The 72,089-nt window shown below is 37.4% G+C and overlaps 4 protein-coding genes and 1 long non-coding RNA gene across 14 annotated transcripts in view; 3 read left to right on the top strand and 2 right to left on the bottom strand.

Moving 5' to 3' along the window:
- Positions 1-14,475: 14,475 nt before the first annotated feature.
- Positions 14,476-21,167, bottom strand: LOC133789297 (pentatricopeptide repeat-containing protein At4g02750). 4 transcript variants are annotated; one of them, XM_062227103.1, is made up of 6 exons: positions 21,046-21,167; positions 20,517-20,637; positions 16,931-18,610; positions 15,710-16,625; positions 15,248-15,388; positions 14,476-15,107 (listed from the first exon to the last, which is right to left on the bottom strand). In XM_062227103.1, the coding sequence occupies exons 3-4, from the start codon at positions 18,452-18,454 to the stop codon at positions 15,819-15,821; spliced, it is 2,331 nt and encodes a 776-aa protein (XP_062083087.1). In that variant the 5' UTR covers positions 18,455-18,610; positions 20,517-20,637; positions 21,046-21,167; the 3' UTR covers positions 14,476-15,107; positions 15,248-15,388; positions 15,710-15,818. The 4 variants fall into 4 exon arrangements, with proteins under 4 accessions (XP_062083087.1, XP_062083086.1, XP_062083085.1 ...); XM_062227102.1 differs by having other exon boundaries at positions 16,931-18,584; XM_062227101.1 differs by lacking the exon at positions 20,517-20,637 and having other exon boundaries at positions 16,931-18,584; positions 21,046-21,154.
- Positions 21,168-22,943: 1,776 nt separating this feature from the next.
- On the bottom strand, positions 22,944-28,664 carry LOC133789296 (OVARIAN TUMOR DOMAIN-containing deubiquitinating enzyme 6). 4 transcript variants are annotated; one of them, XM_062227100.1, is made up of 10 exons: positions 28,418-28,664; positions 28,009-28,091; positions 27,009-27,929; positions 26,584-26,745; positions 25,411-25,488; positions 24,352-24,430; positions 24,106-24,251; positions 23,821-23,886; positions 23,562-23,736; positions 22,944-23,475 (listed from the first exon to the last, which is right to left on the bottom strand). In XM_062227100.1, exons 3-10 carry the CDS (start codon positions 27,708-27,710, stop codon positions 23,255-23,257), a joined length of 1,629 nt encoding a protein of 542 aa, XP_062083084.1. In that variant the 5' UTR covers positions 27,711-27,929; positions 28,009-28,091; positions 28,418-28,664; the 3' UTR covers positions 22,944-23,254. The 4 variants fall into 4 exon arrangements, with proteins under 4 accessions (XP_062083084.1, XP_062083082.1, XP_062083081.1 ...); XM_062227098.1 differs by having other exon boundaries at positions 28,009-28,055; XM_062227097.1 differs by having other exon boundaries at positions 27,009-28,055.
- A 4,610-nt stretch (positions 28,665-33,274) lies between these two features.
- Positions 33,275-35,963, top strand: LOC133790166 (uncharacterized). Its single transcript, XR_009873939.1, has 3 exons — positions 33,275-33,746; positions 34,585-34,648; positions 35,809-35,963. It is a non-coding gene; the product is annotated as an uncharacterized LOC133790166 (long non-coding RNA).
- Positions 35,964-48,746: 12,783 nt separating this feature from the next.
- Positions 48,747-69,408, top strand: LOC133789295 (fumarate hydratase 1, mitochondrial). The gene is made up of 18 exons (XM_062227096.1): positions 48,747-48,903; positions 52,852-53,128; positions 53,232-53,349; positions 66,057-66,206; positions 66,315-66,425; positions 66,577-66,660; positions 66,750-66,848; positions 67,001-67,051; positions 67,129-67,178; positions 67,370-67,451; positions 67,575-67,669; positions 67,786-67,852; positions 67,973-68,023; positions 68,202-68,297; positions 68,589-68,687; positions 68,802-68,831; positions 68,925-68,990; positions 69,074-69,408. Exons 2-18 carry the CDS (start codon positions 52,980-52,982, stop codon positions 69,158-69,160), a joined length of 1,485 nt encoding a protein of 494 aa, XP_062083080.1. The 5' UTR covers positions 48,747-48,903; positions 52,852-52,979; the 3' UTR covers positions 69,161-69,408.
- A 1,982-nt stretch (positions 69,409-71,390) lies between these two features.
- The window catches only part of LOC133789294 (TATA box-binding protein-associated factor RNA polymerase I subunit B), a 6,005-nt gene continuing 5,306 nt past the window's right edge, over positions 71,391-72,089 (top strand). For 2 of the 4 annotated variants that reach the window (XM_062227094.1, XM_062227095.1), the window contains exon 1: positions 71,391-71,653. Coding sequence is in view for 2 of the 4 variants with exons in the window: in XM_062227093.1 (XP_062083077.1) it covers positions 71,714-71,837 (124 nt within the window). In the remaining 2 variants the exon portion in view is untranslated. Of the gene's footprint in view, positions 71,654-71,692; positions 71,838-72,089 lie in introns of those variants that run through there. The other 2 variants (XM_062227093.1, XM_062227091.1) reach the window with 2 other exon arrangements.

Here is a 72,089-nt window from a genome sequence, read left to right as displayed (position 1 = left end):
GAGTTGATGTTTATCGTTGTAGTTTCGGGCTGGGAAGTCGCATTGAGCGTCGACCTCGCTTCCTCTACATTGACAAACCTCTGCGCTCGTCTGTTAAACTCGGTTATGGACCTTACCAGTTTCCTTTGCATGTCGTCCCAAAGGGCACTTCCCGGAATTACGCCAGCTCGAACAGCCATTAGGTGCCCACTGTCATCCACGTCCCGAGCTCAAGAGACTTCCAGATTAAATCTCGTTAAGTAACTTTTTAGTGTTTCGCCCGGCTGTTGTCGGACGTTAGTTAAGGTGGATGCCTCTGATCTGACCCTCATCATTGCTCTGAACTGCTTCTTAAAGTCCTTAGACAACTGCTCCCAAGAAGTTATTGAGTGTCTCTTATATTTTTCGAACCAACTTTTGGCAGGTCCTGTCAATGATGCTGGAAACAACATGCACCTGAGCTCGTAACCCACGTCACTGGCTCTCATGATAGTGTTGAACGTGCTCAGGTGACTACACGGGTCGATCTTTCCTTCAAACGTTGGGACGTGAGGGATTCGGAACCCTTGAGGAAATGGAGTATTGGAAATATGAGGAGCAAATGGTTCGAGCTCCTCGTCAGAGTCTTCATACCGATCATTCCTTTGCTCGTTTTTCAAAAGCTTAAAAGCCTTTTCAAGCTGGTCAATTCTTTCTTGGACTGGGTCCATAAGAGGCACTGTCTGGAATCGGCTGTCATCGATCACAATCCCAGGCTCGCGTCTCCGCAAGGGATCTCTACGCCTATTCAAGCGATTTCTCAAATCCGGATTCATTTGGTCACCATTACCCCGACTCTGATTCAAGTGATCTCGCAGGTCGTGACGATTTTTGCGGCTTCCGGTATTCTTACGACATCGGTCATGCTTACTGACCGACCTGGCATCTCCGGACTCATCACTGGTAAAACTCATTGCTTGGTTATTTCGTGATGGATTCTTCCCACGTCGCCTCGTCTCCGCCGTGCGAGACCGAGACGTTTGACTTTTCTCAGATGGGGCACCTCTCCGCTCCTGGAAAGCCTCCCCGTTTCCTTGTCTTCCCCCCGCACGCCCTTCCCCCTGATCTCGAACGGGTTGAGCGTTCCTGCGGGGGGGCGAAGGATATCTTATGGCTATCCTTGTCAACTCCTCATTCCGCTTGTTGGCCTCTGCTAACAGCTGCTTCAATTGCCGGTTTTCAAGTTCTACAATAGGAACATACCGCTCAGGATTGTAATACATATCCTCTTCCCTTGGTGGAGGAGGTGGTCCTCGGGAATCAGAAGACCCACTTCTCTCTTCAACATCCGGGTTCTCCATTGGCTGTTTTCCAGGACGTCTTGGGTAATTTTCTTCAGGTGTGTTCTGATTGTTAGTGGCCATGACTTTTCAGGGATGAATGCTTAAGGCTCTCAATGAAAGCACCAAACTGTTGACGCCGTTTTTCGTCAACAGTGAAAGAAGAGCACGTAAACAATTACTAGTAATGGCCAATTAAAATAAGACAATATAAAGCACGATTTTTTACGTGGTTCAGCAGTTAAATCTGCCTAGTCCACGAGTCTCTGTTATTAAACTCAAGATTATCTCTGAAAATTCTTAAGCATGAATTCTACAGAGTTTTCTCTCCAGGTTCCGAATTTCGGTCATTTACAATGGTGCACGACTTTTCTATTTATAGAGAAGGATGCAAAATACTATCCTACATATTTTGGGTAGTTACTCTTTTTGGTGTAAATAAAATAAATGGCTTTAAATGCCTGCGATCCGATATAAAAGGAAACGTCCCCTGAAGACCAGGGGGCGTATAACTAATCGAATAATATCCCATGATTTTATGGGATTTACAATAATAAGTGCAAAGCACGCCCCTTATAAACAACTCTTATAGATATTCAAAGTCATTATCATATATCTCCAAGGCCTTAATCTCCCAGGTTTCTCCTCAACTTTCGAGCTAATGACATCTCCCGAGGTCACATGGCTTCGAGGTCGCACGCGTGTCAGGCTCGGCACCCTTGGTTCGAAGTCTTCTCTGAGGATAGATGCGTCTCGGGAGCTATCCTTCGAGATCGTGAATATTTCGAGGCCACCGCATTCGAGATCGTCTCAGTCTTGCAGGCTCGATATTTAGTCCTGGAGCATACTTCAAACTTTACGAGTCCATTCGTTGCGAATCCAACTTTCGAGGTCACATTTAACATAGCTTGAAATCTGGGTATAACAGTGTCCTTATAAATAGTGCTAACCTCGCTAATCGAGTCATTTGGCCAAAATTGTGTAACTAAGTATGATTAGCGGTTTAAGGATTAAAAATTTTGGTTAAGATATAACGCTTCATTAGAACGTTTATTATATACATTGGGATCCCAAAAATATAATTTAAAGGTCTATTACAAGAAAATATTTACAACCAGCCGATCTAAGCGGCAAAACAGGGTTTAACCCTAGTTCCTCTTTCAACCATCGGCCGTGGCTGTCGAGCAGCCGCATATGTACACATCATCACCTAAGCTCTCCAACTCAAGGATGGTCCAGCTTTCTTTTGCCTTTACCTGCACCACATAGCACCCGTGAGCCGAAGCCCAGCAAGAAAACTCAATATGCTCATGAACAGTAATAACATGTCATCAAATCATAAGGCACATGCCTAGCAAATATATCCCTATTCAAGCAGGCAAATAAGTTCAAAATGAACGAGTGACTGATCAACAAGTCACTAACAGGGGGTCTGTACCTTTTAACAAGTGACTAATTACCAAGTCACTAACAGGGGGTCTGTACCTTTTAACAAGTGACTAATTACCAAGTCACTAACAGGGGGTCTGTACATTTTAACAAGTGACTAATTACCAAGTCACTAACAGGGGGTCAGTACCTTTAAACGAGTGACTAATTACCAAGTCACTAACATGGGATTCCGCTCCCTCAGCCATGTGACAAAACAGTCACCTAGACCTTTGGCCCTGGCTCTGAGTAACTAGTCTTAGACTAGACAAGCGCTTATAATTTTCTTCGACCTTCAGGTCGGTCCAACATTAATACCCCATATGAGTCATTCAATACTAATACAGATTAGATCTAATCTTTTATCGGCTCTGTGTCCTCGACGCTTATGCCGTTTCTGACTCTCAGGTCAGTAATACGCGACCAGTGTTATAATGCCCTGAAATCCTTAATGCGGTTTAATGGCTAGATTAGTAGGCCGGGAGGGCCATAATTGGTTAATTATGCCATTAACTGATAATATGCATGTTTATGTGAATTATATTATAATATGATGTTATATGCATGCATGTGGGTCCACATTTGATTATTATGGTGCATATTGTGATTTGTGAATGAGATCTCATTATTATGGAGATATATTCGAGTTATTCAGCATGAGACGGTCTTATATTATTGATTAGTGGTTTTGTCATAACGAGGGTCTTTTGTTGGATATTGAGTTATGAGGATGTTATTTGATTATAAAATTGGGAGTTATTGAGATCAGGAGGAAATTCTGGGAGTTTTGACTATAATGTCCCCGGGGGTGTTTTTGGGACCCCAAGCACTAGGTTTTATTTGAGGTTACTTAAGCTTGAAGTAGCTTGTCAGATAGAACCGTACGTTAGAAAACCTCTATTCTCTTCCCGATAGTTCATTTTACCATTTGAAGCATTTTCGAAGAAATCTCGAGTTCTAGGAATCGGATTCAAGCGATGATCGAGGCATAGCGATCCTAGGAAAGATTGGAAGATTATTAGCCGAAGGATTTAGTTGGAAACAACTCAATTAAGGTAATTCAAGTTTTAAGTTCTAAGTTTTTAAAGTTTTTCAGCTTAGAATTGGACTTTGTGAATCGTTGGGTTTTTGGTTCGTTTGAGCCTCGGGATTTGAAGGTTTTGGATCATTGGGAAGCTTGGGAAGTTTGATTTGATGATTTGGAAGTGTTTAGGTATGTTTTTGGAGGGTTTGGGATGATGGAAAACGGGTTTATGGCTGGTTTTGGGTTGGGGGTCGCGGCCCTGTTCTTGGGCGCCGCGGCCCTAACTCGAAGAAGCTGCTGGGGAGGTTTTGACCTTGCTGGGCGCCGCGGCCCTTGCTCCTGGAGTGGCTGGGGGCCACGGCCCAAGGTGTAAGGGCTGCATCCCTTGGTCAGGTTTGAGAATGTTTGAGTGTTTTGGCCCCGGGAACTTGGTTTTAGGCCTCGGGATTATTCCTACTACCCGGATTAGTGGGGATTGATGTCCCGGAGGCTAGATCTTGGTTTGGGAACCTTTAGTGTTCATTTTTATTGATGGTGTCCCATATTTGGTTATGGCTAGGTAACCGCTAAAGGCTTAAAGGTTGATCGTTCTCAAGGGTCGTTCTTATATTAATTCTCGCTTGAATCAGAGGTAAGAAAATTGCACCCTATGTATATGTGACATGCATGGTTATTCCTGATACATGTTGGATGATTAAATGTGATATGCATGGTTATGATTGAGGCATGTCAATTTATTAAATGTGATGCATGTGCGGCATGAGAAACATGTGATTAGGGCATGATATGAGTATTGAATATGAGATTGTTCAGAGTTTGAGCCTCTGTGTTTATGCATGGTCCTAATTATGCTGGTAGTTGTTAAGTAAGCATGATAAACGCCCTATACTCGGATATTTGACACATGATATATGTTTGGTAGCATTGCTTGCTTGTGTGTGGCACCAACTGTTCAGGATCGGCACTGGCCGCATATCACTGACCTGAGAGTCAGAAACGGCATAAGCGTCGAGGACGCAGGGCCGAATGAAGATTAGATCTAATCGATATCAGCATTGAATGACTCATATGGGGTATTAATGCTGGACCGACCCGAAGGTCGATGAAAATTATAAGCGCTTGGCTAGTCTAGGACTAGTTACTCAGAGTCAGGGCCTAAGGCCTAGGTGACTGCTTGTCACATGGCTAGGGAACAGTGTTCCATAGTTATGACTCTAGGATCATGAGGAAGGTTATATTGGTGACTAATCATCATGCACCTATCTTGTTTAAGCTAGTGAAAGGATCACTTATTTATAAAGAGAACGGAACCCACCTTAGTGACTTGTACCACTGTCACTCTTTTATTCAGGGCTATCAGCCCAGTATGGTTATCGGAACCACCAGTGACAATTCACTTATCTAATTGTGATTGACTTAACAATCATCCCATCAGGAGGGCAGGATTCCTTATCCTGGATACCCATCATTACGTGGATTTGTTTGCCTTCTTGACTAGGGCTATATCCGCTAGGCGTGTGCCTTATGATTTGATAACATGTTATTACTGTTCATGAACATATTGAGTTTTCTTACTGGGCTTCGGCTCACAGGTGCTATGTGGTGCAGGTAAAGGCAAAAGAAAGCTGGACCATTCTTGAGTTAGAGAGCTTAGGTGGCGATGTGTACATATACAGCTGCTCGACCGCCACGGCCGAGGTTTGAAGGAAAGGAGCTAGGGTTAAATCCTGTTTTGCCGCTTAGACCGGCTGGTTGTAAATATTTTCTTGTAATAGACCCTTAAATTATATTTTTGGGATCCCAGTGTATATAATAAACGTTCTAATGAAACGTTATATCTTAACCAAAAATTTTAATCCCTAAACCACTAATCATACTTAGTACACGATTTTGGCCAAATGACTCTAGCGAGTTTAGCACTGTTTACAAGGCACATCGTAACGATCCCTGGAGTTTAGGGCGCTACAAGTGCCGATCCTGAACAGTTGGTGCTACACACAAGCAAGCAATGCTACCAAGCATATATCATATGCCAAATATCCAAATATAAGGCATTCAGCATGCTTACTTAACAACTGCTAGCATAATTAGGACCATACATAAATACAGAGGCCCAAGCTCTAAACAATCTCATATTCAATATTCATAACATGCCCTAACCACATGTTTCTCATGCAACACATGCATCCCATTTAATCACTTGACATGCCTCAACAATAACCATGCATGTCACATTTAAGCATCCAACATGCATCAAGAATAACCATGCAGGTCACATATACACAGGGTGCAGTTTTCTTACCTCTGATTCGAGCACAAATAAATAAAAGAGCGACCCTTGAGAACGGTCAACCTTTAAGTTCCTTAATGGTCACCTAGGCATAACCAAAAATGGGACACCATCAATAAAATGAATAACAAAGGTTCCCGAACCAAGATCTAGCCTCCGGGACATCAATTCCCACTAATCCGGGTAGTAGGAACAATCCTGAGGCCAAAAACCAAGTTCCCGAGGTCAAAACACCCAAACGGCCTCAAAACCCTGCCTGAGCCGCGGCCTTAGCACCTTGAGCCGCAGCCCCCAGCCACACCAGGAGCAAGGGCTGCGGCCCCCCACCCAGAACCAGCCATGAACCCGATTTTCTTCATCCCAAACCTTTCAAAAACATACCTAAACACTTCCAAATCCAAAAATCAAAGTTCCCAAACCTCCCAATGATCCAAAATCATCAAATCCCGAGGCTCAAACGAACCAAAAACTCAACGATTCACAAAACCCAATTCTAAGCTTAGAAAGTTTAAAAAACTCAAAACTTAAAAACTTAGATAACCTTTGATTGGGTTGTTTCTCGCTAAATCCTTCGGTCAAGAAGCTTCTAATCTTTCCTAGGATCGCTCTGCCTCGATCCTCGCTTGATTCTGACTCCTAGAACTCGAGATTCCTTCGAAATTTCCTCAAACGGTAAAAGGAACTGACGGGAAGAGAGAAAGTATTTTCTAACGTACGGTTCAGTCTGACAAGCTACTTCAAGCTTAAGTAACCTCAAATAAAACCTAGTGCTCGGGGTCCCGAAAACACCCCCGGGGATATTATAGTCAAAACTTCCAGAATTTCCTCCTGATCCCACTAACTCCCAATTTATCATCAAATAAATATTCCCATTTCTCAATATCCCAATAAATGACCCCGTTATGACAAAACCGCTAATTTATAATATAAGGTTGTCTCATGCCGAATAGCTCGAATATATCTCCATAATAATGGGATCTCATCCATAACTCACAATATGCACCAACATATACAAATATGCCCTCAACGGGCCAAATTACCAAAACACTCCAATAATCAAATGTGGAGTCGCATGCATGCATTTAACATCATATTATAATATAATTCACGAAAACATGCATATAATCATTTAATGGCATAATTAAATAATTATGGCCCTCCCAGCCTACTAATCCAGCCATTAAACCGCATTAAGGATTTTGGGGCATTATAGAGGCAAACAGATCCAGGGTTGGTTTAGTGTCAGAGAAGACAAGAAGCTCCAATGGTCCACTGATTGGGTATATGTGTAATGCCCTGGATGCCAAGATTGTTACATTGTGTATTTTAAATAGTGCTAGACTCGCTAAACGAGTAACCGTGTAACTAAACGTGATTAATGGTTTAGGGTTAAAAAATTTGGTCAAAAAGGAATAACCATTTCTTTGAAAATATTTACGTTCATACATGAGATCCCAACATAACGTTTAAAATGTCTATTACAGTTCAAAAATTACAACCAACCGACCTAAGCGACAAAATAGAGTTTAACCCTCGTTCCTTAGAGAAACCTCGGCCGTGGTGGTCGAGCAGCCGCATATGTACACATTGCCACCAAAGCTCTCCAACTCATGGCTAGTCCAGCTTCCTTTTTCCCTTACCTGCATCACATAGCACCCGTAAGCCAAGGCTCAGCAAGAAAACTCAAACATGCTTATAAGCAGTTAATAATATATTATAGAATCATAATATGGATGTCTAACAGTAATAATCTTACTCATGCATGCATTCTATGCAAATAAGTGACCATAGCGTCACACCGGGGCCCGTTGCCCTAAATACATGATTAATGAATCATGCCGAGGCCCAGCCCTAGGATATAGGACTAATAAGTCACCCCGGGGCCCATTTCCCTATCCTCTGCATAACTAGCCTTGGAGTTGGCCCAGCGTACCTGGCGCTTAACACGACCATTGGGACAAACAAGTGTATGATGCGCTCCTGATTAGGCCTAACCATATCGACCAGCGCTTAGCGCGCTATTGTTGCCATTGACTTATAATTCAATGCTTTCGACCAGCGCTCAGCGTACTATTGTCGTTCTTAACTTATAAGTCAAGTCATTTCAATCAGATAATGCAGATAAGCATATATCATTTAATTAATTATCTAGAAACAGAGCATTCAGCATGCTTAATTAGATAATTACAGGCATAATCATAATCATGCACATTTATAGGGACCCAAGCCTTAATCAAGTCTATATTCGACAAACGGGTCAAGCCCTAATCATGTACATCACGTATTAGGTGCAGTTTCCTTACCTCAGGTTTGAGTGTAATGTAAAATAAGAACGACCCTCGAGCATGATCATGATTTCCGAGCCCCTATAGCGGTAACCTAGTCACAACCAAATATAGAATCCCATCAATAACAAGCGAATAAAGGCTTCCGGACCAAGTCCTAGCCTCCAAGACATCGAATTCTACTAAACTAGGTAGTAGGATTGATCCCGAGCCCTTAGGTTTGAGTTTCAGCACTCAAAACCTTCCCGGGGCTCAAAATCCCTTTAAGCGTCGTAGCCCAAAACATAAGAGTCGCGGCCCACCCAAGTCAAAGAGCCCAAGGGCTCTCCTCTAGACCACACGCGTCGTGGCGCGCCACTACAGGCATCGCGACTCTCAGCACATGTTTTTCCCTGGGTTCATGAGAGTCGCAGCGCTCCAAGAATAGGGTCGCGACTCGACATGAAAACTCAGAATTTTCCCTGTTTTCTCCAAGCCAAAACCCACCAAAAACCTATCCAAACATAGCTAAATCCCAAAAACAAAGTTCCCAAACAACTCAGCACTCCAATACCATCAAAACCCAAGCTAAAACTTGGTCAAAACCTCACAAATTCTCCAAATTCATATTGAGTTTCTAAAACTCTAAAACTCAGCTAAAACCAGGGAAATCACAGAGATTTAGGGCTAAAAAGTGTGACCTTTATTGCCCCAATCGATGCGAAGCTTTTCCCTGAGCAATTGATGCTTAGTTTGTGTTAGGGACAGATTTGATTATGGAAGTTGTTGGTTGTTTGTTGAATTTGATTGGATTTTGACTGTGGTTTCTAGGATTTTAATTTTGAAATCATATAGTTAATCTGATTTTTTGTTTGGTTCGGAATCATTAAATTTGGAACTTCGAAATTTGGGTTGAATTAGATGTGAACTTGAACTTGATGAACACATTTGAAAAATTTAAGTTTGAAAAATTCAAGAACACGGTTAAATATTAATTGAGGGATTTTGATTTATTTTGATCTTTGATCAGTTTTCTTAATCAGATTAAGGTTTAATATTTATTTTTTTAAAATATATTTCTTTTAATAATTTATTATAATTTTAATGTTTAAATTAATATTTTAAATCATTTTTAAATATATTTTTTGATATTTAATGAATTTATTTAAGTAATTAAAAGTAGACCAATAACGTGTTGGCGTGTAGGCACTTATTTGGCATTAAACATAAAATTTAACGTCATCTACTTAGGTTGTCAATAAATGTTGACGTAATGTATTTATACCGTCAAAAAAGACTTAGGTATTAAACTGCTAATTTTGAAAAACTTAGATATTTTCGCCACCAATTACTCTTATGTGTACATTACGATCAATTATTAAAAATATAACCTACAAAGCAAGCTTTAAAATTGCCTATATATAAATATATATATATATATGCTATCCACCTTTTCAACCAAACATGCACGATTTTTTTATATTGAGGAGATTAGATCATATATATATATATATATATATATATATATATATGGAAGACTTCTCAATGGTTACTACCCATAGATGGGTACTAATAATTATGATGATATGGCAACATAGTGACTTGGTATAGCAAGTCACCAATAGGTAAATATTTTTTTCTACATTAACTTCAAATTTAGATATATTTTTTTGCCGTAATTAATTTTGTTTCCAACCAATGAAAGACACTAGCTATATTTAGAAATTGACATGCATTTGAAAAATAAAAAATTTACAATATTATATTTTCATAATAAATACATGTTTTTCATCATGTAACCCTTCCAAAAATTTGAAAAAATCAAAATTTATTTTTAAAAATATTAATTAACAACTATAAATATGGACCATTGATCTTAATCTAATGGTTAATATAAAAGTAACCATCCATGGGTAGTAACCATTAAGAGTGCACCCATATATATATATATATACAAATAACGTGCAATATACATATTTGCTTAGTTTTATTTATAGAATTTATTAATTATTTTTATTAAATTTAAATTAATGTCATATAAATTTTGAAATAAATATTTTATTTTAATTAAATAATTTATTTATTTTTGTTTAAGTTTATGTTTGTTCTACTTTTTGAATTTGAGAGTGACAACAACAGATTATATATTATATGTTCAATGCAATATTAAATATTATACTTGGATTTTAAATTTAAGTTTCTTGCTAGTTTTTATTTTAAAAAAACAATTTATTACTAATTCACAGTAGATTATATTATATGTTTAATATAATATTATTCTAATAAGTGAGTTTAAGTTTAATTAAATTTTATTTAAGTTATAAAATGTATGATTTTATTATTGTAAAATATCATATTTTAATTTATTTAATTATTTATTATTTTAAAATAATTATCATTGTAAAATATCTAAAAATATCCTATTTTAATTTGTTTAATTATTCATTATTTTTAAATAATTATCATTGTAAAATATCTCAAAAATATCATTTTTTAATTATTTATTTTATTTTATTTAAGTTTAAGTGTTTACAAACTACTGTTAAATATAAGAATATTCCGTTAAAGTTAACATTAAAAAAATAAAAAACCGTTAAAACCAAAAATTTTCGTTATCTACACACTTATCATAAAGAAAAGATAATATGTGCATGCATGCATGGAGTGTAGTGTACGTATTGATCACTATAAACTAAGGAATATTCATATTAATAAGTAATACTATATATAATGAATATATATAGCTAATGGAGTAGAGAGATCGTACGCCTGTTTTACTCTATGCAAAATTTGGCTGTGACGAGACTTTCAATTATAGATAAAAGCCAATATATATATACATATATCGTGAGATGAGTTTGATGCAATAATATAACTTTATTAAAAAGTTTACTATATATTCAATTTTTAAATATAGTATTTAATTATGTTATAATGCTACAATCATAGAATTCACATACACACACTACTGCTCTCTCTAATTGTCTCTTTGTTGAGTACATGGACCGGTTTTGGATTTGGATTGGATACATACTCGTTAGAGCTTTCTTTGGCTCTGATACATTTTGAATTTGGATTGGATACATACTCGTTAAAGTTTTCTTTGGCTCTGATACCACGTTAAAATATGAAAAGTTGTGCATGATAAGAAGCATGAGGTTCCATCTCAAAACTAATTGGTAATGAGTAGAGTAACTCATACTCTTATAAATTGTTGAATATACTCACACACTTTTCATGTGTGATATTTTTTCTAACAATATATATATATATAATATATGCATGCATGGAGTGTAGTGTACGTATTGATCAGTATAAACTAAAGAATATTCATATTAATTAACCTTTTTATATATATATATATATATAACCTGATGATGAGATGAGCTTGATGCAATAATATAACTTTATTAAAAAGTTGACTGTATATTCAATTTTTAAATATAGTATTCAATTATGTTATAATCTTACAACCATAGAATTCACATACACACACTACTCTCGCTAATTGTCTCTTTGTTGAGTACATGGATAAAAAATAGGAAACTAGGCCTAGCTAAGATGACTCACATGGATTTATTTATAGGAGATTTGAGGACACGTTTCTGTTCTGATTAGATAGATGGACCACGAGTGATTTAGTTAAGTATACAAATATATCTTAATTAATGAGACTAATTAGAAAGAAATTACAACTATTTATTTGATATATATTTATAATAATGTAGCAAACTAATAATAGTATAGGCTATATAACACTAATTAATTAAGGTGGATTTTCAATATATTGCTAGAGTGAGTATATTTTACTATATATACAAATTGGTTATAACAATACTTTCAATTATAAAGAAGGAAAACTTACAACTATACACTTAATACGGCAAAAAAATTCAAAAATACGATGATTTAAAATATTCACATTAGAAAGTTATATAGATACATACGGGAGCTGTTAATTTGAATATTCTAAAAATAATTCTACATTAATTGATTATATATACTCCAAGCCTCTACACAAAATATAAAAAAACAAAGAAAATGAGTTTTGTTTTTCAATAAAATATGTAATGATATGAATTTATTTGTTTTAATTAAATAAAAAATTGATGAAATTAGTTATTTTCTCAATAAAAATAATAATAATTTAATGATGATTATGAGGATTATCTTTTTGAATACTTATTATTTCTTTAACAAAATTAACTTAAATTTAAAAGTTGTGAATAAAATTAATAAAAATTAACTAACTTGCAAAGTTTTCCACCTAGAAAAAATAATTCATGATACATATAATTACTATGAATTTAATGTCATTAAAAACATCTTTAATTTTTAATATTTTTCAAATATAAATTCATGCTTATTATTATAATTTTATATAACATTTCTTGTTCATGCATTATTAGATTATGATCAAACAAGTATCAAGTACAAAAATAAATATTTTCTAATAAATACTTTGTAAGATAATAATTATAAAAAAAAGCCATTAAAATGGAAATAAGTTGTAACAAAAAATAAATATAACAAAATGAATGGAAAGTCAAATTATAAATAAGTAGTTACAAAAATATGAACAAGCAATAACATAATTGTTTATAATAAATCCTATAAAATTTTGAAAGTATTACTAACCTATAGTTACAAAATTGTTGGTAATTAATCTTATAATTGAACAATATATCCAAATAGGGTTTCCGAAAAAGAAACCCTAAAAATGAAAGAAAATCAAACCCTAATTGCAAACCCCAATTTGTGATGAACCTTAATTTCGAATTTCGAATCCCTAACCCAAAATATGCTCTGATACCATGTAGAATATGGTGAATGAAATTATGTATATTATTCATGTAAATAACATATATTTATACAACACTAGAGAAACTAAATTAGGAAACTAGGAGAGAAAATAGGAAATAAAATAATTACAATTATCCTAATTTCTAGCTAATATTCTAACAGTAACATATGTTAGAAAAAAAAACACATTTAAATAGAAAAATCTAAAACTACATTTGGCTTTCTTGTAGTATTACTACATTTTATGTAATGTATGCTTTATGTTATCATCTTTTTCTAATCTTGGTCCTTTTATATTTATATCATCTTTTACTTTCTAACAATAAAAATCATACTTTCTATCTACTCAGTTCTTTTTTAAGTTAAAGGAATCATTTTAGAATAATATATATATAGGGTAATTCTCTTAGGGGTTTCACTTTAAGTCCTACCGGTATGGCTCTCAATGTGTGAACAGTTTTCGGCGCGATTCTTTTTATGACCGTGTATATTGTAGCTATTTAGAGCATCTGCAAATTTTCAGAAAATTTCAAATAGTTTACAGTACCGAAAACTAAGTTCAAACATGTTGCACGCGTGACTAAATTTTTTTATGCGCGTGGAAAACAACATGTTTGAACCTAGTTTTCGGTACTGTAAACTATTTTGAATTTTCTGAAAATTTGCAGGATGCTCTAAATAACTACAATATACACGGTCATAAAAAAAAAATCGCGCCGAAAACTGTTCACGGGTCGAAAAACAGTAAGAGCCCTACCGGTAGAGCTTAAAATGAAGCCTATAGAAAAATTGTCATATATATAACAAAACCATCAATAATATAATTAGCTTTTGCAAAAGTAGAAAAATAATTTCTTGGCATTGCATTTGCCTCTCTTTCTCTTCTTTTTCAATAAACTATTTAATTTATTAGTATATGATATTTGAGAGAGACTTACTTAATTTGTGTATGTCATTATATTTGACATATGTATTATTTAACCTACAAAAAGGATAAAATTATTTAATTAACCAAATTCAAAATTCAAAATGGCTTTTATATAAAAGTTATAGATTTAAAAGAAAAACATATATCTAGAATGCATTATATCTACTACAAGACAAATAATATGATCAAATTTACTAACTTAACTCACTCTTTAAATCTAAGCAAAAAACAAAAACCTCATTTTTTTTAAATATAAATAAAAAAAAACAAAAATATATTATGTATCTACTTCAATACATACAAAATACTTGATCAAATTCTTAACTCAACTCACTCTTGCAGTGCCTAAATCTTGCTAAAAATATATACAAGTCTAAACGAAAGAATTTTTTTATTTATATGAAAAAACTGCCATTTTATTGACTCATGAGATTAAATACAAAACACAAAACGACAGTATTATTAGGAAACAAGAAACAGCATCGATTATTTTGAAAACAAGATTAATTCAAGAAACAGAAATAATATGGGAAATAATATAGAAATAGATAACTATTGGAAATCAAAGCTATTTCGAGAGTGTGCTTAACCAAACTAAACTATGTAACTGAAGAGCCTTCAATGAAAAAGTGATTCAAAGATTTGGGTTTCTCTTAAGCAATTTGCATAATTTGAAGGAGAAAAAAAGAGAATCAAAAATATATTTTGCTCAATAAAATCTTAAAAGGAAGCTGAGGTAATAGCACTGAACCTTGATCATTGGATTGTCATCCACACATACAACGTAGCCACCAACCACCACCGCCACATACATTCCAATTCTTCAAGGTCGAACACGAGAGTCTGCAGAGGGAGAGAGTTGGACAAGGCCGGTGCCATCATCGAGGAGTAAATGATCGCCATTGTTAGAGACAGAAACGAGAACGCCCTGTAACAAGGCACGTTGGAAGAGAATGCCACCTAGACTCATGGTTTCCTGCGTCTGCGATGATATCTCACGCGCCTTCTTTAGTTGCTCACAAAAAAACCTTTAGTGCTGCTAAGGTGTAATTCATTTCTCTCTATCAAAACACTTGAACAACAAAACACAAATGAAGAGTTCTTACACCATTTGGTATTACACACACACACGTGAAGCTTTCTGCACATTTAGTGTGCCAAGTAAAATAATTGCTAATTAAGATGTCGAAATGCACACAGTCTAACACGCACCTGAGGAAGCGTCTTTGACTGCACCAAGACTTCTTGGCTTTGCGACACAATCTTGTATTATAGTGCTGTGACTGTTTCCAAAAATAACATCAACTGTCCTCTTTTTGGCTTCTTTTTTGTTAAGACAAGATCCAGCCACTCCTGGAAAATACAAGTCATTGATAATTTCGAAACTATGATTTAGACAATTAGACTTGAGCTCAGCAACACCTTTGCTAGGGTGCTACTTTATATGCTTTCTAGTCTGAAAATTTGACAAACTTTGGTTGAATCATCTAACACTTTCAATCACGGACTTAACAAATCATCTTAGACTAGCTCTTTTGGTTTTGAATTCCAGTGCACTACAGACTTAACAAACCACATAGAAACTATAACTATTCTAATCTAATTGAATCATTTGTAGTTTCAACCACGGTAGGACACATCCAATTGAATCAAATATATCAAAATTCTTCTTACCCTTTCTCAAATGAGCAGGACTTTCATTCTTGTGTCATATGTGAAAGGAACTTTCATCCAGTACAAACTCCAGCTGAGTCTTAGTTTCTCCGCAATATATCTCATTAGTCTACCAGTAATCTCCGCAAGAACATGAACCTCCACTAAAGTGGTGGAAGCGATAGGAATCTCTTAAGATTATTAATCTTCCAACAATTTTGGATATGAGTTTGAAGGCACTGTGACAATCTTCACACACTCTCAAATTCTTCATCACACGGATTGTTCTCCCAGATGGTGTTGACAAAATTGCGAATGCCACAGCTAATTTTTCACTATGATATTTGAGCATATGCTCTTTCTCCTCTTCTTCAACATCATGTAAAACTAACTTTGTGGAAGAAATGTACCCTTCCTGTTTCATTTTAAAATCCAACTCTTCTAAGAAGGCATAGATCTTATCCTTATCCGGGTGTACAGAGTCCCCAACTGAAAATGTATGAACCTTATTCTGCGCTTCCACCCAACTATATCCTGGTACTTTCTTCACTCCTTTATCCCTCATTTTCAACCTCATATTGCGAACATCACTCCATCTACCTGAAGCTGCATATAAATTTGAAATAAGAACATACATGCCCGCATTTTCGGGCTCCAGCTCAAAAATCTTCTTAGCAGCTTTTTCACCTAATTCAGTATTGCCATGAATCCTGCTAGCACCAAGGAGAGCCCCCCATGTTGCACCATCTGGTTCAAAAGGCATAGTTTTCATTAGATTCTGGGCCTCATCTAAGCGCCCAGCTCGACCTAAGAGATCAATCATGCAAGTATAGTGTTTTGAATTTGCTGTTATTCCATATTGCTGATTCATTCTGTAAAAATATTCAGTGCCTCTATCTACTAAGCCAGTATGACTACAAGCTGACAGTACCCCAACCTGAAATACAATTAGGAACTAGCATTATTAGAAACAATGGGCAACCAAAAAGTACATCTAAAGAGTTGAAATAGTATAAAACTTGCAAGAAATTCCTCGTATCTTAACATCATAATACCATTTTTTTTAACACATCTAAATTGATTAAAGTAGTGGATGCAACAATTTCGTGAGGCATACCTATATTGGTAGCCAATGTTGTAGCTTTAAGTAATATTATATTAGATACAGGAATAGATTTCAAAAAGATAACATTAATAATCATCATTGTCCTAATTAAAAAAAACAACAACAACAACATATACCATTGTAACATCGTCTGGAATGATTCCTGCTGCCTTCATTGACTCAAAAATCACAAGAGCCTCTTTGCCAAATCCATGTCTTGCATACCCTGCAATTATTGTGTTCCATGAGACAATATCTTTTTGTTGTAACTCTTTAAACACATCATATGCTTCTTCTATGCTTCCACATTTAGAATACATTACAAGGAGTGCATTCCCTACATAGCAACCAGTTTCAAATCCTGATTTTACCAGTCCTCCATGCATTTGCTTCCCCAACTCTAGAGCAGCAATCTCAGCACATGTGCTCAAAGCGCAGGTATAAGAAGACCTAGATAACCTTTCGCCTTCTCTTTTCATCCCCACAAATAGCTGTAAAGCCTCCTCTCCATGGCCATTTTGAGCATAGCCAGCAATCATAGCTGCCCAAGAGATGGTATCACGTTGAGGCATTCTATCAAAGATAGACCTTGCTTGGGCTACATCACCACTCTGTGCATATCCAGTGAGCATTGTATTCCAAGAACTGACATTTCTACATGGCATTGCCTCAAACAATTCACTTGCCACATCCATTCTCTTACATTGAACATACCCCGCAATAATTGCATTCCACGACACTGGATTCTTTACCGGCATTTTATCAAATATTGATCTTGCTTCATCCAATGTTCCATGCTGCACATAACCTGACACAATTGCTGTCCACGCAAATACATCTCTAACAGGGGACTCCTCGAATAGACGACTAGCTTCAGACAAGTCCCCATTTTGAGCATAACCCGTAATCATTATATTCCAAGAAACAGCATCCCTAGTAGGCATTTGATCAAAAAGCTGTCTAGCATCAGCTAACCTCTTTTTCCTCACATATCCACCCATCAAACAGTTCCAAGAAACCACTTCCCAATCTGTTTTGGAATTAAACAACTGACAAGCCTCCTCTATTCTCCCATTTTGCACATATGCTGAAAGCAAACCATTCCACGAAATCCCATTCCTTTCCGGCATCTTCTCAAAAATCTTCCTTGCTTCGTCAACATAACCATACTGGGCATAACCAGATAACATAGCATTCCAGGAAACAACATCCCTCTCTGGCATTCTATCAAACAGCTCACGTGCAGCACCAAGATTCTTATTCCTGACATACCCACTAAGCATAACGTTCCATGACACCAAGTCTCTCTGGGGCATTTTCTCAAACAGGTCCCGTGCAAGATCAAACATCTCATTTGTAAGGTACCCAGAAATCATGGCATTGAAGGAGACGACAGTGCGTCGAGGCATAGCATTGAAGATGCGAAGAGCAGCCTCCAATTGGCCGCTGCGCATGTGAGAACTGATTGCCACATTCCATTGTATGACGTCAGAGTCTGAGATGTTGGAAGATGGCTTCTTATTCTTGGGATTGTGCTTCTGAGTCAATGCTTTTTTTGAGGGAATTGGATTTGGAGTTGTGGTGACAGTACTGAATTGGTTCTGAAAGGAACAATGCAAGCAGCTGCCGTGGAACTGTCTGAATCGCCGGCTCACGAACATGTTTACCCTTTCACCTCCTAACGTAGCAATGGTTCAAACTCGAGTCTTTATTCAGTCTTTGGCTTTGGTTGAATTAGTGAAGATCACCCATGAAGCAAACAAGCAACCTTTCAAAGTCGAATACAGGAATCTGCAGAGGGAGAGAGATGGACAAGGCTGATAAAACAAGCAAACTAAGTGCATTGCATAACAAAATGATGTTCAGATGTCACATGTGATTGATTATGTTATGGAAAGAGTAATGATAAGTTTGAAACTACAATTTAGACTATTAGACTTAAGCACAGCAACACAATTGCTAGGGTTTGTTCTTTTCTTTATATATTTTCTAGTCTGAAAATACTTTTTGCAATAAAATTTCTTGAAAAGTTGGACATACTAGTTGACAAACTTTGGTTGAATTGAATCAATTAACACTTTCAATCACGGACTTAACAAATCATCTCAAACTATCTCTTTTGGTTTTGAATTCCAATGCACTACAGACTTAACAAACCACATAGAAACTATAACTATTCAAATCTAATTGAATCATCTGTAGTTTCAACCACGGAAGGACACATCCAATTGAATCAAATTATTGGTTTTGATGTCACAAACCTTTATATCAAGACCTAAGAATGTTAAACAATAATTTATGTCTATAGGTTAGAAGAATGGGGTTTACAAAAACAAAATTTTATATATATTTCGACCTAAAATTAACAAAAAAAAAAAAACAAACTATGTTATAGCCAACGTTATTAAGAAAAATAATCACTGAGAAATCTTATTTCAACTCGGACCTTCTATCAAACAGATGGTCTGCCAATGGACTAAAAATATGCACAAATTCAATAAACATTTTTATATAACAGCAAGCATATTTTTCATGAATCAAGGCACATAAGCAGCTGTGAAGGAAGACTTTCATATATATGTGTGTGTGATAATTCTTGAGAGCAATCAAGTACGACAGAAAACAATGAATGAAAAGCATTTTGTTGTCAATCTCAACATAAGAATCAGATTTGTCAATCGAAGGTGGCAAGCCCAAACGAACTTAGTTGTCTTTATAGTGTTTGATTCTTTCATCTTACATATAGATTTTCCTCCAAGCCATAGATAAGAAAACAGTGTTAGGGTACTCGGCATATCTCACACAAAACCTGCACTTCTTTACTGTGACAATAGTGCAGCAATACACATTTCCGAGAACCCAGTGTTCCATGAGCGCACCAAATATGCTGAGATAGATTGCCACCTCGTTCGGGACAAAGTCACCAATGAAACACTCAAGCTTATCCATGTCAACTCAAAGAACAACATTGTTGATGCCCTCACCAAGGCACTATTTCTGACTTACTTCCATGACCTTGTATCCAAGATGGGTGTCAAAAGTCTACACACTCCATCTTGAGGGGACATATTAGGACTTATCTTCTAAAGTTAGTTCTTTTTTTTTAGGTTGATGTTGAGGTGTTTTGTAATTGTTTTTTCGACACCGTATTACAATAGGTTGATTTCTAGTTAATTTTCAATTATTTTTTAATTTATTTTGGGTATAAGTTTAGTTGTTCTGATATATATTTTTAGAATATTTAAAAAATGCAGTGATAAATTTTCGATGTTAATTTTTTGTTATTTTTTAATTTATATCATAGATTAATGTCTAGTTAATTTGCAGTTGCTTTTGTGATACTGTATTGCAATGAAGTCGATGTCTACTTAATTTTTAAAAGAAACTAGAGGAAAAGAATTGTATTTATAGACTTGGAAATATTACATAGAACAAAAAACAAAGAAAACATAATTTGTTTATTTGACAACTCACTAAACTAATTAGGAAACTGAATTAGCTAACAAAGCCTATAAAGTACAGCTGTCTAAACACTATCTATTTTATCATTTATAGTGTTTGATTCCTTCATCATATAGATTTTCCTCCAAGCCATAAATAAGAAAACAGAGCTAAGCTTTTTTTTTTTTTTTTGCTTGAGTGTTTGGTGATAAAAATAGTGAGGAAAGCATTAAAGCAAATATATCATAAAGAAATGAAAGCAATGGATGAAGAACTGCGTACCTGGAGAGATGGTAGTAGCTTCTCCCAAGAACTTCTGATGAAGACAACCCACATCTTTTAATTTGTGGAAAGGATTTGTTTTATTTTTCTTGCATTACCAGAGGCATTTCAAAAATAAAAGCTGAAAAAAAAAACCATTAATACCTTCAAACTGGGCAGAAAAGTAACAAGTAGCCTATATTACGCAGAAAATCTCGTGCTGTACCAGAAGAAGAAAGAAAACGAAGACTAAGCTCAGTAACCATAAGGCCCTAATCCAATAAACTCAAAGAATGGGAGCGCAGACCAGAAAAGTGAAAATATGAAAACATACAAAATCAGAAATTATATACCACTCAATTCAAAGCACAGAACTAATGATAATAGTGATTCAAAAATCCAGAATATAAGTGATATCGCAAAAATCACCATACATTGAATGAAGCATTTCATCAAACAGTTAGTATACATAATAATTTCCTTCGAGTATAAAATAATCTTAATCGAAATGAAAACAATCTTATGATTTCAAGAGAAAGAAAGAACATACAGAGATAGTGTTATAGGAAAAAATCCAGTATAGACGGCGGCGGTGTCAACATGGAAGTGGTGGTTCCGGCTGAGAGTTACGATCACTCACTCACATGGCGCCAAGTCTCAGTTGGAACAATTTTATATTTGTGTTTAAATTATAATTGTGTTTTAATACATATTTATTATTATTTAATATTTATTAGAAATATATATAAAAATACACAATTTTAACTTAAAAATAAATAAATAAAAAAGTCATGTTTATTAATAAATGAGATACAAAAAATAATAATTAATTATAAAACATTAAATTAAAAATGAATATATATTGTTGGAGTTTTTTCATAAATATATTTTTATTTTTTTGTTGTTTCTTATTCTTAAAAATATGATTTGTAAGTTTCATAATTACTACAATACAGTATCAAAAACACAACTAAAAATTAACTAGACATCGACCCCAATGCAATAAATTATGATACGGTATCCCAAAAGCAACTGCAAATTAGCTAGGCATTAATCTATGATATAAACTAAAAAATAACAAAAAATCAATATCGAAAATTTATCACTGCATTTTTAAAATGTCCCAAAAATAAACTAAAAATATATATCAAAATAAATAAACTTATACCCAAAATAAACTAAAAAATAACTGAAAACTAAATAAAAATCAACCTATTGTAATACGGTGTCGAAAAAACAATTACAAATCACCTCAACATCAACCTAAAAATAAGAATTAACTTTAGAAGATAGGTCTATAATTTCTTTTAATATAATAATTTGGATTTTACATAACAATATAGTTAATTCATTTGGATTCACAGCAAAGTCGGTTGAAGCTGTGAATTCTTTTATTTATTTTTTAAAAGAAATTTATGTGTGAATTTTTTATAGGAAACAATCACATTTTCAAATAGTATTCACTCTTTTAGGGTAGATTACTCATATAAATATTCCTTTAAAAAAACAAAGATTACAAATATAATTACAGATATATACTAGCTTTTATTTTAAGGTGCAAGGAACTAATTCTTGAGGAATAAGTTGTAAATAATATGGCTCTAATAAGATATAGGGGTCGTTTGTTTTGGGGTGTAGGTTAGCATTGGAATATGGTTTAGGAGTGGAGATTGCAGTAAAGTGAAACTCAAGTGTAGAAAAGAATTCAGATTACTCACAAATATGTCTATGGGTCCCACAAAATGTTAAAGTTTTCCTTTTTAATTACTGAACCAAACATTGGAAAGTGTCAACTTTTTCATTCCCCTAAGCAAACCCCGCAAACCAAACATTGGAAAGTGTCAACTTTCTCATTCCCCTAAGCAAACCCCAAAACAAACGCCCCCTTAGTAGTTTTTTTTATCGTAACACTGGGGTGTTTGTTTTGAGTAGTTGAGTTGTCTTAGAATATTAAACTCTTGTGTACAAAATGGCTCACTTTACCCTTAAAATACATGTGGGACTCACACAAATTATTAACTTTACCCCTTAAAATTTGAACAAAACATACAAATATAAAGTGTAGTAGCTTGCAAATGTTCCACCTCTAAAAAATAAAAATGACAAACTTTTTTCTAGTCTGGTTTGGCAAGCACTTTTTTTTTCCCTTAATAGAAAAACAAAAGTATTTTTTTTCATATTTTATTTTTAAAATTATTATCATATGATTTGATATGAAATTAAATAAGATATTGAAGAAATTTAATACAACCACCAAAATAATCCCAATTAAATTAAAATAAAAGGCTTGAAGTAATTTTAACCTATCAAATTTCCACCTTCACTCCCTTTCAAACCCCAATTGTAACTATTTTTTTACATTCAACTTATGCATTATTCTATATTTTTGTAATCTAATCTTTCTAATCCAAACAAATCCAATCCAATCTTACTTTACAAAACCTAACCTCAGAGTCATATCAGTTCATCCATACCAGAAATTTCAATCAGCAATGTTAATGGCAGAAAATTTCTTCAATTTCATCATAGAGACACCAATACTCATTAAACTAACAAAACGATTAGCAATTTGGGTTAAATAAGAAAAGAAATTAAAAGTAAACTACTAGCTTTTATTTATAGAACTTTATATGAAGCTCAATAGGCTTTCAAATAACTGTCATATTTTCCCTTCTTTGTTTCTTCTCTCCACTCCCACCAATACACTACTACTTCTACCACTACTAGAACAACTCAACATTCACCGCCGCCCAACTCGCTCATTCCGTTGCCTTCCCTTTGCGCCTGCTACTGCTGCTCGTTTCCAACAAGTAGCAAACCATAGAATCAACATCGTCCCCGAAAATACTGTAAGCCTCGATCGCCTGCAGGTAGCTGAATCCCATTGCTAACAACATTTGCATGCTGCTGCTAAGGACGGAGTCTTGAAGAGCACTGTCTCTTCCCGTCTCCACTTTCTTCGTCTCGCTGCCCGATGATCCTGTTTCATGGAACTATTGTCAATGAGACAATCCAAAAACAAACACGAGTTTCTTAAGGATTCGCAAGCTCCAGAAGAATACTCACTAGCTCCGGAAGATGATGGCTCGGCGTTGGAAGTAGAAGACTCCCTATGGCCAATTTGTTGCTTAAAAGTATCGCCTGCAAGATACTCGGCTCTTGATGCTTCCATCACCATGCGTTCAATCTCCTTCTCGGTAAGCTCAAGATCTGAATAAAATCGCCCCTCTGCTAGAAGTGCCTGAAAGTAATATAAATGTCTTTAATATGATCAAATATTCATGTAAATAATAGTACGACACAGTCAAAGGCTTAAAGCACTTGCATTATCAATCTGTTGGTCTTGTTGAGCTTTAATGGCAGCTTTAACTTGATCTTTGTCGGCGTTTGTCTGCATGGTAAAGGCAAACCCCAATTAGATGTCATTTAGAACTCAACCAACTAATACAACAATCATTATTAAATACAGAAGACTTGCCGCCGAACACACCCCAAAGGAAATTGCCAAAAACAATGCACCATTACAAACGGAACTATTTCATATAAACATATTTAAATTTTTTGACGGAAATGTCTCATCTCTCTTCCACTTATTTATTAGAACACATACCCCATGAAGACAGCCGAAACCAAGCCCTGCACCAATCGCTAATCGACGTGGATCAACAAGAGAGTTGTAATGATTTCCATGATGATAACTTAGCCGTATGGGTGGTATATCAGTATTATAGCTTCCATGGAAGATGTTGATGGGTTCTAAATGACAGATTGAAGTTAGCTAAAGTGGTAGAATGTTATAAACAGCAATTGTTTAAAGTAAGATCGAATCAATATACACCAAAAATAAAAGCAGAACCTGTGCTATAAGAATAGATATGGATGGGCCTATTATACATTTCGGATAAGGCTTGGATCTCCACATTATTTCCATAAACCTGCCACAGAAGACAAATGATCAGCACATGCATACTGAATAAGAAATGAACATTATTTTGAAACACTCAAGACTATTTACTTTAAAGAAAACCAAATTTAAAACTTTAAATTCAAAAAAAAAAAATCAGGAAATCCTATCATCTTTTGGTATTGAAATAGTTGCAAGGAAACTTTGCATATAAACTGTAGCTTATAAGGTAATAACCAACTGACTTTTAAAGTGTGTTACTACATCAATCATGTTAAGAAAATCAAAACGAACTGGTTTTGGTGCAGGAAATTTAATACTCAAATTCAGCTTTGTCAGGTAAATGGTTCGCCATTTACCAACAATCTCTACAGAGACCATTCATCATTACAAATATGAATTGATCTTAGTGAAATAGCATTCCCTTTTCTTTCCTTTTTAAACCAAGGGTTACAAGTGCAACTGTTCAAGGATAGCACCTGTGACCTTTGGCCCCTAAATATAGAGTTTTATTCATACTCAAATGTACATATTCATTATTGTCCTGATCATGTTTCCTTTTTTCTTCTTCTTTTTTTGAGAGTACCATGAATCCTAATTCTAATTATCTTTTGCTAAAGTATTAATAAAATATGTGCTATTCTTTAAAGTGTGACTTTCCTCTATTGCCATGACAAAATAATAAACTATCAAAATAAGATTGTTCACAGACACTTTGCCAACAAAGTAACATTTTCTCAAGGTATGAGGAAAAAAAAAAAGAATAGTGATATCAGGCATCTTTCCAACAGCACAGCACCTGTATCATTTTCCTCTCTTAATGGTTCAACTCACTTAAATGTTACTTTCAGGAAGGAAAAAAAATTCATAAACGAAACATACAAGAATAATGAAGACTAATTTCCCATGCAAGAAATATAGACATTAGTATTACGCATAACATTCCAACTATCCATATACAGTAACACTGGCATTTGAGAAAACAGCATTCCAAATAACAAGCATACATACCTTATCTCTTCTTTTCCTCTTACAATACGATGTAAAGCCCTCTGTTATAAACTGAGAAAAATGATCTCTCTCTCGCTCCTGAATGAATATATAGAATCACAAGCAAAATTAGCAGTAAAAGGCTCAAAAATTCATAGATGCCCAAAATTAGTCAAGGACCCAAAGAGAGATGAATACAGCAAGTCTTCTTCAGGTTTTAGAATAGTATAGCAGCTACAAGCCTAGACAATTAGTCTTGAAAATCACATTACAAACAGGAACTTCAAATATCCCAGAACTGTAAATTGCATTAAATGTTTGACTAAAAGTTCAAAAAGAAGAAGAAGAAGAATAGAATCGTTTCCAATTAATAACAACCAATACTGACCAAGATACAAATCCAAACTCAACCAAACCTAGATATCTCCCCCAAATGAAGGACAAAATAAATAAAGTAACAAAAAAAATATATTAAATGTTCAAAGCATGGAACTTAATGAAGAATCTATACAAATTTCTGTCAAGTGATTCATTAAACAAAAAAACAAAGAACAAGATCAACATAACGGAAGAAGACATAGGTCTTTGAAAGATAGTAATCAATTCTGGATAGCTTTATGGGTTGTTAATGCTAGAGATTTTTGAAATATACTATTTTCCAATTTGGTGAGGGAATGGAGTTCTAACTAGTAACTTATATTGCTCCTAGTGGTATTCTAAACTCTTCACTTGTTTAAACACACTTCTTATTCCACAAAACAAGCCAACACTAATATAAAAGTAATTTATATACCAATTAACCAAAAGATCCAACATTCACTCAGACAGCCAATCAAAAGTTCATAATCATTCGAAACTACATATACAAAATGGAAATCTTCTACCAAATAAAGCATGATTGAAGCCCTCAGAAGTTTCATGACATGTTGCACAACAATCTCATGATTGAAAAGAAAAACCATTCCGAAACAGGACTAAAAGCAACAACCGTTCTTCTATTTATCTAAAGAAAATAACTCAATTTTTTTCTTAAATGCAATGAATGTCATGACTCATATCCTAAAATAAAAAGCTTTCGACCCACATTCATATGATGGCTTGGTAGTAAATAATATACTGAATAATTTTATGTAGCACATAGGATGAACATTAAACAGTTAGATGGGCATTTACATATGACAAAGCATAACTGACCATGTAATCAATGCACATTTGTCTTGTCAACTCATATGCTTCAGAATCTCCATAAACTTGATCTGCAATAGCACGAAATAGACAATTTCCATCCTCAAGCATTCTTTTGACTTCTAAACCTTTTGCACGTCTGATATCAATTTCAAACTGTCGTTCTCGTTCCTGAAATGATGAACAGATGGCAATTTTACATTACTGGTCAAAGCAATCATAAGCTATGCTATAACAGCAGCCATGTAGAGCGTGTGATTTAAAATTTAAACTTACGAAGAGAAAATAATTATGAACCATAATGGCAAGGGGAAAGACATTTTCACAGTGATGTTAATCCATTTCAAAAGCAAAAGGAGAATCATGCTATACAAAACCAATAAAAGAAAAGGAAACACCCATATACCTACTTGATTAGAAAAGCAGAAACTTACAATATCACCATAAGAAGATAGAGAGCAAGGGTTCTGTTCATCCGCGCTATTGTACCCCTCGCCTTCAACATGAGACCTAGGAGAAGAAGGCCGTGATCCAGTTGGTGAAGTTCTAGTTGAAACAACAGGCCAGGCAGTTCCTCTTCTAGAGGGTCCAATCCTCGTTGCATTAGAACTGCCAGAGATAGATCTCCTTACATTTGAGTTTGATGCAGAAGGTTTTGGGGGTGGGACAGGAGGTGGCGGTGGTTGTGAACTCCCAATGACATTCTGCAGAGAATCCACACTTACATCTTCAATCTCAGTTGGCCCTCTCTCCAAAGTTTTCGATCCACTCAAATTTGTCGTTGATTCCCCTTGATCCACAATATCATCACTTCTGACTTTCTCACTATCAGCAACTTCATCAGTTAAATTCTCATTCTGCTCAATGTTAGAGCTGAGATCGTCGCTCTTCACTGCCTTACTATTGCTAATCTCAACAAGCTCATCTACGACCACTTGTTCCTGCAGTTCCTCTCCAATTTCTTCATCTTTCACAGCAGAAACAGCCTCACAATGATTAACTAGAGGCTCAGCACGAGCCAGAGCTGAAGAAGAAGAAGAAGAAGCAGGCAAGGAAGAAGTAGTACGACTTGGGTTCGAAGAAGAAGAAGAAGAAGCAGCACTAGAGGAGCCTCGCTGAACCAAAATCCGAGTCATTGCGTTCGATGGTTATGGTCTCCAACAAATAAATAATCTATGACCAATCTCTCTCTCTCTCTCTCTCCCCTCTCTGCCTACCGAAACCCTCAAATCTTAGAGACCCAAAACCTTACTCATAGGTTTGTCCCGTGCTCTGGCCTTGGGCACTGTCACGCCAATCCCTTGGCTCAAAGATTTCTTCCTTCCTGGTGCCTTCTTCTTCTCGCAAAACGATCTCTGCATTCCCCTAACAATTCTCATGAGACCCAGACCTCCAAATTTAAACAATAAAAGCCTCTAAGGTACTGGAATTTACCCGATAATCGCAAAAAAGTAAAATTTATAATCCTGTGGATTCCCAATCTGCAAGAAACATCTTACATTTCTAAGAAAATCAACCTAAAAACCAAAAAAGAAAATTCAAAACAGCTTCTAGAAAAAGAAAGACAACTGCAGTATGATCAAATCGATTTTAGCTGGCAAAGAATGTCATTTCCAAGAAAAACAAAACAATAAAAAAATTCACACAACACCTCCATCAAATATTTAAGTCATATATCCATAAAAACCTCAAGAAAAACAAAAGTCGCATTGAATGAAACGAAGAAAAAAAACATATCATCGATTGCCAAGTTTCAAAAAGTAAAGAACAAAACTGACTATGAAAGCTACTCCGATTGCAATCAATCTCGTAATCAAGAAAGTAATTCAGAAACAAAACTTACGGAATCAAGAAAATCTGTCAAATAAGTGGGTGTAGTTGGTGCGAAGATGTTGCGTTGTTGAAGAAGAGACAAACATTCGAGTGGATAATCAGTCTCTGGCAAGAAATTGAAAGAGGTGAGGGTTTTGATTCTCGAGATTTCTAGGGTTTTCGTTGGTTTACAGGTAAAGGAATGGAAGATTGGGGATTGGGGAAGAGACGAAGAGAACCAAACGATGCTTTGCTTCGCTTCTCTCTCTCTCTCTTTTGTCTTTTATTTATTTAATTTTTTATTTTTATATGAATTTTCTTCCACCATTTCTTTTCCAGCACCATCTATCAACTCGTCACGTGAGATACACGTGTCTTTTTTTTTTTCAATATAAAGTAAATGACCAAATTATATTATAAATATTACAAGGTAATAAAGTGTCCTAGATTTAATATGTTGAAACAGTAAAGTAAAGTAAATTTTTAATTTTATAATAGGCAAGTCATCCCATTAACAGAAAAGAGAGATACATATTATATAGAAATATGTATAATATGTATTGATTCCGCTCTCATTTTCATCTTCATCTTTTTTTTTTTAGCAAATGATCTATAGAAATATAATTTAGGTTTTATATTGAAACAATTTTAGTAACATGATTAGTGTAACGCCCCAACTCCTGGGACCGTTACGGTGTGCCTTGTAAACAGTGCTAAACTCGCTAATCGAGTCATTTGGGCAAAATCGTGATCTAAGTGTGATTAGCGGTTTAGGGATTAAACATTTAGGTTAAGATGTAACGTTTCACTAGAACGTTTAGTATATACATTGGGATCCCAAAAATATAATTTCAGAGTTTATTACATAAAATATTTACAACAGGCCGTTCTAAGCGGCAAAACAGGGTTCAACCCTAGTTCCACTTTAAACCTCGGCCGTGGCGGTCGAGCAGCTGCATATGTACACGTCATCACCTAAGCTCTCCAACTCAAGGATGGTCCAGCTTCCTCTTGCCTTTACCTGCACCACATAGCACCCGTGAGCCGAAGCCCAGCAAGAAAACACAATATAACATGATATGATATCAACTATAACCGTGGTAACCATTTGGAACCAACGGTCCATCCAGATAGGTGACAATAGCCAAAAGTCACAATAATGAGCATCGCTCCTTCTAGCCATGTGACGATAGGGTCACCAGGGCTTAACCGACAAGTGATCCTTTCATAAGTTTGATTAGGACAGGTGCATGGTGAATGGTCACCAACATAACCTTCCTCCCGACCCTAGAGTCGTGCAATGGACAGCGTCCCTTGGCCATGTGACAAACAGTCACCGGGGTCATATACCTTGGCCATAAACATCTGGTCATAGACCAGGCAAGCGCTTATAGTTCTCATTGACCTTCCGGTCGGTCCAGCATTAATACCCCATATGAGTCATTCAATGCCGACCTCGATTGGATCCAATCTTTATTTGGCTCGGCGTTCACAACGCACTGCCACTTCTGACCCTTGGGTCAGTGAAACACGACCAGTGGTCAGCCCGTGGTGAACTTAACTAATAAGTCACAGCTTCACAGACGGATCTGACACCATTGTCGATTCTGACTAATAAGTCAGCGCCATACACAGGTAAGCCATGCCGCCAAACATATATCACATGTCTATTATCCATAAACAAGGTATTCAGCATGCTTACTTAACAGGTATTAGTACCATTAGGACTATGCATAAACACAGAGGTTCAAGCTCTGAACAATATCATACACAGTATACAAAGCATGTCCTAATCACATGTTTCTCATGCATCATATGCAATATATCCTGCAATCAACGTGCAACGTGCATCAATACCAGCCATGCATGCCACGCTTAATAACCAACCAACATACATCAAGAACAGCCATGCATGTCATACTTAATAATCAACCAACATGCATCATAATAGCCATGCATGTCATATTCAATAATCAACCAACACGCACCAATAACAGCCATGCATGTCACATATACACAGGGTGCAGTTTTCTTACCTCAAAGTCGAGCTAGAACTATTAAAAGAACGACCCTTGAGAACGATCAACTTCTAGTCCATTAGCGGTCACCTAGTCATAACCAAATATAAAACCTCATCAAAATGAGTAATTAAATACTTCCAAACCTAACCCAAGCCTCCGGAATATCAAATCCCACTCAACTAGGTAGTAGGTTCGATCCTAGGCCCTTAGAGTTAAGTTCCCATCACAAAACCACCATTTAGTATTTTTTTTTCCCTTAAGGGCCGCGGCCCTACATGGACCATGCCGCGGCGCGCCCCCCAAACAGAGCCTCCACCACCTTCTTCAAGCTAGGGCCGCGGCCCAACTTCGCACCAGCCATTTTTCTTCGTTTTTCCACCTCTAAAACCTTCCAAGAACTCATCTAAACATCTCCAAATCATCAAATAAATATTACCAAACTTCTCAATGGTCCAAAATCACCAAAACCTGAAGCTCAAACCAACCAAAAACTCAACAATTCACAAAGTCCAATCTTAAGCTTAAAAACTTAAGAAACTCAAAACTTAACTAACAAAAACAGAGCACACCTTAAATTCATAACTAGAACTCACCTCAAACACGGTTTTGAATCCCCTTTGATGGCTGAAACAAGTCCCCTAGCTGCCACCTTTGATTTCCTAGCTTGAAGCCTCTCCTAGAACCCAAGAACACCAAAGGAGAAAGAAGGGAGGAAAGTGTACGGGAAGGGAAGAGGAGGAGAACTCTGTTTTGTTCTGTTCTTTCTACAGCCCTCCTAAGTCATATATATCCTTAGGGTCAAAAGACCATAATGCCCCTAGACCAATTTAAAAGCTTCTAAACACTCCCAAGGGTAAATTCGTCATTTCCAACCTATACCGTTAATTATAATTAACGCCCACCAATTCCCGCTAATCTCAACATTCCCAAATACGAATAAATCATATCCCATTACCCTTTAATTCCCGGTAATGCTCTAATCATTAACATCACCCCGAGACTCACCCCGAGCCCCGAACTTAAGCCCGTTATGACTAGACCGAACACTTTCATCTCATGATCGTCTCATGTCGATAAGCTCGAACCAAACCACATACAATGTGGTAAAATTATAATTAATCTCAACCATGCACCCAAAATATACAATTACGCCCACAGTGGCCAAATTACCAAAATGCCCTTGCATTTAAAATATGAGCCCACATGCATGCATTCACCATCATATAATAATATAATTCACATAAACATGCATATAATCATTAAATATCATAATAAATTAATTATGGCCCTCCCGGCCTCCTAATCAAGGTTCCTAAACCTTATTAGGAAATTTGGGGCATTACGATTAGGATCTTGGATTATGCATTGAAATATTGATATTTATGCATGTTGCTTGAGTATTTCATAATTAATTCTAACAAGTGGTATCAAAGCTACATTTGTTGAATTTATTGAAGATTCGATGATTTTGTTCATAAAAATTTGTGGATTTTCTACCGTTAGGTTATGGATCAACATTATGTGTTAATATTTTTCTTTATTGTCATATACCTTTATGTTGTTAGAAAAAGCTTATACATGATCTTTATTTATTTTCATATATGTCTAATATTAAACAAATTAATACGAGATAGCCTAAAACATGTTTCTAAAATTGAATTCAAAGAGAAACAAAAATAGAATACTTACAGTATACGCAGCGGAATTAAGAGTCATTCCTTTAGTTTCTCTAACTCTTGTATCCTCTCTGTCGCAGAGTATTATCAAGAAACTGAACCGATTTTCTATTTTCTTTACGATCTTCCAATGTATCCTTAGAACCACCTAGACTAGTGTGGGCAATTCTCAACACATAAGATAGATATAGAGAAAAGAAGAGAAAATAACAAAGTGCCTTAGAAAATGACTTGTGTTTAGAGATAATATAAAACTATCAGAAAATCTGACTTATGACTTATCTGTCGTCTCTAAAATCTTCTCTCTAAGCACTCCTTTTATAGACTCAATTAGGCCATTTAATTTAATTAAAAAATCAATAAAATAATAGCCATTTTGAAGCCCTAGGTCGAAATTATCATGGGCTATAGGCCCGTAAAATTTCCCATTTGATTATAAGCCCATTGGACTTAAAATCAAGGCCTGTATTATTTTCTATTGATTTAATTAATTAAATAATTATTTAAATCATTTATCAAATTAATTATTTATAATTTGAACCTTGATTTAAATTTATTTATTAATTTAGAAACCAATTTATCTTAATTAATAAATCTGCCATAATTTCTCTTTTCTTCTCAAAATTATACAACTGTGTGAAACTATCCAAAATTGACCTGGTCAACTTTGATAATTCTAATTGATGATTAAATCAATTAATTGAGACTATCTAGATGATTTTATCCAAGGTACAATGGGGACCATGGGCCTATGAAATCAAGCTCCAATAAGTTATCATAAATCTAACAAATAAATTTACTAACTTATTAATTCCTCGTGACTCCACTATAGTGTAATATCCAACATTTTCATAATACATTTATTTATAATAAATCAGAGTTTTAATACATAAAATGTACAACTTTACAAATTTAAGAAATAGTAATGGAAAAATAGTGTTTAAAATATGATTTTATGTTTTTAATGAGATTAAAGAAAGAGAAACTTGAGTAGTCAAGTATTGGACCCAAATGTCATATAATTTTAATTGGGGATTTTTATAAAAATTAAGAAAGTTTGGCTAAAGGGCTTATTTGAAAAGAATTTTAGTATTTTGGGTCCAAGTGTAATTTTTAAAAATAAATAAATAAATAAATAAATAAATAAAATAAAATAAAAGGCTTCAGCCTTTCATTTTACCCGAGCCCCTCTCTCTCTCTCTCCTCAGAAAACCTCTCTCTCTCTCTCTCTCTCTCTCTCCTCTACGTGTTACTGTTGCCGACGACGCAGGAGTACTTTCCGGCCACCATTTTTAGCCACGCGCCGGACCGTTGGATTCAGAGGCCTCCGAACTATCGACTCACGCGAGAATCTAGAGCTCACTCGCCGATTAAACGCCTCAACCACTCGATTTAAGTTCGGCCACCCCGCGACTTCAAAGTTGCGATTCGGCCACCTCGGGCATCCGTTTGCCGATCCGTCACCACCATCGTGCTCCTCGTGTTGTGGGCTTCAAAACCCAATAACTTGTTCCTACATCTACCATAGTTGGGTGGTGGGCCCACCACGAGCCACCGCGATCCACCGTAGATCGACGGTCGAAACTTAGTGTTCGAGGTTCCGAAGTACGTTTTGAGTCTCAGAAAATCATCGTTTGACTTATTGTGGAACCCGATCATTTTGGTATAATTTCTTTAACCTATATATTGTGATTTAATTGTGATTGATTAGAGTAATTGTTATTATGTGTATTTATAGTATATAATTATATATTATTGATATATGGAATATTTTCTGTAATTTACTGGCTGTCTGGGATTATATATATTTTTGATACAGGTTTTGATTTTGGAATTGTCCACTTTATAGCCGTTGTGCTGTCTAATTTTCTAGAAAATATTAGATATTAAATAAAGTATAAAAATACATATTTAATTGATTTTATATTAATATGGAAATTATTATGATTAAGTAATTTTAATTATTATTGTTATTATTTTGTTAAGTAAATCAAGAATACAGATTCATATATATATATATATATGAAAAGTATGATTTATAGTAAACCTATTATCTAACCATTATTATTGTATATTAATATTTGAATATTAAAATAATATAAAATATTAGTTTCTTACAGTTATTGATATTTGTAAGACCAGTGAAGTTTGGAGAAAGTATATTTATTATATCACTGGAATTGATATTATGACTAATTAATAATAATATAAATATTTATATTTATATTATTATCATTATATTGATTATTACAACTTTATGTTAAAAATATGATTTCTTTTATAAAATGACTATTTGAATATATACATCCATATACGTATTGCTATTGAAGTATTTTGTTATTAATATCGAAATAAGTTTAATTATAGACGATAATTATTATTGTTGTTAGGATTATAATTATTATTATCATTTATATAGTTTCTGGTATGATTAATATACACTATCAATAGTGTATATTTACGGATTAGATAGAATTTAATAAATTATGTGCCTTGAATAGGATTTGTATGGATTTGATTGATTGACTCTTGGTGAGCCGTTTTAAAATAAGCTAAGGACCTAAGGTAAGTAAATCTCACCTTTTGTGCTTAAGTGTAAGATGCATGACTACATTGATTGTGTACATCTGATGAGTTAAGTATGGTATGATGATGATGCATATGATAAGTATGTGAAGAATGGTTATATGAACACCATAAGGGTGTTGTGTGATATGTAATTGATGAATTCTGTGATATGTGAAAGATGTCTTATTTGGTTAAGAATGATATGAATTATGTGCAAGTATGTGTTCTTATGTTGATGGATATGTGGATTACTCTATGTTCATGATTTGTTATATGTTATGATATATGAAGCGTTTAAGTTTTTAGGCTGGAAACCTTAGACCTGAGCCATAGCTCTACGTTAAGGTATAACAACGCCACCAACCCAAAGCTTCATGTATTATGACTAAAGATGTTTTGAGTTATATGAGATGTGATACAATGCCTTGATTGAATACCATCAACATGAGTCATGAACACGAACATTGGCATTTCAGCATCAGCATGTATGCATGGCATGTACAGTTATGTGATACATTATTATGTGATATAAGACCATGCATATGAATATGAGAAAAGTTATGAAATGTCTTGAAAAGTTTTATGTAAAGTTAAACATTTTAATGACACAAGACTTAAGCAAAGTGATAATAAGATGTTAAAAAGGGTGCCACTGTTTCGATGAAGCAATCAAGTAAGTTCAGTAAAGAAGACGGAGGTCTATTAAGGCTTATAGTGGCCGTCCACTAGTGTGGGCTAGGTCAGAGTTGACCGTTCAGATATGTTTGCCATGTTCCCGTCTTTCTCCTCCATATGTGTAATAAGTATGGCAGCTATGGCAACGATGAAATGAGTGTTATGATGAGCCTAGCTGAGATGATGGCTAGCCGGAGGAGAACCCATGGGACTCTATATGATATGTGTAACAAGCCCTGCAGGCATTGGCTGAATCAAACAGTGTGCACAAGTGATATTGGGCCCATAAAAATGTGAAACTAAAAGAAAGAGCATAAAAGTAAAGTTTGAAAGTGCATGAGCAATAAATGAAATGCATAAGTATATAAGTCAGCATATTAGTATATGTGCACTACAAACTCACGACATTCATGTGTATGTGTATGCATGAGATTTGCTTACTGAGCGTTAGCTCATTATGTTATTTTCCAACATTTTTCCAGGTGTGGCTTTAGCTGTTGAGCAACTTGTGGAGCACGGACTCAGTAGCAATGCAATAATAGTTTAGAGTTTTCATATGGCTGCCTTAAATTTAAAGTATTCATACGTGTAATAATTTCTTCTAATAAGTTTATATAAAAGTTTAAATTTTTCTGTATTTCTTCGTATCATTTTATTTAATTCTTTTGGTCAAGTGCCTTACATACTCGTAAACCCTAGAATTACGAGTATGTGGCAGACGTACCCTACCTTAGGGACGTTACAATAGACTTGGAATTGCACTCTTGAATTCATAGAACGCTCTATAACAAATATAGATACGCTATTAATTATCAATTGTTATAACCATAATTGTCACTCAATCCTCTATAGACGGTCTACAATGAGATAGGACTAAAATACCGTTTTACCCCTCATTGTATTTTATCCTTAAAACACTTAGTTCCTTGTAAATGATATTTCAGTAAACTAATTTAATTACTGAAATGAGATCTCTATCATTTAACACCTTGAACCAAACTAAAAGGAAACCATCGTTTCACTTCTTCATCAGAAGCTATAGATGTTCATATCTATGATTAACACTCCCACTCAATTATACTACCGAGTTCCCAAGATGTAAGTATGGGCTAGTCCGTAGGGTAAGCTGGTAACGAACAAGTCAAAGAACTCAAATAATACAATCAGTTTGAATACTAACCACTCAGAATTGAGATTGAATTGACCTATGGTCAACTATATGATATGACTAGAATAGATAATAACGGTATGTTTACTTATCTTATCAACTGTCAATATCGGTCCTGTCCGATGTAACAAATACATCCGATCTTATCTACTTTGCTAATGTTCTGGAAAGAACATAACACTGTAATGTGTAAGTAGATCATATCATAGATTGGCAAGTCAGTGTAAATCCGGTGCACTGACTAATCTTAGGACTAACTTATTTTTGAACATATAATCTGTAATGCCCCAAATTTCCTAATAAGGTTTAGGACCTTGATTAAGAGGCCGGGAGGGCCATAATTGATTTATTATTGTATTTAATGATTATATGCATGTTTACGTGAATTATATTATTATATGATGGTAAATGCATGCATATGAGTGTATTTATAATGATAAGGGCATTTTGGTAATTTGGCCTGTTGAGGGCATATTTGTAAATTGGGTGCATATTGTAATTTGTGAATGAGATTTCATTATTATGGAGATATATTCGAGCTATTCGACATGAGACGGTCATATATAATGGATTAGCGGTTTTGTCATAACGGGGTCAATTTTGGGGTAATAGAAATGTTTATTTGGTGATAGATTGGGAATATTTGAGATTAGGGTGAAATTCTGAAAGTTTTGACTATAGTGTCCCCGGGGGTGTTTTCGGGACCCCGGGCACTAGGTTTTATTTAAGGTTACTTAAGCTTGAAGTAGCTTGACAGATAAGAACATACGTTAGAAACTTCTCGTTCTCTCTCAAAACAGTCCGTTTTACCGTTTGAGCCTTTTTGAGGAAATCTTGAGTTCTAGGAGTCGGAATCAAGCGAGGGTCGAGGCATAGCGATCCTAGGAAATATTAGAAGCTTCTTAACCGAAGGATTTGACGGAAAGCAACCCAATCAAAGGTAATCTAAGTTTGAAGTTTTAAGTTTTTAAAGTTTTAAAGCTTAGAATTGGACTTTGTTGATTGTTGAGTTTTTGGTCAGTTTGAGCTTTGGGTTTTGAGGGTTTTGGAGTATTGGGAAGCTTGGGAACTTTCTTTTGATGATTGGGGAATGTTTAGGTGTGTTTTTGGGGACTTTGAAGTGTTGAAAACACGTTGGAGAATGGTTCTGGGTTGGGCGTCGCGGCCCTAGCTCGAGTTAGCAGGTGGCCGTTCTGTTTCGCTGGGCGCCGCGGCCCTTGTGTGGGGCGCCGCGGCGCTTGCCTTTGGAAATTCTAGGGGCCGCGGCCCAAGGTGCTAGGGCCGCAGCCCCTGCCCTATTTTCACCCCGTTTGCTCGTTTTGACCCCGGGAACTTAGCTACGGGCCTCGGGAGTGTCCCTACTACTTGGATTAGTTTTGATTGATCTATTGGAGGCTAGATATTGGTTTGGAAACCTTTGGGTTATCATGTTATTGATGGTGTTCTATGTTTGGTTATGATTAGGTGACCGCTAAGGGCTTAAAGGTTGACCGTTCTCAAGGGTCGTTCTTATATTGGTTCTAGCTCGGATTTGAGGTAAGAAAACTGCACCCTGTGTAAATGTGACATGCATGGCTATTATGATGCATGTTGGTTGATTACTGGGTATGACATGCGTGGTTATTATTGATGCATGTCTGTTGATTATTATGTATGACATGCATGGCTATTCTTGATGCATGTTGGTTGGTTATTAAACGTGACATGCATGGCTGATATTGATGCATGTTAGATTGTTGGATTTATTACATATGATGCATGAGAAACATGTGTTTGGGACATGCTTTATATACTGAGTATGATACTGTTCAGAGCTTGAGCCTCTGTGTTTATGCATGGCCCTAATAGCACTACTATCTGTTTGGTAAGCATGCTAAATGCCTCGTTTATGGATGTGGAACATGTGATATGTGATTGGCGGCATGTCTTACTAGTGAAAGACACTGACTAGTCAGGGACCGACTCTAGAGTCGATAATCATGCATTGAATGACTCATATGGGGTATTAATGCTAGACCGACCCAAAGGGTCGAAGAACTTATAAGCGCTTGCCTGGTCTACGACCAAATGACTATAGCCAAGGTATTGACCCCGGTGACCGTTTGTCACATGGCTAAGGGACGTTGTCCATAGCTTCGACTCTAGGGTCGTGAGGAAGGTTATGTTGGTGACTAATCACCTTGCACCTGTCCTAATCAAGCTTAAGTCGAGAATCATGCATTGAATGACTCATATGGGGTATTAATGCTAGACCGACCCAAAGGGTCGAAGAACTTATAAGCGCTTACCTGGTCTACGACCAGATGACTATAGCCAAGGTATTGACCCCGGTGACCGTTTGTCACATGGCTAAGGGACGTTGTCCATAGCTTCGACTCTAGAGTCGTGAGGAAGGTTATGTTGGTGACTAATCACCTTGCACCTGTCCTAATCAAACTTATGAAAGGATCATGTATCAGTTAAGCCCTGGTGACCCTATCGTCACATGGCTTGAAGGAGCGATGCTCATTATTGTGACTTTTGGCTATTGTCACCTATTTGCTTGGACTGATAGTCTTGAATGGTTATTATGATCGTTGTTGATATTATATCATGCTTTATTGTGTTTTCTTGCTGGGCTTCGGCTCACGGGTGCTACGTGGTGCAGGTAAAGGCAAAAGGAAGCTGGACCATCCTTGATTTGGAGAGCTTAGGTGATGATGTGTACATATGCAGCTGCTCGTCCGCCACGGCCGAGGTTTAAAGTGGAACTAGGGTTGAACCCTGTTTTGCCGCTTAGAACGGCCTGTTGTAAACATTTTCTGTAATAGACTCTGAAATTATATTTTCGGGATCCCAACGTATATATTAAACGTTCTAGTGAAACGTTACATCTTAACCAAAAATGTTTAGACCCTAAACCGCTAATCATACTTAGTTACACGTTTTGACCAAATGCCTCGATTAGCGAGTTTAGCACTGTTTACAAGGCACACCGTAACGGTCCCTGGAGTTTGGGGCGTTACATAATCATATTTATATTCCACTGTGATTACGTCACTATAAATAAGATTAGCTATATGCTCGGGATTTAATAGAAGTTTATATTAAATAAATAATCATGAAAATAAAACATGTGAGCAAAGTGATTGACCAAGTCAAAAAATGATTTCTATTCTTTTATTGATAATAAAATGAGATTACAAAGAATTTGGGTTTTAATTAGGGCATAAAACCCCAACATATGTCGTGTTCCTTGATGATTTATAAATCATTTGCTTTTAACATCTCACTTGTATTGTATTGGCTTCATTACATATTTTATATATGATATATGACTATTTCTTTTAGATGCTCTTCAAATTTCTGTTGGCCTTTTATGAGATTATATATAAATGGTTTTGTTAAAGTTTTTATTATAGATATATAATCATGGCTTCAACTCTTATGTACGCGATAATGATATATCTATATATATATATCTAGATTTATTTAGATACTTTTGTACATATTTTCAATTTGGTTTATATTTAATTAAAAGATTAAAGGTTAAGGATTGATATTTTTAATAGTTAGTCAGTGCCACACACAAGTAAGCAATGCTACCAGACATATATCATATGTCAAATATTCGAATACAGGGCATTCAGCATGCTTACTTAACAATTGCTAGCATAATTAGGATCATGCACAAATACAGAGACTCAAGCTCTGATCAATCTCATATTTAACATTCATGGCATACCCTAACCACATGTTTCTAGTGCATCACACTTAAACACTCAACATGCCTCAATAATAACCACGTATGTCATATACAGGGTGCAGTTTTCTTACCTTTGGTCCAAGCACAGGTTACCAATAAACGAGCCACAAGCACGATCCTAATTCCAAGCCTATAATGATAACCTAGTCACAACCATAAACGGTGATACAATGAGTTCAAGTTCTAAAACCAATCCCGGAACCAAGACCTAGCCTCCGGGACATCAAATCCCACTAAATCGGGTAATAGGAACGATCCTGAGGCCTAAGATTTGAGTTCCTGCAATCAAAACATCACTTCGACCACAAAAACCCTCAAGCGTTGCAGCCCCACCTCACTGAGTCGCGACCCCCAGCCAAAACAGAGGTGCCAGCACTAGGCACCTGCACCAAGGGTCGCGGTCCCACTATTCAAGCGTCGCGGCCCTCAGACCCCTTCAGCAACCTTCACCTACTTCATCGAGCCTGGGCCGCGGCGCCCAAGAACAGGGTCGTGGCCCAACCTCGAACCAACCATTTTTCCCCGATTTCTCCATTTTAAAACCTTCCAAAAACCTATCCAAAAATCTCCAAACTCAAAAATCAAAGTCCCCAAACATCCCCATGATCCAAAACCAACAAAATCCAAGTCTCAAATCAATAAAAAAACTCATCAAAACACAAAGTCCAATTCAGGCTTAAAAACTTTAAAAACTTAAAACTTGAATTACCTCTGATTGAGTTGTTTCCAACTAAATCCTCCGGCTAATAAGCTTATAATATTCCCTAGGATCACTATGCCTCGATCCTCGCTTGAATCCGAGTCCTAGAACTCAAGTTTCCTTTGAAAATACGATCGGGAGACAAAAATGGAACTTTGAAGGAGAGAGAACTTACTGAACGTTCTTTTATTTCTTAAAAGGTTACTTCAAGCTTAAGTAGCTTCAAACAAATCCTAACGCTCGGGGTCCCAAAAACGTCCTCGGGGACAAAATAGCCAAAACCTCCAGAATTTCCCCTTGATCTTACTAACTCTCAATTTATCATCAAATATTTATTCCTATTACCCAATAACCCGGTAATGCGCTAAATACCCCTTAACTCACTCCGAGTCAAGAATAAATCCCGTTGTGACTTTCCCACTAGCTTACCTCCTAGGATCGGCTCGTGCTGAGTAACCCTAGCGTAACCAAATAAAAATAAAACACCACACACATATATGTCAAATATGCCCGAAATTGCCAAAATATGAAAATCCTCCAATTAATCAGAAATGAGTTCACATGCATATTTAATACACCTAAACATGCATATAATCATTGAATAACATAATAAATCAATTATGGCCCTCCCGGCCTCCTAATCGAGGTCTTAAACCTTATTAGGAAATTTGAGGCATTACACAAGAGGGGTCAAGTCGCGGCCCGCCCTAGTGCCCAAGCAAGGGGATCTCTGACTTGGGGCAAGTCGCGACTCACTAGGCCAAGTCACAATCGGCTTGGGCATTTTTGCCTAGATTTGGTTTTTAATCATGGGAACTTAACTCTAAGGGCCTGAGATCGATTCTACTACCCAGTTGAGTAGGATTCGACGTCCCGAAGGCTAGGTTTGGGTTTGGAAGTATGTATTTACTCATTTTTTATGAGGTTTTTATATTATGGTTGTGACTAGGTTATCACTAGGGGCTTGGAAACAGGATCATGCGTATAACGCCCTGGATAGCCAAGACCGTTACACTGTGTGTTTATAAAAGTGCTAGACTTGCTAATCAAGTCAATTAGTTAAAATCGTGTTACTGAAACTTTTATGGAACTAGGGTTAAAAGATTTTGGTCTTAAAAGTCACATTTCTTATAAATAACATTTCATGTTTACACGGGATCCCAAAATGGTAGGTTTAAAACCATTTACAAAAGATTTGCGATTTAGATACAATATTAGTCATACTAAGGCAAAATAAACAGTTCAGCAATCCATGTCCTGATCCACTCCTCAGCCAAAGCGACCGAACAGCTGGCTATGTACATTCAGCCCCGCAGCTCTCCATCTCAGGACTGGTCTAACTTGCCTTTGCCTTTACCTGCAGCACGTAGCACCCGTGAGCCAAGGCCCAGCAAGAAAACACAATAACAGAGCATAAGCAATCAACAGACAATCCACTATCTCATATTGCATAACATATTCTCAACCATATAAACGTTCAGAATAATCAGGTATTCAGCATACTAAATATATCAACACATATCAAACACCAAATCACAAATGATAACTAGGGTTAGCGCCCTTAGGCCGCACCCTCCGTTATCCCACTGACTCCGGCCCGCTTAAACCAAGCTCAGTGAATATTAAGCTGTTCTCGGCAACCAGTGGCCAAGCCGCGCCCTATGCGCAAATATTGTATACGGCACCCTTAGGCCGCTATCACATGTCCCATGGCATGATACCATCATTGACATTATACAAATATCGGGAGCTCTTAGTCCCATCACAAACATATAACCGGGTGCAGTTTTCTTACCTTTAGATTCGCTAGCTTTGCTCACTTGATTCCTTTAGCACGATCCCTTTCGAGCCCTAGCGCTCACCTAATCACAACCAAACCTCAAGTCCAAAACCTAGCCTCGGGACCAATCCCGAGCCCCCGGGAAGTCCTAATTCCACCAAACAGGGTGGTGGAATCGAACCCCGAACCCTTGGTCAAAAACCCTTGAGAATAACCCTAAAACCCCTTTCTGGAAGCAGGGCAGCGCTACAACGCTCTAAGGAGGGCGCTACAGCGCTACAAGTAGAACCAAAATCCCCCAAAAATCATGGCCTAGCGCTACAACGCCCAAAGGCTAGCATTGTAGCGCTAGTCACAGACAGCCAACACCACATTTTTCCTTCCTGCGATTTCCCCGAGCCAAACTTAACCAAAACTTCTCCAAACCTTCACCAAACTCAAAATCAAGCTCACTAACATGTTTAACTCATCCCAAGCATCATAACCACATAATATCTAACCACATGCACCTCTAATCCCAAAATTCACCATAGTCACTCCTAGACTTCAAAACTCAGCAGAACATAGTCAAAACTTCAAAGTTTAAAGTTCATAATTTATACCTTTGATGAAAATTCGACCTTAAGTTGCCTCTAGACCTCCTTAGCTTTCTCTTCCTCAATCCTTAGCTCCAACTTCCCTAGAATTCCCCATCAATTCAGCTTAGATACCTTAGTTAAAAATCAAAACCAGAACTGAAGAAACTTCAAGGTCTTACCTCAGGTGGAAGGTTTGTTCTTGCTAAACCCTTGCCAACACTTCAAGCCTAACTCAAAAACCTTATGGCTCAGCTTGACCTAGCTCTCCTCTGAATTTTTCTCTAAGAAAACACTAAGAAATGGTGAAGGAGATCACCAACCGACCCTTAGAAAAACAGCTTTGTTTTCCTCTCTCTCTTTTCCTTCTTTTCTTTCTTCCTCAGCCTTCTACCTTTTTCTACAACTCCCACTAAGTATAAAGCCTCAGCATACCTATCTCTTGCAAGCCAAATGACCATAATGCCCTCCCTTTTAATTTAAATCCTTTAATCCACTTAGGGGCATTTTAGTCATTTTACCCAATTCCCGCTAATTCCTCAAGTGTCTCTAACATTTTCCGCTCACTTCCCGATACCTAATTAATCACCAATTATATTCCTCATTATCAAAATTAACCTCAATATATTCTCTAAATTCCCATTTATACCCCCAGGCTCGCCCCGAGCTGGATATAAATCCCCGCCGTGACTTTTTCTCTAATCTGCACACTAGGATCGTCTCGAATCACAGGTCACAGTTATATCCACATAATAATGTGGTCTCTACAATTATCACTTATATATACAGTTATGCCCGCAACGGGCCAAAATTACGATTATGCCCTTCTAACCTAATCAGGGCCTACATGCATACTAATACACATAGTCATGCATCTCAAATATCAAATAGTCATACAACATGCTTTTAAATCATAAAATCACATATATTCCAGTTATGCCCTCCCGGCACACTAATCTAGGCCCTTAAGCCTCATTAGTAAATTTGGGTCGTTATAGTGCATGTGGCTCATTTATTGGTAACTTGTGCTTGGAACAAAGGTAAGAAAACTTCACCCAGTATGTGACATGCATGGTTATTGATGAGGCATGTTGAGTGCTCTATATGTGGACATTGATTGCATATTAAATGCTTAGCAATATTGCTTACTTGGTGACATTCTACACACTACACATTCTACACTTTCAAGACCTCTTAATTTTCTTCTTCTTCTTTGTTGTAAATTTTCTATGTGTTTTTAGAGGAAAATTTTGGGGGTTCATCCTCCAAATTTTTCTATTTATGTTTGTAATTTTTTGTTCGTATTTGCTATTCTAGTTATAAGTTTATAATATTTTTAAGATTATTAAGGTGATGATGAAACAATATGTAACTAGATAGTATTTATTTTGTATGTTGATTTCTCATTTTGTGCAACAAAGTTTATGGATTTTCTTCTTCAAATATCTTCTTTAATCTTAAATATCATGTATTTTGGATTGTTAGCACACATTTACACTTTGTTCTTCATTAGTGCAAAAACATAATATTTTTTGTGTAAGATGTGTTATTAAACTGTACACATCCATGCTTAGAACAAAAATATTATGTTTTGCCTTATAAATAATATTCATTGATTTATTTGTTATTTCATTAAATTGATTTACATTAAATGCTTTAAAATTATAATTTTGAAAAGTGAAGAAAAATCTTATCTTTTTAGAAGTAATTTGTGCTTAAAATTATAAATCTATTTGGAAAATGATAGTTTGATTTATTTTAACTATCACTAAAACTTGGGAATCAATGTACTTATAAATATTATTGAACTTATATTTTGTGGATTCTAATCCTTAATAATCTTATTTTACCATCTTGTTTACAATTATTAATTTAGTAATATATATTGTCTTTAATTTCTATATTATTGTATTTTATTTTATTTTCATCATTCAAAAATCTCTTCAATTTTTGGAGCTAGGTTAGAATTTGTTAATTTTGGTTTAAAATAGTTTTCTTTTCGATTTTAGACAACTCTTTTGGGTTCGATCTCGTGCTTACACGAACACTATATTCAATATACGATTCGTGCGCTTGTGAGTATAAATTTTTAAAACATACCCGTTTTGGGTCCATCATATTGACTGTGAAGCTGTGACTTATTAGTCAAGTTCGACAGTAGTACTGAGCACTGGTCGTATGGAATTGACTTATGAGTCAATAACGGTATTAGCGTGTTTAACGCAAGCCGAAAAGATTAGACCTAATCTACATAAGCATTATCAACATAAGTATGAAATGCTTGACCGACCCTAAGTTCGATGAAAACAAAAGCGCTTGTCTAGTCTAAAGGCAAGTTACTTAGAGCCAGAGCCAAAAGACTTAGGTGATCGTAGTGTCACATGGCTTAGGGTGCGGAGCCCAAGTTTGTGACTTATTAGTTACTTATCTGGTTCAAGTTTGTGACTTATTAGTTACTTATCTGGTTTAAGTTCGTGACTTATTAGTTACTTATCTGAATGGGTTGCAAGCCCCAACATGATTACCAGAATCATTATTGATGTTCACTCATCTGAATGGGCTGCAAGGCCAAGTATGATTACCAGAATCATTAGTGATATTTACTTAGGATTGACTTGATAGTCATCCATACAGGAGGGCAGGGCCCACAATCATTTACTTGAACTTACTTGCATGCATGAATATGACTTATTATTGCTAGGCATGCTATTATGATTCAGTGACATGTTATTACATGTTCATGAGCATATTGAGTTTTCTTGCTGAGCCTCGGCTCACGGGTGTTATGTGGTGCAGGTAAAGACAAAAGAAAGTTTGACCATCCTTAAATTGGAGAACTTAGGTGACGATGTGTACATATGCAGCTGCTCGACCACCACGACCGAGGGTTTAAAGAGGAACTAGGGTTAAACCCTATTTTGCCGCCTATGTCGGTTGGTTGTAAATCTATTATTGTAATTAACCTTTAAAATATATTTTGGGATCCCAATGTATACAGTAAACGTTTTAGTGAAACGTTGTATCTTTAACCAAAATTTTTAACCCTAAACCGTTAATCACATTTAGTTATACGATTATGGCCAAATGACTTGGTTAGCGAGTTTAACACTGTTTAAAATGCACACCGTAACGATCCTTGAGCAGTAGGACGTTACATAAATGATACTTCTATGGTGATATAAAATAAACCAAAAATATATTAATTAAAAAAAATACAATAAAAGTCATTCTATATAAATATATAGAAAAATTATTGTGTAAGGGTTGCTTTAGGCCCCATGGGTAAGGGTGTTTTTTACACCAATAGCTTATGTCCGCGTGAACATTGTGATTATTCTAAAATAAGATGAGAAGCAATCCACCTCTTCTCTTTGTGTATTCTACATGTAACACGAGTAATTCATAAGTAATTAACACTTAGAGATCCAAATATATTTTGTATTTTAAAATATATTATTATAGCGTACATTTCAAAATATGATTGCAAAACATCATAATCTATTTAAAAATTATTGGAGAGGGTGGAAAATCTTTTGATTAATATACATAATCTATTTGAAAATTTATCGATTAACTAATACTCACTAATTTGTTAAAACTTTGATATCTCTTTTTTTACAACCACCTCCAACAATTTCAATATCATCCACACCACATAAACATCTGATAACATCTAAAATATGTTAGAAAAATAAGTTGAAGATCAATAATTTAGAATAATTTTTTCAAAGATTAATTTGGAATAATATTCACATATCCACACATCTCTTCTATATAATAAGTGTGTAGATAACGAAAATTATTGATTTTAACAATTTTTTATTTTTTTAATGTTAACTTTAACGGAATATTCTTATATTTAACGGTAATTTGTAAATACTTAAACTTAAATAAAATAAAAAACTAAAATAGGATATTTTTTAGATAGTATACAATGATAATTATTTAAAAATAATAAATAATTAAACAAATTAAAATATAATATTTTTTAGATAGTATACAATGATAATTATTTAAAAATAATAAATAATTAAATAAATTAAAATATGATATTTTTGAGATATTTTACCATGATAATTATTTAAAAATAATAAAATCATACGTTTTGTAACTTAAATAAAATTTAATTAAATTTAAACTCACTTATTAGAATAATATCATACTAAATATATAATATAATCTAATGTTAATTAGCAACATATTACTTTTTTTAAAAAAACTAGCAAGAAACTTAAATTTAAAATCTACGTATAATATTTAATATTACATTAAACATATAATATATATTATTTTGTTGTCATTCCCAAATTCAAAATCTAGAACAAACATAAACTTAAACAAAAATAAATAAATTATTTGATTAAAATATGATATTTATTTAAAATTTATATGACATTAATATAAATTTAATAAAAATAATTAATAAATTCTATAAATAAACTAAACAGATGTACATATTTACTTGTATCTAATATTAGAATATAAAGATCAATAATTTAGAATAAATTTTTTAAAGAATGATAAATATTAATAATTGAATAGGTACTCTATATTAGGGGTGTTCATAAAACCGCCCACACCGCATAAACCCCCACACCGTACCACACCGCACCGCAATTTGCGGATTAGAACCCTTCGCGATGCGGTTGCGGTTTGTATTTTTGCCAACCTGCGCGGTGCGGTGCAGTTTGTGGTTTTAAATTTTATAAATGCAGTTCAAACCACGCCACACCGCATTATTATATATATTAATTTTTTTTTTTTTAATTTTACTAAATTTAAAGTTAATGCATAAATATTTATATAGTATAATATAATATACACAATATCTAGAAAGAAATATAATGTTTCATAGGATGCTTACACATATTCTACTTCAATTTAAAGATATTCCTCCTTAATTAAAATAATATTTACTTTTATATTACATTTTTATTTGTTATTAGTTTGTTATATTTTTATTGTTTTGCTTAAAATTTATTAGCTTGTTGTACATTTAATTATTTTGTTAAACACTTTATGGTTATGAGATTTATTATGAATCTTTCTTAATTATAATATTTAATTATTAAATTATTTGGCGATAGGTATAAACCACCAAAACCGCACTGCACCACACCGTATTTTTGCGGTGCGATTTATGCGATTTGAGGTCTATATGGTACATGTTGCGGTTTGAAAAATTGTTCAAAACGCATATACAGTGCAATCCAAAAAGTTAGAGAAAAAACGCACCAACCACACCACGAAAACCCTTACTTTATATTATTGAATTTAGAGAAAAGATTAACCCACGTGGGACTATTGGAACAATGATGCAATATTCACATACCCAATGCACTACCGTAACTCCCACGGGCCCACAAAAATCCTGGCCGTTGGATATCTCATCAACGGCTGTAAAAACAGCCCTACCGATACGGACTAATGCAATATATATAGCACCTTTGTCAGTACACGATCTCTGACTCGAACTCACGACATAACTAGGCGGACTCAATACGCAGCCCTGGCTCGTCTTCTTCTCCACTACCAATTCTGTCGTTGGAGTTGAGCTTCCTTTCAAATCCATGGCATTTTGAACAAGAGAAAGTTTATATCGGAGTCCGGTATGTAAAAGAATTTTGAAAATTTTATTGCTTTCTACTTGTTTGATCAAAGTCCTCGCTGGTCATATGATGTTATGTGTACTTGTTTGATGATTAATTTTTCTTCACAGAAACACGGTATTATTTTCAAAGCTTTTTCTTGATTTCTTGCTATATTGATGCCAAGGTTTAGGTATAGTTTTCTCTGATTTGTTCTTAGTGTGGTTCAGTGTGACACGGATTTGATATGTTTTTTGTTGTTTCCTTTCTATCCTCGGTTGCACACAATATGTTCGTTAATATGCCTCAAAAAGATAGGGGACCTTCTGTATCTTTTCCTGTTAATAATTAATTACCCTTAATGAAGATAGTTGTTACAAGCTACGTGCTTAAACATACAAATTACAGGTTGGGTTAACTAAATATACCACTGAAGTTTAGATACTCAAGATCCAATAAAAGGATCACAATAATAACTATAAATATTAATTTGTTTCCAAATTTCTTTAATAATAATTGTATGTCATAAGTGCTTTCTGTTGCAGCGATCAGATTATTCAAAAATAGTTTGTTTGCATAATTAATCATGATCATCAATATACATTGTGAAAAAATTGGTCTATAAATTGCAAATATTTGAAGCTTTGTCATCATTTTAAGTTTTGTAAAGACTCAAGGATTTGAGCATTATTCTATAGATAACAATTGATTTATTTGTTCTACTATATGGACTTGTTGCAAGTTTGAACTCATTAACTGTCTAGGCTTTCAAATGCTCTTCCTTGTATAATAATTAGGACTTAAGACTGAGTTATCTATGGAGCAGAAGTCTTCCTGATTAGTAACTGCAATTGGATTTTATTTAAGTATAGAGTTAAAAGACAGCACATGCTTGCTGAGTTATGATGTTCCATGATGACTTGGTTCTATGAATTGATAACCAAAGAATGAATTTGGTTCTTGAATTGGATTATTGTTACATGTATGATTTTTATTAAACCTTTTTAGCATACTTTGTCTTTTTTTTTTTGAAATATAAAACATTGTGATAATTGATATTTAGATTGCAAAGAATAAATGAATTCACTTTATTAGTAATAAAATATTTTACCAATATTAAGTTGATGCCAATGTCATGAATTTAATTCAACCTATTAATTTAGTTTTTTTTTAAAAATTAAAACTGATTTTAGATTTAATTCTGCCAATCATCCAATCCTATGTTCAAGTTTTATATTTTCAAATTTTCAACTAATCTCTGATTCAGCTTTTTGAAACTCAAAAACAGTTACAATTACAAATACAGTAACCCATCATAGTTTTAGATACTAAATTCAGATTCTTGAAAATATACTTTTTCAATAGCGAACCAACCAGCCTCTGGGTTTTTGTTAAGGGATTTTTTTCAGTTTTATGGCTTTCACACTTATAATTTGTAAAAATATAAGATTACATTTTTTCTAAATTTTATGGAAAAATTTAAAAATTTATGAAAAAAATCAGGTAACTAACAAAACTTTATTTATAATAAAACAATAGCTTAAACTAATTTTTGTACAAAAACAATGGAAAATAAATCCATAACTTAATGGATTGTGATTTGATCTTATGATTTTATATAAAAAAAAAAAGCTCAAAATTTGTGTAACCCACCTAAATATCTGATTGTTATATTGTTTTTGAAAACTATATATTCCAATTTATTTTACTTTTTGTGCTGTAAAATAGAAAACCTAAAATCAATAATATTATAATCTAATCTATTATGATCTAATCTAATAATAATATCATAATCTAATCAAATTGCCACATTTCACACGAGTATGTTCCTCCCATCTCACCTCAGGAGATCATCTCCTTCTCCTCGCCAGTGTGATTGTTAGCTTGACAAAGCAACAACCCCGTCCACAACTCACATAATCTCCTTCTCCTCTCTTGTTCTTGCCATTAGCCATACGGTATTCTGGTTTCACTCTCAACGTTATATATATTTATATGTTTGTGTGCCTGTTAGAGGCTGAATTTGTGGGGTTTATTTTCTTCCATGGAGTTTTGATTTGTTCGTATAAATTTTTTTATATATATATTTATAGCATTTATTGTTTTTTATGGGTTTCTCTTTTGCATAGGTTGGTATTTTCCAAGAGGAAACTATAAGCATTAGTATTATGATAACATTTGCATGCTCTGTTGTCTTATGAAATGTGTATACACTTGAGATTAAAAATGAGCCTCTCTGAAATGGTAGTTCTTGTAGTCCTAGGCAGCTTTATTCATCAAAGACTGAGACTAGTAGTAGTGATGCAAAATCATCAATTCCAATTAGAGCACTCACTCCACCACCTATTCCAATCTCAAATGCTGCAATTCCTTCCCATTCTAAGTTTGCTGTTATTAATGTTCCAAATGTGCTGTATTCTAAGTTAGTTTCATCTGAGGACTGTGAAGAATAACAACGCCAGAGCTATTCCAGGGAGTACAATGTCCTGCTGCCAATAAACTCTCCATGCTTGAAAATAAGAACCACTTGAAACCAATTTGGTCTTTCTCTTTTGATCTTCAGAAACTGATTTGAGTTCCTTCTACGGTTGCTTTCTTGTAAAATTGGAATGCCTTTGTAGATAGAGATAAAAAGCCAAAATATCCACCCAAACTAGCATGGTATTCCATAGAGCCAAAGTTACATGTCTTGGAATGGAGGGGTCCCTCTAGATGTGTATTCTGCTGTTATTGCAGATATACTTTCCTGATGTACTATTGTTTTGTGCATTTTGATTGTAAGCAAAGTAAAATGTAATGAAAAGTTGCTTTACAAAATTTATTAATGGTGGAAACTTTTATTTGTGAAGAATATTTCAATGAAAGGTTTGCTTAATTTTATTTGGTGGATCTGTTTTAGTGATCAACCCATAACTTGAATATTTAAGTTTAGGATATGATTTCAATTTTCAATGTTCTCGAGAATTATTTCATTTGTTGTTGGAGAAGGAGAGAACTAGAATTGTACTTAACTACAGATTTTTATGGTAGACATAGTATAATCTCATATTTTCAGTGATTACAAAATAATAGGTATCAATGTTAATGTATATTAGAGCAGGCAACTAAGAAGGAAGTGTTTACCTTGAATGTAAAGACTAAAGAAGAGAAAAACTTGGCTTTGAGTGTTGCAGAGTGGAAGGCAGTCAGGAACAGAGAGATTGGGAATATTGGTGGAGCTGTAGAGGACAATATTTGTTCAAACAGTGAAGAAAATTTAATTTTGATTTGGATTCAGATGGTTCGATGCCTTTCTACATAATTGATGCATCAACTATTATTACTATATGAATAACTATTCCTTTAATGGGCTTTACTTAATATGTCTATGTATGTTAACTTTTAGTATATGCCGAAAGTAGCTTCTGTGAAACATTTTAGCGGATGATTCTCTTATTTTGGTGCTCTAAAAATAGCTGATGAAAACTGAGAACTTTTCAAAATTTGTAAGTGGCTGGCAATTTGGTGTGTTATTATGGTTTGGTTTGAGTGTATGAACATTGTGTTTGTGTGTTTTAAGTGGGCTTTCATAGGTGTAAGTTAGAATAAAGTGCTCTGTCGTATCATTTATTTTATTAATATAATCTTAATGTTTTTATATATCTGTATGAACCATTCACATTATACAGTTATTAGTCATTATGTTTTTGAAGTGACATATATTAATGTTTTTTTTTCTCGGGAGCTAAGATGCATATGGTGAGTAGCCGAACAGTAGTGCAATATACAACCTATACTTCATTAAATAAGCCTAAGAAAACATTTTTAAAAACCTAAAGTGGTATTAGTTGTATCCTCTTGCTCATATATTTCAACTAAATGTGTATAAAATTCTGTATATATTAATGTGTTATGTGACCTTTATTAGTGTAGTGTTAGTAAGTGTGACCTTTATTAATGTGTGTGTACTTTTTTTTGGGGCGTCTTCAGGTCAGGTCAGCAAGCTGCCCAATAACAAAAGGAAGGGACCCATTGTGTATTGAGCTCTCTCTCGCCCTCGTTCGTTTCACTTTCTTCTTCTCCGCTCCAATCTTGGAGAGCGCCATTACTCATTAGCCATGGCGATGTACACCATCTCACGACGACTATCAACTAGATCAACGACAACAATTGGAGTTTTACGTTTTGCTACCTCTTTGAGATTCTACTCTACCTCATTTAGAGAAGAAAGAGACACTTTTGGACCCATCCTTGTTCCCTCAGACAAGTTTCGTCTTCTGCTCCAATGAAAATTAATCAATCAATCAATCAATTTCAGGTTCTGTCAAACGGGAAATACTAATTGTGCTATCTATGTGTGTGTATTTTAGGTTGTGGGGTGCTCAAACTCAAAGATCGTTGCAGAATTTCGATATTGGCGGAGAGCGTGAGCGTATGCCTGAACCCATTGTTCGGGCTTTTGGGACCCTTAAGAAATGTGCTGCCAAGGTACGCCTTTTTAGTCTTTTACTGCTTACCCTTTAGGAGTTTAGGTGTAAATTTGCGAACTTTAATCTTGATTGTCGAAACATCTGATTTCCTCCCGTTGATGGTGAAGTGTTGGGGATCCAACTTAGAGAGCATTCTCTACGGTGTCTAACTACTTGAGTTCTTACATTTAAACCTCTCATTTATTCCTAGCTTGGGTGAATCTTCATAAAACTAGCAGCATTTAATATTCATTCAAGTGTCCCTTAGGCGTTTCTTTCAAGTATAGTTTTGGGTTTACTCTTGCGAGTTCCCTGAGGAGTTTAAGTGTCTGTTACTGTTTCATTGACAATGGGCTGCTTATTGGGGATTTGAATGTCCTCCTTAGAGATTGTGAGAAAAGTGGAGGAAGGAAATCGACTCAAAGTGTTACACGCATACTCTCTGACCTCCTTTGTGATGTTGGAGGTGTGGACTTGGGATACCATGGAAACAGGTTCATGTGGCAGACAGAGTAAGAGGTTCTCAAGTGAATTAATTAAAGAAATACTAGACAGAGCTATTGTCTCAGGAGACTGGTTTATGTGTTGTCTGAAGGCAGGGCTCAGAAACCTTCCCATCTCTACGTCTGCCATGGACCGATCTTACTTAATACTATAATGGACCATAATAGAGGTTATCAACCTTTTTGATTCTATGATGCATGGTTCCAAGACGACTCCTGCTTAAGGGTTATCGAGAAGGCGTGGAAAAAGGAGTGTGGATCGTTGGGGAGGCAGTCATTTTCTAGAAGAATGGAAAACAAGAGAAGGGCTCTCCAAGGCTGGAACAGAGAGGTGTTTGGAAACTGTGATACCAGGCTAAAAAACCTTGAGAACAGGCTCTAGGAGCTGCAGGGTCAGGTGTCTAATGACTCCTCCTTGCTTGAGGTAGCTCACATCCATAATGAAATGGTGGAGTTATGGAAAAGGAAAGAAAGTATGTGGAGACAAAAATCAAGAGAGTCATGGTTAGCTAATGGGGATTGTAACTCAAAATTCTTCCACGCTAATTAGAAGGCGAAACCATATATTGGCTCTGAAAGACTCAAACGGAGTCCTAAGGGAGGAACACAAAGATATGGGCAACATCCCCAATAAGCATTTCATGGGGGTGTTCTCCACTAATCGACCATAAATTACTGATGAGTTGGACACTTTAATCCAACTAACCATTACGCAAGAGGAGAATGAGTGTTTCGAAGCCATTCCTTCAGAAGAGGAGATACAAAGTCATGTTTTCAAGATGCACCCCCTAAAGGCCCCAGGATCCGACGACATGCTGGGGTGCTTCTATCGGAAAAGTTGGACTCTATTGCCTCTGATGTGGTTGGGACTATCCATAATTTCTTCTGCTCAAGTGATCTTGACTTGTCCCTGAATTACACCTATATGTGCTTGGTTCCTAAAGTGGATGGAGTGGACTCTGTTGACAAGCTTAGACCGATTAGGTTGTGCAACTTTGTGTATAAGGTGATTACTCGAATCATTACTAGAAGACTTCGTGGAGTTATGGATAAATTGATATGCCCATTTTAGTCAGCATTCATACCAGGAAGATGGATAGCTGAATCTTCTATTCTAACTCAGAAACTGGTACACAGAATTAGAAAGAAGAAAGGGAAAGGAAGCTTGATGGCCATCAAAGTGGATAGATGAAAGCTTGTGATAGAATGGAATGACCTTTCCTTGACAAAGTCTTAAAGGCATTTGGTTTCAGTGATCAGGTTCAGATTCTTATCATGACTTGTATTACCTCGACACATTACTCTTTCTTGCTTAATGGAATGCTTCTGAAGAAGTTCTTCCCACAGAGAGGTCTCCGACAAGGGGATCCTTTATCTCCTTTTCTCTTCATCATGTGCAACATGGTGTTATCTAGAATTATTTTGAGAGAATAGGACAAAGGTACTTTGCACGACGTCAAGATTGCCCGGAATGCTCCTCCCATCTCCCATTTGATGTTTGTCGATGACACCATTGTTTTTGCTAGAGTTAATCCTACTGAAGCCCAAGCCATTGTTAATTGCCTAGCTCTACGAAGAATGGTCTGGGCAAAGGTGTAGCTGGCCTAACTATTCTGTATTCTTCTCGCCTAATATCCACCACGGACATAAGTCGGGGATTATGATGAAACTTAAGGTCAATGAAATCACTGGGAGAGAACCGCATCTTGATAACCCCTTTATTTTCAAGAGAATATGTTAGGCTTGATAAGCCTAGTATCCGGTTCACCTATACTAGGAGGGGGTCGGGTCAGAAGGGTCAAGGGTAACTGGGTCATTTTGTGTTAGTTGGTTAGAAGGGCAAATTGGGTACTGAGTAGCCTATTAGTGGGAAAAGGAAGCTAGTAATTAGTTATGCAAGAATTGAGATGATTCTAGGCATCATGGGGATATTTTCCTCTCTGTTTGTATGAGACTCATAGCATATTTTTCATTCAACAAAGCTTCAGATTATTCATTATTGGTTCACTGTTTTATTGCTTGCTATTCTATTTTCTGGTTTCTACTATTCTGTTTTCTGGGTTCTACAGAGATTGTAGATAGGTCCTATTAATTGGTATCAGCAGCCAGGACCGGCGTTCGGTGTATGCCGGTATCGACGAGAATGGAGACTCGTGTTGTGGGTGTTGAATCGGCCTTATCCAGTGTCCAAAACCAGCTCAACGATCATGGATTGCTGCTTAAGGATCATGCGTTGGAGCTGGGCTCTCTGAAGGACGTGTTGGATCGTTTGGTTACTGCCCAAGGCAGGGTGGCAGATGAGCTTGCTTCTCTTCGCGAAGGGTCTCACGGTATTCCTGGTTCGGGGCGTCGTCTTTCCGGCGAGGGGTCTGTGGCGACTGGCGGGGGCGCTTCCTCCGACCGTGTGGTGGATGGTGGGGATAGACGATCTGAATTTCGGGCTCGGAAGATCGAATTGCCAGTTTATACGGGAGATGACCCAGATGATTGGACTTATCGTGCGGAGCGCTACTTTAATTTACAGCGATTGTCTCCGGCCGAGCAACTGGAAGCGGCGGTCTTGTGCCTTGAAGGAGTGGCTCTGTCTTGGTTTCGCTGGGAAAATCAGCGGCGACCCATTCCTACGTGGGAGGAGTTGAAACTTCTACTCCTCCGGCGATTTCGTCCCACCCATGAGGGGTCCGTTTATGATCGGTTCTTTGTCCTCCAACAGGTCACTTCGGTTCAAGAATATCGTCGACAATTTGAAGCTCTTGCTGCTTCGGTAGAGACAATGGGGGAGGCTGCATTGTGTCACGGGCTGACATTTTGACAGCGGAAATGCCCGTGCGGCACCTTGACTCCTCTGAGCCAAGGTCAGCCTTCCAGCCATTCGAATAACAATGGGCACATTTTTCGCGCGACCGTGTGCCTCTGCACACTTCCGTCTCTTGAACAACTCTTGCTGAGTCATGCTCTCAAGCATCTATGAGTGCAATCATGCATCAAGGCTATCTAGCCAAGACACTCACACTATCCATAGGTTCTCACTATGGCAAGGCAAATCCCAACACTGATGCTCACCCAGACATTCGCAAGTCAAGGTAGCATGTGTGGCCAAGAGCCAACACCAAGTTGACGTGCCAACACCTCTCATCATGCCCCATTCGATACTATCCGATTAGCTCACGTCACAGACCAAGGACTCCCATACGTCCATAGTCCAATCCTCAAGGCACCATACCATCATGCATGTTGGCAGGCCCTCGAGACTGGCTGCCAGACTAGTAGCATACACTGGACCTCTGTCCTACTCAAGCATAGTGCACCCTTCAATGCTTGCATGCTAACAAGTCCCACGAATGACTTCTCGTGCCATCTCGTGTCGAGATTCGTGGCCATGGCGCACCACGACATCTCTCGAGGGTTTGGGCCACGTTCCATGCAAGCGGCATCCCGGCAAGCCAAGGGAACCGTACCCTTAAACCTCTGGCAGCACACTTCGACGCACTACCGGGGCGGCCCGGTAATGTCCATGAGTACTCCTACTCATGGAGACATATGAGTCCCCTCGTGGTCCTCATATGCCCGCCCTACTAGTCCTCCCAACTAGTAGTAGCTCACTTGACGCACCTGCGCCAGGGGGTGGTGGAGAGCTGACACCAGGTGCTCCCCCTACAAAGAGCCTTCTGAGCTTTTAGCCTTCTACCAGGAACATATATGATTTTCGCTTGGGAGACATATTTGGCTTCCAGCTCGCCAATTCTTCGAATCTCCCAAATCCGATCATACCATTGCGTTCATTGACCCTTCAATATGGAACCTACCAAGTCCCGTCCATTTCCGGGCAATATTGAAGATATTTACGAAAATGCCACTGCCGTACAAACTAGGCATCAGCATGCTCACCAGGCTGCACCCTCGCGTGCGCATCTGACCGAGCGCCATCCTAGCTTGTAACATGCCATCAAGGCCGGCATGTTACACTCTCCCACACTTCAATTGTCGATGCCCTCATCGACAGACCGCTGGCTAATCTTCCTGCCTCGACTCCTAAGCTCACTCCATGCTTCTTCCGAATCTTGAGTCGGCACTAGTCCCTCTACCACTGTAGAACCACCAACTTGGTGATGATCTCCCCCGTCCACCCTTGGACTCGATCCCGGACCCCATGCCACCTTCGCTATTCAGAATGCTCCCATGAAGTAATGCCGCTGCACTTGAATACTCCTTGCATACATGAACTCCTCCGAGTCCATCACGATGTCCCTCCAGTCAACCAAGCAGCCCTTGGAACACTGACCCCAAAGCCAACACATCTTTTGATTGTTGCTTTCCCGCCAATTTTCCAATGCCTACTCTCTTATTGACAAGGACGAAATTAAGGTGCACCCTTCAAGGTGAGGTTCGCAAACCAACCGTTCCCAACGGCACCTACGAAACATCCTTCCATTGAAGGCATGTCTCTCTTCAACGTGGCACACATGCCAACTATAGCCTTATGCAGTATCTAGTGCATCCTTGCACACAAACTTTGCGAAGTAGTCTCCCAGACTTTTGGCCCTCCGGCCTTACTGCATACCCAAGGCTTGATGTGAAATGGCCACTCCTGACCATAAGCATCACTGCTCCTCTAAGCTTCTACAATGTGGTCAATGATCTGACATCATTCGAAACCACTGCATTGCCTTCTGGCTCGTGCTCATGCTGACTCTCAGCATCGTGCCTCAAGTTCTGCCCCCAAATCAACCTTGCCTAACTCTAGACGACCTGTTGAATCTTGACAAGCTTGACTGCACTTTACCTCACTCTTGAGATCTGAAGTTGTCCCAATCCGCTATCTCCCTTCGGCATATGTTCTCTGAATCATTCGGCTTGTGTTCCCATAAACACGTGTCCCCATAAAACACTAAACATGTCCCATAACATGCTGCAAAACCTGCCCAATCTTGGTCTCAGCCTACGCCCATGCATATTGTCTATCTGCAGTTTCAATTGGTCACCTGACCTACTCGCATCAGTCATGCATGTCTTCGCACTGTACAACCCATCTGTTGTTGTGTTTCTCTCTAGATTCACACACCAAAACTGAACAAGTACCCTGACCCTTCGAACATATGAATTAGTGGGCTCCCCCACTTCAACTTGGGAATAACTTCTTTTCTCGAGGTGTACCTCTCAAGGTATAGCTCGCAAGCTAACCGCTTTTCTCGTGCGGTCCCTCGTTCCATTTATCACTTTTGAAGATTATGTTGAACTAATGTCTCGGCCATTCTGACTCTTCGCCCCTCGACATATCTACGTTACTTTAGTACCTGAGTCTTGTTGACTTTCACCTTAAGCAAACGTTGCACTGATGTTACCTTAGTACCTGAGTCCTGACGACTTTCACCCTAGGTAACTGGCTCTGTCTTTGTCTCTGAGTCTCCTTGATTTTACATTTTGAACAACTAACGATCTCCATGATAACTCATCTCGATGCTTTTGTAATGGAACATCGGTCTGCTATTTGGATGTTTGAACCGTGAAGGTCTCTCCCCCACTTCAACTGTTGGCGTCCTCGACAACTTGCCCACACGCAAGAACGTCTGACCGCCCCAAGTCTTCATGCACACAACAAATCTAGAAGTGCCCCCCGTAGGATGTGACTCTCGAGTCAACTACTTCGTGTAGCACCACTGTCGATTCCCCTATGCATGCACTGTCCACATAGTTATCCATTTGCTCTATACTAGCATCTCGCCCCTCCGGGCAGCTTCTCTCGGCTTCTATGGTCACTAAGTCCCAATAGCAAGGCCCTCCGGCCCACATTTAAACTCAAGCACCATCTCTACCTCCTTAAGCCTTCTTGCAGTACTAAGTTTCCCTGACACAGCCCTCCAGCGCTCTCGAAACTCTAGTACTATTCTGACCACTGCGCGCGGTCTACTCGGCCCTGCTGGCCTTTGATGCATATATTCCATAACATAGCATATCTTACAATGCCTTAGTGTTGCTCACCCAAGATAACATCTATGTGAGCCAACACGTCCCACTCAATTGTCTCGGCGCCTCCCCTCCGGACCAGAACAAGTAAACATGCCAACACTTCCAAGTACGACTGCCCTCTGACGATCGCGGCCACGGCCACCTTGGTCTCCCTGTGATGCCATTTGGCACACAAGTAGCAACTGAAGCATTCCATGCTCAACTTTATCTAGTTCCCCAAAGCTGTCCACTCTCGACTTCTGTCGTGACTGACAAGCGTCTGACAGCCACTATTATGCTCACTCACTCTTGCGTACAAGTTCCCTTTTCAACAATAGCGCTTCACGCGACTTACACTGTCACTCAGGCGAACCTGAACTAGTGAACCAAGCATAAAACCTTGACCTCTCGATCAAACCTTGTCTCATGTCAATGAGTTCCAACTCTTTTGTAGCACCTCTCCACAATTGCACGTGGTTGTTGTCTTTCTAGCATCTCTGAACTTTGATTCGAAGCAGCCATAACTTGTCCCCTCTCTAGGATGTCCAGTATTCCCACGAAGAAGAGCAACCAAGTCTCATCCCGTCTCAGCCTACTGATCCTTTCTAGGTGACTAAAAGGCTCAACGACATCTGTCCAAGCATCCAGACCTTTATGGTCCTTCAGCACGCCTACATCCTTTCTAGGATGGGCCAACTAGGTTCACCCCAACTTGAGATGAACCTGGCTCTGATACCAACTGTCACGGGCTGACATTTTGACAGCGGAAATGCCTGTGCGGCACCTTGATTCCTCTGAGCCAAGGTCAGCCTTCCAGCCATTCGAATAACAATGGGCACATTTTTCGCGCGACCGTGTGCCTCTGCACACTTCCGTCTCTTGAACAACTCTTGCTGAGTCATGCTCTCAAGCATCTATGAGTGCAATCATGCATCAAGGCTATCTAGCCAAGACACTCACACTATCCATAGGTTCTCACTATGGCAAGGCAAATCCCAACACCGATGCTCACCCAGACATTCGCAAGTCAAGGTAGCATGTGTGGCCAAGAGCCAACACCAAGTTGACGTGCCAACACCTCTCATCATGCCCCATTCGATACTATCCGATTAGCTCACGTCACAGACCAAGGACTCCCATACGTCCATAGTCCAATCCTCAAGGCACCATACCATCATGCATGTTGGCAGGCCCTCGAGACTGGCTGCCAGACTAGTAGCATACACTGGACCTCTGTCCTACTCAAGCATAGTGCACCCTTCAATGCTTGCATGCTAACAAGTCCCACGAATGACTTCTCGTGCCATCTCGTGTCGAGATTCGTGGCCATGGCGCACCACGACATCTCTCGAGGGTTTGGGCCACGTTCCATGCAAGCGGCATCCCGGCAAGCCAAGGGAACCGTACCCTTAAACCTCTGGCAGCACACTTCGACGCACTACCGGGGCGGCCCGGTAATGTCCATGAGTACTCCTACTCATGGAGACATATGAGTCCCCTCGTGGTCCTCATATGCCCGCCCTACTAGTCCTCCCAACTAGTAGTAGCTCACTTGACGCACCTGCGCCAGGGGGTGGTGGAGAGCTGACACCAGGTGCTCCCCCTACAAAGAGCCTTCTGAGCTTTTAGCCTTCTACCAGGAACATATATGATTTTCGCTTGGGAGACATATTTGGCTTCCAGCTCGCCAATTCTTCGAATCTCCCAAATCCGATCATACCATTGCGTTCATTGACCCTTCAATATGGAACCTACCAAGTCCCGTCCATTTCCGGGCAATATTGAAGATATTTACGAAAATGCCACTGCCGTACAAACTAGGCATCAGCATGCTCACCAGCCTGCACCCTCGCGTGCGCATCTGACCGAGCGCCATCCTAGCTTGTAACATGCCATCAAGGCCGGCATGTTACACATTGCAGGCTGCTTTTTTGAAGGGCCTTAAAGTAGAGATCCAGGCCCCTTTGAGAATTTTGGAGCCCAATGGGCTGTTACACACGATGGAATTGGCTGAGCAAATTGAAGCCAATCAAGCTTTCACTAAAAGCTTTCGGACTGGGCCTAGTGGGCCCATTAGGGCACATCCACGACCACCTTTGACCAGCCTCTCCCTACCTGAACACAGTAAGGGCACTTTTGTCATCTCTCCATCATCTTCTTCCTCTTCTAGCCCGACTCTTACTAGCCCTAAACCAGCGGCGGCTCCGGCGACGTCCACGACGTATCGCCGCCTGTCTGAAACCGAACTCCAGGAGAAGAAACGCAGGGGAGTTTGCTTTAAATGTGACGGGCGTTGGACTCGAGGGCACGAATGCTCGCAGGCGGAGGTTCAGGTGGTGATTATTCAAGATGAGGCCGTGGATGCACCGGCCACTGATCCGATTGGGGAGGTTCTGGGCATTGCAGCACCTACGGAGGCGGCTAAGGCGCACATGGTGGAAGTTTCTCTCAATGCAGTGGTCGGGTTGACGTCCCCCAAAATTATGAAGATTTTGGGTTCTATCTTGGGCCACGAAGTGGTGGGTTTGGTGGATAGCGGGGCGACACACAATTTCATCACCACGGAATTAGCCCAGAAATTGGCATTGCCATTATCCACGACTGATGCTTATGGAGTGCAACTGGGCAGTGGTCAAGCAGTGAAGGGGGAAGGCATATGTCGCTCGGTGCCGTTACATTTGCAAGGACTGGAAATAATCGAAGATTTCCTACCGTTGCAACTAGGCAGTACTGATGTTATCTTGGGCGTCCAATGGCTGCAAACTTTAGGGGAAACCACTCACCATTGGAGGAACCATACGATGAAACTTCGAATCCAGGATCAGCCCGTGGTTTTACATGGAGACCCTCTGCTTCACAAGACTTGCATTTCGTTGAAACAAATGGTACGGCTGCTCCAACATGAGCGGCAAGGCGTTTGGGTCGAGTTGGGTTGCGCTTCGGTTATTCCGGGCTTGGCAGCATATTCGGATGAGATACAGCAACTTTTACAGCGGTACAAACATGTTTTTGACACACCAACTTCGCTACCGCCGCCGAGACGACATGATCACGCCATTGTCCTTCAGCCCGGCACCACTCCAGTGAGTATTCGCCCCTATCGGTACCCACATGGCATCAAGGATGAGGTCGAGAAAATTGTTCAAGAGATGCTGAAATCAAGGGTGATCCAGCCAAGTAACAGTCCCTACTCGAGCCCTATTCTTTTGGTTCGAAAAAAGGATGGCGGATGGAGGTTTTGTGTGGATTATAGGGCCCTTAATAGAGCCACGGTACCCGATAAATTCCCCATTCCAGTTATTGATGAGTTGATAGACGAGTTGCATGGGGCTCATGTATTTTCGAAGCTTGACTTGCGCTCGGGGTACCATCAAATTCGGGTGCGGCCGGAAGATATCCATAAAACGGCCTTTAGGACTCATGAAGGCCACTATGAGTTTGTAGTGATGCCATTTGGACTGACCAACGCCCCCGCCTCCTTTCAATCTCAGATGAACGACATTTTCCAGCCCCATCTTTGAAAAAGAGTATTGGTCTTTTTCGACGACATCCTCGTCTATAGCCCGGATGAGGAAACTCATGTCAAAGATCTTGAAATCGTGTTGCAAACATTGTCTCACCACCAGTTTTTTGCTAATTTCAAGAAGTGCTGTTTTGGATAGCGGCAAGTTGAGTATTTGGGTCACATTATTTCAGGCAAGGGGGTGGCGGTGGACCCTTCTAAGATCCAATCTATGCTGGATTGGCCGCTGCCCAAAACAATTAAAGAGCTGCGGGGATTCCTTGGGCTCACAGGGTATTATAGGAAGTTTGTCAAGAACTATGGGGCCATTGCTAGACCTCTTACTGACCAACTCAAAAAAGACCAATATGGCTGGACCGAAGAAGCTTCTGCTGCATTTGAAGCACTGAAGAAAGCGCTGACCACAGTACCTGTCTTAGCACTTCCAGATTTTACCAAGCCGTTTGTGGTTGAAACTGATGCTTCGGGGTTTGGCGTAGGAGCTGTTTTGATGCAGGAGGGACGGCCATTAGCGTATTTCAGTCAGGTATTGAAGCCCAAAGCGAGGCTGAAATCCATATATGAAAAAGAACTCATGGCTATTGTTCTAGCGGTACTCAAATGGCGACCTTACCTCCTAGGACGACGATTTATTGTGCGAACAGACCAGAAAAGTCTCAAATTTCTGTTAGAACAGCGGCTGGTTACTCCGGAACATCAGAAGTGGTTAGTCAAATTATTGGGATTTGATTTTGATATTCAATATCGCTCAGGGGAAACAAATAGGGCGGCTGATGCTTTGTCTCGGGTCGGTCATGTGGAATGTTCTTTACTGACATCTACTACATGGCTGGATTGGGAGCTAGTTGATCGTGAGGTGGCAGCGGACCCTTTTTTGTCTCGGGTTAAGGCAGATTTGGAGCAAGGAAAAGTCATTGCTGGGTTTTCAATATCCCAGCAACGGATACTGTACAAGGGCCGCTTAGTTTTGTCCAGCACTTCAGCTTTGTTACCCCATTTTTTGCGTGAGTATCACAGTTCGCCCATAGGGGGCCATTCGGGGGAGCTGCGAACTTACCAACGACTAAAAGGAGATGTTTATTGGGTAGGAATGAAGGCTAGGATCTTGGAGTTTGTGCGTTCTTGTGAGATTTGCCAGCGAAACAAATATTTAGCCATGTCACCAGGGGGTTTATTGCAGCCTTTATCGCTGCCAGCACAAGTTTGGGAGGAGTTGACTATGGATTTTATAGAAGGGCTGCCTAAGTCGGAAGGTGTAGACACTATATTCGTGGTGGTGGACAGGCTGAGTAAATACAGCCACTTTATAGGCCTTCGGCACCCCTTTAATGCTAAAATGGTGGCTGAAGCGTTTGTTACACATGTAGTCAAGTTGCATGGAATCCCGCTGTCTATTGTGTCTGATCGTGACAGAATTTTTCTCAGCCATTTTTGGTCAGAATTGTTTAAACTACAAGGGATGGAACTTCGCCATAGTACTTCTTATCACCCCCAAACGGATGGCCAATCCGAGGTTGTGAATAGGTGCCTAGAGACCTATCTTCGTTGTTTCGCTTCGAACCGTCCAAAAGCTTGGGCTAAATGGTTAGCGTGGGCTGAGTATTGGTACAACACCACTTTTCACTCCTCCTTGGGTTGCACTCCATTCAAGGTCTTATACGGGCGTGACCCCCCACCGTTGATTCGATACGCAGCAGGTACCACTCATGTGATGGCTGTTGACCAGTTACTGGAAGAGCGCGATGCATTCTTGGATGACTTGAAAATGCACCTGCTGCGAGCACAACAGAAAATGAAAGAAAGAGCGGACGGGTCGCGGCGAATGGTGGAGTTCGCTGTGGGAGACAAAGTATTTGTGAAATTGCGGCCCTACCGACAGAAATCATTGGCTACCAGAAAGAATGAGAAGCTGGCAGCAAGATATTACGGCCCGTTCGCAGTTCTGAAACGCATTGGAAAAGTCGCTTACCGCCTCGACTTGCCTCCTTCGTCAGCCATCCATCCGGTTTTTCATGTTTCGCAACTCCGCGCTGCTGTCGGGACTGCTCATTCTTCCACCACGCTCCCATCCACTTTAACTTCAGACCTGGAACTTATTGTAGAACCTGCTGAAGTGCTGAATATCCGACAGAACCCAGCCTCTCCAGACCAATGTGTTGAAGTGCTTATCCGCTGGAAGGATCTGCCAGATTTCGAAGCTACGTGGGAGAAATTTGAAGCTATACGACGTCAGTTTCCGGCATTCAACCTTGAGGACAAGGTTCACAACTTGGGCGGGAGTAATGTTAGGCTTGATAAGCCTAGTATCCGGTTCACCTATACTAGGAGGGGGTCGGGTCAGAAGGGTCAAGGGTAACTGGGTCATTTTGTGTTAGTTGGTTAGAAGGGCAAATTGGGTACTGAGTAGCCTATTAGTGGGAAAAGGAAGCTAGTAATTAGTTATGCAAGAATTGAGATGATTCTAGGCATCATGGGGATATTTTCCTCTCTGTTTGTATGAGACTCATAGCATATTTTTCATTCAACAAAGCTTCAGATTATTCATTATTGGTTCACTGTTTTATTGCGTGCTATTCTATTTTCTGGTTTCTACTATTCTGTTTTCTGGGTTCTACAGAGATTGTAGATAGGTCCTATTAGAATAAGGGAGGAATACAACAATCTTGATTGTGATCTTGTAGAAGCTTTGCGTTTTTGTTATATTTACTTAATGGAGTTTTAAAAGTAATGTGTTCTAAAATTATTGTATTGCAGGTCAACATGGAATATGGTCTGGATCCATCCATTGGGAAAGCCATTATGCAGGCTGCCCAAGAAGTAGCTGACGGAAAGCTAAATGATCATTTTCCACTTGTTGTGTGGCAGACTGGCAGTGGCACCCAAAGTAACATGAATGCCAATGAGGTAAATGCTGGTTCATGTTCTCCTTGCTTATTTCTTGTAATGGGCTCTTCTTATTTATTTTGTTTTTGGCAGCTTTTTCTAAATTCCTTTGGATCTGTACTGTGCTAGGTGATTGCAAACAGAGCAGCTGAAATACTTGGCCATAAGCGTGGTGACAAGTTTGTGCACCCAAATGACCATGTTAATAGATCTCAATCTTCCAATGACACATTCCCTACTGTAAGCTTTTATCTTTTTTCAACAGTGACCTTGCCCTTTGTTTTATCTTTTATGTGATGGCTTGGACAATTGAAGCAATAGTACACCATTTTCAAGTTAATTTATTCAGTTTATTGATGCCTTTTTGATAAATGAGTGATTCTTTTCTCAGGTCATGCACATTGCAGCTGCAACAGAGATAAATTCGAGAGTATTACCAAGTTTGAAAACTTTGCATTCTTCTTTACATTCAAAGGTTTGGCTTCTGTTGTTTTCATTTAAAACAAACTGGCATAAATTTTGATGCATTTGAATACTCCTAATTTCCAATAATATTTTAACCAGTCTGTTGAGTTCAAAGATATATGTAAAATTGGGCGAACGCATACTCAAGATGCAACTCCTCTAACTCTTGGGCAAGAGTTCAGTGGCTATACTACACAAGTAAGTCGTCTTTTCTCATTATGATTATTTTTTATACTCAAAATCTAGTTCCTTGGAGTGTGTGTGGGAGGGGGAAGGGGTTCTAATCCGGATGTATCAAAAAAATCATGTTCCTTGGAGTGTCATCTAATATCTCTATTTTTTTAATGTAGGTGAAGTACGGGATTGACAGAGTCCTGTGCACTCTTCCTCGCATGTATCAGGTTAGCATTCTATAGTTAATTGTTAAGTTTTTTCATTTTAGCTTTCAGTTATAACTAATTACTTGTTCTTTGAGCAGCTTGCACAAGGTGGTACTGCTGTAGGAACAGGATTGAATACAAAAAAGGGGTAGGTGAAGTATTAAGATTCTAACAATAGTGATTTCCACTTAAAAATGAGAATAGAAAGTGAGATTTATTGTCATAAATTTTGGAAACGAAAATATGTGTTGCATTTCTCTTGCGTATCGACTAATTTACAAGTTTTGTTGTGTTACTTTGGTTAGCTTGATGATGTTCACATTATTGGTTGTTGTTCAGGTTTGATGTGAAAATAGCAGCTGCAGTTGCTGAGGAAACAGGCTTGCCATTTGTCACTGCAGAAAACAAGTTTGAAGCTTTGGTCAGTCTCCAGTAAATATGTATTTTGTTTATTTATTTTACATGTAGAAGGAAGAAATACTTCACTTGTTGAAGATTTCCTTTGACTAAATTTGCTGTGTTCTAAGCAATTTTTTTTAAATAGGCTGCTCATGATGCTTTTGTTGAGTCTAGTGGCGCCCTCAACACAATTGCTGCGTCTCTAATGAAAATTGCTAATGACATACGCTTGTTAGGAAGGTTGTTTTTCTTTTTTGTTTTTTTTGGTGGTTGCACTTGCTTTTTTTTTTTTTTTTTTTTAAATTCTTATTTCTTTGTTCACATTTAAAGATTTTTACGATGAATTGTTTGTGCAGTGGTCCAAGATGCGGTCTTGGTGAGCTCATTCTTCCTGAGAACGAACCTGGCAGCAGTATTATGCCTGTAAATCCTCCTTCTTTCCCTTGGATGTTGTTGCTAGATAGTCCAAGCAAACTATAGATTATTTTAAGAATCTATTATTGCTTTAAATTTGTCATTTTGACCGGGCATGCTTGTTTTCAGGGGAAGGTCAATCCTACTCAGTGCGAGGCTATCACGATGGTCTGCGCTCAGGTAAATTCAACTGTATTTGAGTCTTCAGTGAACAGTTACTTAGCCGATTTAAGATGATGATGATAATTGCTAAATATTATTGTAAACTTAGCAAGAAGTATCATTATATCAAGCTTCATTTGATATGTCATTAACTAGTATCACAGTATCATGTTGTGGTCTATCCTTTGTGTTACAGATTATGGGCAACCACGTGGCCATTACAGTGGGTGGATCAAATGGTCACTTTGAACTTAATGTATACAAACCCATGATTGCTGCTGGTCTCCTTCATGTAAGTTCTGTTTTATAACACTCATAATTTTTACTTCAAAGAAAGTGAACACTTATTTATTTTTACTTTCTTTTAGAATCAAGGTTCTTGAACTAGTTGATATTTCAATTGTTGTTATGACCGTATTAAAAAAAACATTGTTGCTTAATGGCACATAATAATGTGGGGCCCGAGCCGAGCCTCTGGAATTGTATTTTTCTTGTTTGTTACCTTGGTGTAGATTCTTTTCCCATTTACGAGATTAAAGAATTACACTTCCGAACTGATACTTTTCTCCAACTCTCCACTCAGTCACTGAGATTGCTTGGAGATGCATCTGCTTCTTTTGAAAAGAACTGTGTTAGAGGAATTCGAGCTAATAAGGAGAGAATCGCAAAATTACTTCACGAGGTTAGTTGATTGGCTTTTGTTAATGATACACTGCTTGTGTTATGCCATAGTTTAACTCCCGAAGAGCTAATGAATTATTCCGTTGGTGACACTCTTTGGCCATATTCTCGGCAGTCATTGATGCTCGTTACATCCTTGAACCCTGTAAGTTTTGACCACTGCCCTCTTTACTAGAAATCTACATTTAATCTATTTTACTTTGTTTGATTCCAAATATTTTTGCTGCCTCCCCTATAGAAAATCGGTTATGACAACGCTGCTGCTGTTGCCAAAACAGCCCACAAAGAGGGAACTACTTTGAAGGTGATGATTTGTGCCACTTTTAAGGGCTTCCTATGCATTTTTGAATGGCTATAATTAAAACTAACTATCAAACAATTTTGCAGGAAGCTGCATTAAAACTCGGAGTGCTATCCATTGAGGAATTCGATAATCTTGTGGTGCCCGAGAAGATGATTGGTCCCTCAGATTGACAGGAATGCTAATTATCAAATTTTCCAATTTCTAATAGATTTTTCTTCATGGGTTAGATAAAGGAGATTAGAACCCAAAAACAGTGTTATTCATTACTTTGAAAAAACAATATTCTTGAGGTTTTCACCATGAGTGGCTTTGGGGGGGCTGATTGAGTTAATAAAGAAAAAGCCTCCCACAATTTTTAGATTAACAATGTCTTCGAATAAAGTTGGCTCATAATAAAATCGTTTTTATGGTTTCACTATATATATTTTATTTCTTTTTTATCTTTCTTCTCCATGGCCCCTGAAAGAAGGAACTTCTGGCAATGGCTGGCATCCTTAGAATAGCCATTCTTGAGCTGGTTTTGATTGCTCGGGGAAGAATGGCCGCAATGTTCAGAATGACGCTGTCGATTCCATGGCAGGCAATGAAGGGCCTTTGAAGTGAGCTGAGAATTACCTGAAAACCACAAGAGCTTAAACAGAAAAGTTCACAACAAATTCTGTTGCAGACATTGAACTTTTTGTGTTTTTTTTTTGGAATATATCTTAAGGGGTTTCCATCTACATGTAACAAGTCTATAATCATGAAGTCTGTGAGCTTTCACTAAGGCATTTCTTTTAAGAAGTTTATAGTGATTTGGTATAAAGCTTGTGATATGTTCAGTTAAGCTAGTGAACCCCATAAGTTTGAACCGTATGAAATTGATGAGAAAAAAAAGTGTCCTTTAAAACAAAATGTTTTAATGCTTTGATGAGAAGAGTAGTCTTCCATCCAACATTTTTTTTATTTACTTGTGAAATAAGCTACTTCAGTGAAAATAATTGTTTGTGTTTTCTTCATACCACAATGTGGTCTCAGTTGGTGGTGTTGTTTAGTCCTCATCGGGACTGAAAAAATCCGACACGTTGAAAGGATGTTTCATCACGATCGAAGAACATGCTTGGGAGTTCATTCTATAGAACCAGTTCTCGAAGATCCTAGATGGAAAGTAATCTCACTAGTGGCTATATTGGTCCAATAAAGCTCCTCGGGGTGTGGTCACCCCAGTAAACCCCTATGACCTCCCGTCACGGAAGGAAAACTTCCTTACCACTGTCAATTAGAGAGACATTTGGGACTATAAACACGTGTGTTGTCGGTTTTATACAACTAGTGAGATGAATGTCTCACGATGCTGCCTACTAAGCGTGGAGATACGTGTAACTACCCGTTGACAATACCAAAATAAAAGACAATTGTACCAAATAAAATAAAAATAACTACTAAAATAATGAAAAGTGGACTTAGTAGAAAGATGAAGATCAATGTTTGCATTTTAAATGGCAAATGAGCAAAGCTAGTAAAATTAAAAAGAGGTAAGCCACCATTAAGAGGGCCTGGAAGCTTGTAAAATCACATAGAGAAACCATTCAAAAATTATGGTAGGTTGTTCATTTTTTTGCTGAGCCACTATAAATCTTATCTCCCAATTTTATTTTATTTCCTCTCTTGAAAAGCAGTCACACACCATAGTTGGTATTGGCTAAAATTCCAAGAAAAAAAAAAAAAAAACTCAAATCCAATAAACAAAGTTTAGGAGCCAACAATATGGATTAGATCTGTTATAATTGGATTTTTTACTATGTTATTCACCACCAACCTAGTGATGCACACGGGGTTGGACATTGACGGGGAGTGCTCCCCCGTCTCCGTCCTCATTTATAATTTTAATCCCCTCCTGGTCTTATCTCCGCTTATTCTCTATAGGTGACGGGTGGAGAATCCTCATGTGGAACCCATTTGTTTAAAAAATCAATTTTAGATTAAAATTTTAAAATAAAAATAATAAATTATATGTAAATTAAAATATTGCACAATATTTATGATTTAAAATACTAAACATGACCAAAAATAATATTTAAAATATTAAAAAAATTACTAATATACTACAATAACACATAAAGAAAGATATAAAATATTAGAAAAAGATATAATAGTTTAAACAAGACCCATCGGGGCGGGAAATGCCATTCCCACTCCTGCCCCATTTAATATTCGGGGATTGAAAATTATCCCCGTCCCGTTCCTCATTTAGATGGAGATTTCTCGCACCATTAGGGATAGGTTTCGACGGGGGCCGTCCCCATGGGAAAAATATGCATCCGCCCCGACCCCATAGAAAAAATGTGCATCCATACACCATCCCAATTCAATTAAAATCAAACTTTTAATAGTCAATCTAATAATTATTGAGTTCTAAACTTTACTAATTAGATTAGATTTGACATATACTTATTGGAACTATGAGAAACTAAACTGACAAAAATAGCTAAAACAAACTCAAAGGGTTTGTGGTCGTCGGTGTTCTCTCTGTTCAAGGTTGCCAGAGACCACGACGGAGCTCAGAACTTGACTGGTTCGTGCTCCTCATTCCCCTCCATGCAGTGCTTTTCTTCTCTCCTCAGTACCCCACACCAGCCACTTTAGCATCTCGGACACGCCCACTCTCTCTCAATCTCAATCAGGTAACATAATGACACACTCAAATTTTAATTTGGTACTGCAACTCTTGCATATATATATATATGTATATATTTATCTGTTTCTTTTTCGTTTTGTTCTTGTATTTCTTGTTATGTTCATGGCTCAATTTGCACGCCAACTGTTCGAAGAAATTCCTCATCAGATGTCTTGATGATTTCACTTTATGTATGTCTCATTTATTGTATATATTACTGGGTTATGTTTCTTTCAACTATTTCTATCTGATTTTCTTTCCACTAGAATCAGAGCACATGCCAATTCTCTAAGCCTCAGAAGCAAGAAGAAGTCATCTTATTTATACCACACCCAATTTTTTTCAAATACTGCTAATCTCAAAACTGTCAAATTGTAATGTTATTCTTCTTCTTCTCAACATTTATTAATCTATAAAAACTCTAAGTAAGTCCATTTCCGTAA

Source organism: Humulus lupulus, chromosome 7, assembly GCF_963169125.1.
Source record: "Humulus lupulus chromosome 7, drHumLupu1.1, whole genome shotgun sequence".
NCBI lineage: Eukaryota > Viridiplantae > Streptophyta > Magnoliopsida > Rosales > Cannabaceae > Humulus > Humulus lupulus.
Note: the sequence above shows the minus strand (reverse complement) of the source record. Positions and strands in the feature narration are given on the sequence as shown.

What these genes read in the sequence shown, in the direction of transcription:
- LOC133789297 (XM_062227103.1), bottom strand. Translation starts at nt 18,454, where the DNA reads ATGTTCGTGAGCCGGCGATTCAGACAGTTCCACGGCAGCTGCTTGCAT. An exon ending in TTCCAGACGATGTTACAATG is followed by an intron (nt 16,626 to 16,930) that starts GTATATGTTGTT and finishes ATTGTATTTCAG; the next exon opens with GTTGGGGTACTGTCAGCTTG.
- LOC133789296 (XM_062227100.1), bottom strand. Translation starts at nt 27,710, where the DNA reads ATGACTCGGATTTTGGTTCAGCGAGGCTCCTCTAGTGCTGCTTCTTCT. An exon ending in AAATGTGCATTGATTACATG is followed by an intron (nt 25,489 to 26,583) that starts GTCAGTTATGCT and finishes ATATTCATTCAG; the next exon opens with GAGCGAGAGAGAGATCATTT. An exon ending in TATCTATTCTTATAGCACAG is followed by an intron (nt 24,252 to 24,351) that starts GTTCTGCTTTTA and finishes TCTGTCATTTAG; the next exon opens with AACCCATCAACATCTTCCAT.
- LOC133789295 (XM_062227096.1), top strand. Translation starts at nt 52,980, where the DNA reads ATGGCGATGTACACCATCTCACGACGACTATCAACTAGATCAACGACA. An exon ending in CTGGCAGCAGTATTATGCCT is followed by an intron (nt 67,853 to 67,972) that starts GTAAATCCTCCT and finishes GCTTGTTTTCAG; the next exon opens with GGGAAGGTCAATCCTACTCA. An exon ending in AAGAGGGAACTACTTTGAAG is followed by an intron (nt 68,991 to 69,073) that starts GTGATGATTTGT and finishes ACAATTTTGCAG; the next exon opens with GAAGCTGCATTAAAACTCGG.